General features: G+C 42.6%; 1 long non-coding RNA gene across 3 annotated transcripts; it reads left to right on the top strand.

Annotated features, from left to right (window-relative positions):
* The first annotated feature begins 20494 nt into the window (after nt 1-20494).
* LOC103676261 lies at nt 20495-46142 on the top strand. 3 transcript variants are annotated; one of them, XR_572053.2, is made up of 5 exons: nt 20495-20709; nt 26496-26642; nt 27552-27638; nt 40754-40837; nt 45811-46142. It is a non-coding gene; the product is annotated as an uncharacterized LOC103676261 (long non-coding RNA). The 3 variants fall into 3 exon arrangements; XR_572052.2 differs by lacking the exon at nt 45811-46142 and adding an exon at nt 41120-42028; XR_572051.2 differs by lacking the exon at nt 45811-46142 and having other exon boundaries at nt 20498-20709; nt 40754-42028.
* The last annotated feature ends 25947 nt before the right edge of the window (nt 46143-72089 follow it).

The raw sequence follows: 72089 nt of genomic DNA, 5'->3' as shown, positions 1-72089 counted from the left end.
ACGTGCCCTCCTTCATGCCCGTCACCCAGTTACCCCAACCCCCTACCCCCCTCCCCTCCAGCAACCCTCAGTTTGTTTCCTATGATTAAGAGTCTCTTATGGTTTGTCTCCATCTCTGATTTCATCTTGTTTGATTTTTCCCTCCCTTCCCCTATGATGCTCTGTTTTGTTTCCTAAATTTCGCATATGAGTGAAATCATATGATATCGTCTTTCTCTGATTGACTTATTTTGCTTAGCATAATACCCTCTTGTTCCATCCACATCTTTGCAAATGGTAAGATCTCATTTTTTTGATGGCTGAGTAATATTCCATTGTAGATATATACCACATCTTCTTTATCCATTCATCTGTCCATGGGCACCTGGGCTCTCTCCACAGTTTGGCTATTATGGACATTGATGCTATAAACATTGGGGTGCTTTGGATTGCTATGTTTGTATCCTTTGGGTGAATACCTAGTAGTGCAACTGCTGGGTCGTAGTGTAGTTTTATTTTCAACTTTGTAAGGAACCTCCATACTATTTTCCAGAATTTACTAAGAGTTTTAAACTACAAATGGATATTGGCTTTTATGAAACACTTTCTCCTTTTTTTTCTGTAAATGTGAAGAATTAACCGTGGTCGACTTTTTGAATGTTAAACCAATTTTCCATTCTTAAAATAACCCTACTTGGTTGTGATGTATTATTTTCTCAAAATAGCTCTAGATTTTCTTTGCTAATCTTCTGTTTGAGATTTTTACATCTTGGCCATGACTCGACTGGCTTTCAATTTTCCTTCTTGCAATGTCCTTGCTGTGCTTGGATATCAACATCATGTTATGGTCATGGGAAGAGTTTGGGGATGTTGCCTCTTCTACATTCATGGAGTGTTTAAGTAGATTGATATGATTTCTTCCTTTCAAGTGGCCTACCTGGGCCTGGGATTTCCTTAAACTGCGGATTCTTTTTCTGTAATGGAACCATTCACATTTTCTGTTTCTTTTTGGTCAGTTTTGGAAAGTTATATTTCTCTAGGAATTTATTTTACCTAGATTTTAAATTTTATTGGCATAAAGTTGTTCATAATGTCTTATTATCATTGCAATGTCTGCAGAATCTGTTATGGGCTCTCTTTAATATTTATGATATATTTTTATGACTTCTCTCTCTGATAACTTTTCCAGAATTTATTAGTCTTTTCAAAAGACTAAGTTTTGGCTTTGTTGATCCTTTCTATTATATGCTTGTTTCCATTTCATTATTCTCTTCTGTTCTTTTTATTGTTTTATTTTATGTTCTTTGAATTTTACTTGCTTTTCTTATTCTAAATTTTTTCTTTTTTTAAAAATTTAAATTCAATTAGCCAACATATAGGACATCATCAGTTGCAGATGTAGAGTTCAACAACTCATCAGTTGCATATAATACCTGGTGCTCATCACATCACGTGCCCTCTTTAATGCCCATCACCCAGTTACCCCATCTGCCAATCCTCTTACTCTAACTTTTTGATATAGGTGCTTAGTCATTGATTTTCAGCTTTTGAAAAAAATTATAAATTTATATTATATGATATTATATATAGTATTACCAATATAGTATTTTCTTATTTCAGTTGTAATTTCTTTTTAACTATGAGTTTTCTGGGAGTATATTTCTTAACTTCCAATTAATGTGCATTTTCAATTAACATTAGAAAAATCTGGGGGTGGGTAGTAATTTCTAGCCTACATACATTATAACCAGAAAATATACTCTATATAATTTCTATTTATTGAAATCCATTAAGACTTGTTTTATAGGTCAGCTATGGTCAGTTTTTGTAATAGTCCTATCTGTGCTTGAAAAGGAGGTCTATTTTGTGGCTATGGGGTACAATGTCCTCTAAAGTTCCTTTGGATCACATCTGTAAATTATATTGTTCAAACCTATATCCTTACTGATTTTTTTTGTCTGTTTTTTCTGTCAGCTCCTGAGAAAGATTTATAAAAATCTCTTAAAATGATTGGGAGTTGTCTATTTATCCTTGTGGTTCCATCAGTATGTTTTTTTGTTCTGAAATAATACTTGGAAATTCATCTTCTGAGTATAGTAACACCGTCACCACCACCTCTACCAATAACAATATAGCAGAAGCAATACCCCAAACTCGAATAGGCTGTGTGTACTTTGTCATCATAAGGGGTTTTTTTAATTAAATAAATAATAGGGACAAAAATAGGGTTGAGAAATATATATACATATATATATGTATATATGTATATACATATATATATGTGTATATATATATATATATATATATACTATCATATCATCAGTTTGACAAGTAAAAAATGTTCTTCACTGATACGGAAAGGATATTGAGGGTGGTAAACATATTCCTCAGGGTCTAATTGAGAGCCTACTTAAGTTCTATATATGAATTCCAGCTAACAACCAATTGACAAATACTTATTGATCATTTATTTACTATGTGCATAGCACTCATCTAATTCCTGAGAGTTATGAAGGGTAAGGACCCAGTTCTCAAACAGCTTTCAATGTCGCTGTGGAGCTAAGATGTGAAATCACACTTACATACGTAACACATGAACGACATGACCTGTGCTGTCTACATGAAAGCCGTCAGCCGTCTGTGGCTCTTGAGCACTTGAAACTGGTCAGTCCAAACTGAGATGTGCTGTAAATGTCAAATCACACCAGATTCTGAAGATCTGACACAAAAATAATGTAAAATCAATATTTTTTATATTGATTCCAGAACTTTGCTATGAACTCAGAGCCCGAGAAGCAGTGGCTTGAATGACTTGACCTTGTGGGGTTGAATTGGGGTTGCTTAGATAAGCTCAGCCATTTGAATGATGGTGTATTTCCCTCAAACACATCAACTCTCTCTCAACTCTTTCCTTGTACATGCTGTTTCCCTGTTCCTAGGCTGTCTTTCTCATATGTATTCCTGGTGAGCCCTTGTTTGTCCTTTAAAATCAATCGCTTGGGTCTCTTCTTCTAAATAGGCTTCTCTGACAGTTTTCCCCACTCGAAAGGAGTAAGCCTTCCACGGTATCCTGTGTCAGCGGTTTCTCACTCTGTATTCTAAGAATCTTTTTCTTTTTCTGTCTTCACCATTGGCCTGTAAGCACAATGACTGGTTTATATATCTTTATGTCTCTTGTATATGGCACATGTCTGGGGTATTAGAGGTGGTCAATAAATTGCTGAATGAGCCAAGTGATTAGAAGCTCTGCTTGGTCTCACCACTGTCTAGCTGTGTAACTCTAAACCTTGGTGTCACCCATCTCTGAAAGCGATTATTAATGGTACCCCCCTCCTAAGTTATCATAAGGATTAGGTAAAACAATTCAGATAAAGCAGTTAGCAGAGCGCCTAGCATATGGTAAGCACTCAAAAATACTAACCATTACTTGTGATGAAGAAAGAAGTCTGGCTTCCCATGAGGTTGTCTTAACATTTCTGGGTTTTGTTTTTTGTTTGTTTGTATAAATAGTTGTCTAGAATAGAGTGGGATTATAGGATTATAGTAGATGCCACAAACGTATTATTTTTTCTTTCTTCTCTTCAAATATACAAAAGCTGCTCATCATTGTTCATGGTCCACGTTAAACCCTCGACAAAGCTTTCTGATCACCATGACCCCTGGATGCTTCTTTCTTTCCTGAATTTCTATAAGCACTTCTGGCCAACATCGTCATTTGGTACTTAGCATACATTACCTTTGGCTCAAATAATTATCACTTCTTGGGCGGCTGTCTTACATTTTATATCAAAGGCTCCGTGTGGGCTGTAATTACATCTCACACATCATTGTATCCTCAATGACATAGCATTTTGCTTACAGTGAATTCAAGACATATTTGCTGATTGATTATTTGTGCAGGCTGGAGAATAAACTGTCGTCTTATGAAGATCAACCATTTAATTGATTCCTAATAAGTACGTGATAAGCATTAATGCTTTTATATTTTCACCTTAATGGGTTGATCAATTTGCATGAATTTAATTGATACGTATCATGAAAGCTGTTTATGTATAAATATTCAAATGAAAGTGCACAAGCAATATGCTCTTTAACACTCTCTTGTGTCTGTGTCTATACGCAATGACTGCACAAGGATCATTCTGGATTAAAATAGGACCTTTATTTTTCAATTAAAAATCATATAAAGTTAATTAAATTTGAATTTGGAATGCCCTATACACAGCATCCTTACCAAGCACAGTGCTCATGTGTGAAGATGCCCGTGGGTGTGAAGCATAAATATAGGGTGTGAAGCTTTCAAGCAGGTGGGAATGAAAAGCTCTGTGTAGTTCCCAGCTGCTGTTTTCACCCTATACCCATGCGAGGATTTTCCTTTGGTCTGTGGATATAACCAAAGAGCACGGAGACTGTGGTGTTTATCCTATGGACTGCATGACGCGTGAGCTCTAAATAGCCAGTCATCTTCAATCGCTGCTTCTTAACTCGGCCAACCAGCTGTTTCGACTCTTTCCTAGCATCCTGTGGCTTAGCCATATGCTTGTAGTTGTGAGGCAGTGTTCTTGGCCTTTTTCAAAAGATACTTGGTTTGTATAATATTATGTGAATGTCTATGGTGTGTCAGGTATTTTATAAAATATATTTCATTACTTCCCATTCTGCAGACAAGAACACTGAGGCTCAAAGAGCTTAAATGATCTACCCAAAGTAGCAAAGCTAGAAAATGGGAGAGCCGGGATTCACACTCAAGCTCTCTGACTTCTGTGTTCTTTATTTCTCTCATGGGGCAACACTGACTCTCGCTGTCAGTGGCATTTCTGCCTCAGTTTTAGAGAGAAAACAGTAAAAATAGCACATCATTTCTTTATATACACATTACTTTCATGTGGTGGCATCCAATCAGTGACCAAGTCCACAATGGTACTTCCTTCCTGCCTCTCCTCTCCTGTCCTTTCCAGCCCCACTGCCATAGCTGTATTTCAGAATCTTATCATGTGTTATCTGCACCGCAAGGGTCTCAGCCAGCGCCGTCCTCCACCCGGTGCCAGTGTGGGATCATTTACTAACAACTATCTGATCACTCTTGTTCCCCACTTAAAACGCTTTCACAACTGTGGAATACTGGAAAAAGTCTAGATTTCTTAGTGGAACATGCCAGGCAGATCCTTCACAGTTCCCTAGTCCTATCTGTGCCACGGGCTCTTTCCTACCCAAACAACCACCAGGACCCACCTTGCAACTTCATATCTCTGGGTCCTTCACCTCCTCTCCCACTCTGCTTGGTGAGCCCTACTCAACCCTCAAGATCCATGTCAACCATTTTGAAATAGTTTTCTAATACCTCTATGAAAATTACTTGCTTCACCTCTATGCCTCTACTCCATCCTGTTTAGAATACCACGAAAGTATCCATGACATTTGAGGATATTTTATTTATTTACCATAAGTATCTCCCTTTGTTTCTTGGACTTTAACCTCCTTGAGAACAAATGATGCCATAAATGTCTCTGTAGGGTTGGTGCCCAGCAGAATACCTGCACATTCCCTTTTACTAAACTTTTGCTGAAATATTTAATTAACTTTCTCAAAAGATTTTACAAAGGCAGGAAACAATTCTTCACGTCCCAGAGCACATGCTTTGGGTGAGATAAGACAAAGCAAAAGCAAATAGCATTATTATGTATTTGGTATTTTGAAATTTAGTACTTTCAGGTTGCTATGGGTTGGAAGAGGAGAAGGTGAAGAGAAGTGGGAGCTGGGTGAAGGCTGACCAGCAGGGCATGAAAAGTTCAAAAGGCTGAGTTCAAGGTTGGAGAAGAGAGAGTTAAGTTCTGATGGGGCAGTGGTGTTGAATCTAACACAAGGGTAGTGTAATAAAACAGTAGTTCCTTTATTTTAATTCTCGTCACTTCTACTATATAACAAGAGGATGCAGAGCTATTGGTGTTAGTCCTGGCGTGGAAAATTTCAGGGTGTGGAGCGGGAAGAGCAAGGGGATGCGTGTCCATGAAGGGAAGAGCAAGAGAAGGTGCTAAAGGGAAATCATCTTCCAATGAATGCTGGGAAGTTTTAGAGCATTAAGACTGTCTGAGGGATTTTCTTCTGTCCAGGTAGGTGTTTAAAAATTAAGAATGAGGGGTGCCTGGGTGGCTCAGTCAGTTGGGCATCTGCTTTCGGCTCAGGTCATGATCTCAGGGTCCTGGGATAGAGTCCCCCATCGGTCTCCCTGCTCAGCAGGGAGTCTGCTTTTCCCTCTCCTTCTGCCCCTCCCCCTGCTCATGCTCTCTTTCTCTCTCTCAAATAAATAAATAAAATCTTTAAAAAAAAACCCCACTAAGAATGAAAGTACATCTCACAACACTTTGCTTCCCCTCTTTTCTGAACTAATCAATGTTTTAGTTAATTTACTAATTATTTATTTCGTAGGAAATCCAGTAACATTTCCACTGCTTTCTAGACTTTCCTGTGCTGCGTTTGGCTTTCATGAAATATTCTACACATTCACCACAATTAACTTAATTAATTGTATTTTATGACTTTGGGTCAGAATGCCAGAATTTCTGTGCCAGGTTCATTGTACGCATTGAAACCTCAAGAGTATCTTTCAGATATTGGCTTTCAGACGTTCCTTTTTGAATACGTTGCTATTTACTTACTATGTGCCAAAGCCACCATGTCAATGTAATTGAAAACAAGCAAGAAAGAGACTGGATGGCTCAGATGAATGGAAATGTGATATAGACCCTTCCACCCACAACCCATTGGCTGGCATCCAGGCCAGGCTGATGGGGACTAAAAGTAATTACCATCTGATGGCTGGACAATGGTCTGTGTGAAATGAGCTGGTTATCTCAAGTCTGGTTCCTCATGGACAGGTGTTCATATTGCAGTCCCCTCCTTCAGTGACAGCAGCCCAGGGACTGAATGAGTCACAAAGACCTGACCTATCTTCACTCATTTAAGATTGGATGCCTATTTGTGACACAAGGTAACTTCTGGCTCCTGCTGCAAACTTTTCAATAGATAAGCAGAGACTGTGAATGTGAGTGTCTAATCAAGTTCTCCCCCCACCCCTGCAAGTGTAAAAGTTACACGCAAAACAAGGAGAAATGTTAGGCATTTTTCGTTTGTCTATTTCATGAACATTTATGCTGTATTACCAGGGAAAAAAGGCAATATTAACAAAATGAGAACAATATGACTGGTTTTTTTTTTAGCACTATAATAATGAGCCGTGAACCCTTAAAATTCCAACCTCGCCTTACAAACCACTGAAGAATAATAATAAGGAGAACTCACTCCCCACATCTGTTATGAAAGTCATAGGAAACAACCAAATTTAGTATCAATATTATTACCCATTCTGCCAAAGCCAAAGATCATTTCCCCCTTTAGTTTAAGCAAAAGATTTTCCAAACTTTATAAATATTGTTATGTCTCTCAAATGCATTACCTCACAGGTCTCTTCTGAAAGGTATCCAAATTCTACATTAAGGCACTTGTGGGAAAAGTAGAAAAAATAAATGGTTTACTTTAAATGGGATTTGGAAAGGGTATGATTACGGTCTGAAATGTATCGCACTGACATAGTAAAACTGAACTTCCTAATGGATTCTTAAATTTTGAGTAAGCATTAAATCCATTTATTGAACTCCTTTCTGTATGTCTAAAAGTTACAATAAATACATATATTTTCTCCCTGATGGACTTTCCGCGGTGAAGGATGCCCTACGTTAGTTGGCAGGCGGCGCTGGGAGAACGCTAAGGGCACAGAGCTGGGTACTCAACCTGAGTGTGAACAAAGAGCCAGAATCTTTCCTGAGCAAACAAGTAAGTATGTGAAGAGAGGGAGAGATTTGCTCCGCCATATAAGAAGACTCGAGAAAATACGCTAAGCGAAATGTCCTTCACTAGACTTACAAATGGACGCCGGCTCTGCCCCCCATGTTTTTATGCCATCAGGTAACCAGAGCTGAACCGTGTCCAGAAACACATTCGATCTCGCACTTCGGTGGTGCCAGGAAGACAAATACACAGAAGGACACACAATGGCAAAATTGAAACATGAATAGAGAGCTGGATTTTCATTGTTTGCTCACAATACCCCTTGGGTGGAAGGAAGGAAATAGGTTGTATTGCCTAATAACTTGAAATGCCCCAGAGAAAGAAAAACAGACAGATTCCCATTTTGGAGGAGCCCTCGCTCCCGTGGCCAGCAGTTCCCGGTGATAAGTTTGTTAGGGGCTATTTTGCAGATCCTGCTCAAGTTCTAAAGCCATAAACCATCTGTGTAGTCAATGAGTCTGTCCACCGCGAGGGATGCAAGGGTATGATTTACAACCCCTGCCAGGGAGCCATCTAGATGGGAAAGTCAGCTACAAAGCCGCATATGAAAGAGACCCAAGAATGGACGAAAGGTGACAAGCGATCACTTTCCTTCTTGATGAGTTTAATAGAAAAATTTTTTGAGCTTGGAAAAGTTATGTTTGTACTCTTGGCACAAACGCTAACAGGAATAAATTTACATCTTGGCATTTGGTCAATAAGTGCAATAAAACCAGAGCCTTAAGATAAAGGAGAGTAGAAGTCATGTAACCCAAAAGCACGCAGACATGCAGATAAAGGCAAACTGATACCAAGAGAGTAAAATACTGCCTTAGAAGGTATCCACTCCCTGGACTTGATGACAGACCCAAACAAGGCCCTGCCCGAAGATCTTTTAGGAGTCGTTGTATGTGATTTTCCAGGGTTCCACTGTAGCCAGTGATGGGGCCATCTAGATTGTAGAGTTCATTGCTGCTCAAACCATAGCCCCAATCCTGATTCTTAGTTTTTACTTTTGATTTTCCCACTCACTTCCCTGCACAATGATTTCGTGCTACAGACAGAGGGACGAATGTGGTTCCAGTATTTCTCCCTAAAGGTTTTATCGCTTTCTGGGGGCGAGCTAATGTGGGGAACAGGAACTGTGGCAGTGATGTTTCTTTGACCCAAAGTTAAATTAACCATCTGAAAATCAGCATTGTATGCTAAGGTGGCTTTTTTTGCTCATTTAAGCACATAGTTTTAATTTATTTTTTATTTAATTAATTAATTAATTAATTTATTTATTTTTTAAAAAAGATTTTATTTATTTATTTGACAGAGAGAGACAGCCAGCGAGAGAGGGAACACAAGCAGGGAGAGTGGGAGAGGAAGAAGCAGGCTCCTAGCGGAGGAGCCTGATGTGGGGCTCGATCCCATCCCTGAACCGAAGGCAGACGCTTAACCGCTGTGCCACCCAGGCGCCCCTTAAGCCCATAGTTTTTAAATGAATAGGGTCTGCTGAATACCGCGACGGGTGAGTCTATGCACATGAAGATGTGTGATGTATGTACGTCTATAAAACATGCCCAGAGCTTTTCTTGCACCCTCCTTCAGTTTTAAAATGCTAACCTCTCGAGAAGTAGGGAAAGTTCAGGAAATTATTCTTGGGTGTTACCTTGCAGTAGCTCTTCCTGGTAATGAGCTATGAATTCTTATCTTACGACCGATATAGATTTTATTTTGTTAACTGTATGGTATTTCATTCACCACAAAATCGCAAATAAGAATACTTCGCATACTATTTTGTGACGAGTTGTTTTTAAAGTCCTAATGTCATTTATAGATGTTGTATCCTAATTAAATCTTAAGCAACTGATTTAAAAAAATACATTCAAGCGCTCTGGGTTTATAACAGGGTTTTGAATTATGCATGTACATGAGGAGCTGATGTAAAGGAAATAGATGGCAGACAAGCAATCGAAATGTGTGTTTTGTGTATGCGTGTGTACACACATAGGATATTGGTTTATGGACACTAAAAGAAACACCAGGGACGCCTGGCTGGCTCAGTCCGTACAGCACGCCACTCCTGATCTCAGAGTCAAGGGTTCAAGCTCCACACTGGGTGTAAAGGTTACTTAAAAAAATAAAATAAAATACATTTTAAAAAAATAATTTTAAAAAAACCTAAAAAGCAAAACAAAAAGCAGAGACAGTTTTAAAAAAAATAAAAAGAAAACAAACACCGTTCGATTGTTGGTAGACCCCAGAAAAATCAGTTGGCCCTACCATTTCACCTCCTAAAAGAAATCTATTTGATTTGCTCATTTTCTTCCATCATTTCTGCCCTCATGAAAGAATCCTGCTTTTCTTCACTGCCTTGAGGGTGATACTTTGAACAGGAAAAATGAGTGAGTCATGGCCCCATCACTCTTAGGCAGAAGTCAAATCGAGCTCTTCTGAGGAAAGACATTATATTGTTTTCAAAATGAGTAAGTTTTGAATCCTTCATTTAAATTAGCCTCTTTTGTATATGCCTTCAAAAATACCTTACCTTCCACTCCTCCCCCCATACGCTTCCAGCTCGAATTTGATTTCTTCAATTTATGAACATTTAGGAAGATGGTAAGCTATCCTAGAATGGGAGAGACTGTAAGGTTCCCATCTCCCACCAGAGGGGTGTCCTATAACTTGAGCACCTCCTTGCAAACCTTGGGCATTCTACGCGCTGAATCAGCCCTCAAACGTTTGCATAGTTGAGGTGAATGTGCCTCTTTGACCATATTTTACTGCTTTGGGAGGAAGCATCAGCTTGATTCAAAATAAATAAAATGGGTCAAAGAAATTTGTAAACTATCTGAGAAAACCCCGAAAGTGTGCTTGGCGACATTTCACACACTTTCAAACTTAGATTGGAAAAAACCTCTACTTGTATACATCTTGCAAAAGTGGCATCCATGGCCATATAAATATTGTTAGATACAGCCCTTCCACGAAATCATAACACCTTTCGATGTAATCAGGAAAGGAAGCATTAGAAATGTCTACTAAAAACACTGACCTTTTCATAACCTCACCAAGATAGTAGGCTCTTTCTAGCTGGAAGCCAAAGTTAGAATGGCATTAGATAGAATGTTTCCATATGCTTTAAAAAATATTCCTCTAATTTTTCAGGTTTTACCGGTGAACTGGATTCTTTCTCCCTGACCCACTTCTTGACCTTCATTCACTTTCCACCTGAACTTCCACTGTTCCTACACTAGGAAAAGGAGGCTTAACCCACCCAAATCTGCTTTTTGGTGGCGAGGGATCTCAGGGGTTCTTGGTGGATGACAGGAAGGAGCAGAAAGCCATGTAAGTCCTAAAGCCCAGTCAAGGCAGGGATGGGGCACGGGTGCCACGGGTGCCTACAGGGCAAGTTTTCACAGTTATTTCAGGTACATAGAACAATGTAGGGCTGGAAATGGTCCTAACTGCTGCAAAGCAGGGAGTGTGGCTTCAAGGGGTGCCCAAATCGTCCCCATGTGTGGACAGTTATCAAAGGGACCACCACAGGGGAGCGCTGATGACAAAGGGCCTGTAGCCTACTTTCTTATAAGTCTGATCTAATGGCTGTTGTCTGGTTTTCAGTCTGCCTTAGGATTGAACAATGGCTCAGTGATTCGCCTGTGCATCCCTTCCCGAATCCTCCTGCCTCCTCTGTGGTTCACTGTATCCTCCCTCCTCCTCCCCCTTAGAGGAAACCCATGTCGGATAAAAATCTAGCCTAGTGTTCATAAGCTCTTTTTCTCTTGGTGCCAATCTTGAAAAACGAGAATCAGAAGCTGCTAGATGAGAACCCAATGCCTCAGCGAGAGAGATGAGGGAGAGGGGAGGGGCGAGAAGCCAGAAGAAACAGACACCGCTCAGGTGTCCCCCATTTTTCCATATTCAGGAGGGAGCCTGTGGTGTGGAGCTGAAAAGGGGTGGTATTGTGATTAGGGGAAGAAAACAACAGACAGTACCTTGTGTATGAAAGCAGCTTTGTGCTTAGGAGTAATTTAAAAAGCAATCAAACAAATGAATTTACAATGGAATTTTCCCACCTTTAAAGTCACTGGGATAGACCCAGGGAGTGTAAATTGGCTTGCAGGCTGAAGCCAGTGGCACCGAACTACAATTAGAGGTTGTAATAGTGTTAAATAAAAATATAATGGAGGCCAGAAAAAATAATAGGAAATGTAATCGCTCACTTCATCACAAGATTACATAATAAATAAACTAAACAGGAAATGATTAAGGACAATATCACCAAACGATGTCCCTTGGTTGCTGTGTCATATAAAAAACCACAGTCATTCTATAAAAGTTATAAAGTTTATGATTATGATTTATCATAAAGCAGTATATATAGCGTCACCTATATGATCTTCTGCGTATCCACCACAAACTTGTCTCCAGGCCATGAATCCCCAGTGCAGCCCCACTAACTTCCAGTCTTTCCAAGGGCGGTGTCTTATGCGCCCCTTCATCCTTACTGCTTCCATCCCAAATGACCGTGAAGGCAGTGAAGGCAGATGCTCGTGACCCGGAGAGACCCTGGGTTCTCAGATCCCAGTTCGGCCCCTTGTAGGGGCTGTTGGCTATTCTGGCCTCATTTTCTCATCATGAATCTGCATCATTCTCCAGGAGGGTCTCACATTGAGAAAAATAGAACCAAGAACACAAAACTTAGTGTATTTGATCTGAGACGTTACGACTGCCTTGATACCCTAACCAAGCCTTTCAGAAAGCTCAAAAGTTTAACAAAAATGGTAATTAAGAAAACAAAAAGTTAGCTTCAAATTTTGTTTTGGATGAGAACTTTTGCAGTAACTCCCTCTGACAGCAGTCAAGATTTTAATTTTTAGAATGCTTTTCTTTTACGTCGATTGAACTACACGTAGCAGGGTTAGATTTGTGGCTGGTGTTGGGAGTTGGACCGATTCTGCTTTTTCATGTGTAGGTTGATTCAAAGCCTTTTTCTCCTTATCTGTGCCTTGGGCTTCTCTGTTTTCTGCTGTTCCATCCTAGCAGTCCTTACATTAAAAAGAAAAAAAAATCATGCCTTATCTTCCAGCACCGAAGAGATGCCTATTGCAATGTGATTTTGCAGGTGCTACGTGACGTTAGAAAAAAATGAAGAACTCACCTACACATTTTTCAAGGCTACCAGAAGCACAGTTCCCAACCATGCGGGATAACGTGCTATCATCCCGGGGCAATTTCGCATTGTGTTTGTGTTGAGATGGCAGATGTGTTCTTACATTTGGCTCTCCATCTGGGAGGACATTTATTTGTCAGAAGATTGGTGTAACGTCTACGGGTGACATTGCCTTCTTGTGGCTAAGCATATTCACAGAGCATACATAATTGAACAACACAGTCTCTCACCGAACAGGTATCTTTCTAGATGGTATGAAGCAATAATCTGTCCCGTCCTTGTTTCCTCAGAGCAATTACTTCCTGTGGCGACTACATGGTTCTGAAGGCATTTTGATTGGTTCTGGGCCGTGGCTTTCATGGAAGGAGTGCACAAGTTGGCACAATTTGGGAGTTACGTGGAAAGAGACAGAGAATGGAATCCAAGCTACAAAAGGACAGGAAGCCATACATCATCCCACAGAGTCACACGGTGACTTGGTGGCCTGAGCGGGGCCTTCTACAATGCCGTGAGCTGTTGCCAAAAATACTGCAGGAGCTTGAACTTCGAAACTGACTGCAAACTTGTCTTGAACGGCCCCCAGACACCTTGGCCTTTGTTTATAGAAGTCTTTGTTTTCCTCTGACAGCAGTACCAGGAACCTCACATTTTCCTAGTCGAGTAGAGTTCTGCGTTCATTGTCCCCACAATGCCAGGTTAAGTTGACAGCCTGACAGCTTGGCTGCAAGAACGGAAGATTCTTTATTGACGATCTTCCTTCTCCTTATTCTCTGACTACTAAGTGGAATTGAATTCTATTTTTCCTGGCCAACCTGGTCCCAGTCTACTCCCTCTAGGAAGTAGCAGAGAACTGAACGTGGTCTAGGCAACCGTACTGAATTTTGTGGTGAGTCAGGAAGATTCCCTCAGGACGAGAATTACAGTGGTTTGGCTGGAGGAGAAATTCACTGGTACGAAAGCCCTTTCATGAGCTTGCTGTGTGACTTTTGGTAAGTCATAACCTTTCTGTTTTTAGTTTCCTGAAAAGTGGAGATAAAGCTACGGTGCTTTTCATCCATCTACCTTGCAGGAGTTTTGTGAAGGTTAGTTAATTAATTGTCAAGACGTCTGCGTATGGGATGTGTTAAGGGAATGTCAAATAATGGGTCACACCAGGCAGGAGGGAGGAAAAGAGAGCAATTGTGGAATAATTGTTAATTTTTCAGCATCTTCCAGTTTCTGGGGCAGTTGTCAGGCAAAGTTCCCAAATGTGATCCCTTTAAAAAACATTTAGACGTCAGGAGAGTTATTTCTAGCTTCATTTCCTTCTAGAGGATTCTATGTGGAGTCTGTTTGCTTAATAATTGTCTTTGAACCTAGGTAAAGTGGAACAAACTTTGGAGGGGCTTTTCCCTAGAAATGTGAGCTTCACTGGACCATATTTTTAAGGATATTTTCCATCAATAGCCCCTCAAAAGAAAAGATGCAATCGCTTTCTCTGGGAATCTGGCCGAGCTGGTGAAGGCTGGAGGAGTTGAAAGCGTTAGGACAATAAAAGCTACCACGTCCCAAGCACTTAATATACTCCAGGAACTTTCCATACATTATCTTATTTATCCAAAAAGCGACGTAGTGAGGGGGAATGATGGTGTCTGGCCCCTCATTCCTCTCTCCCTGCATTTCCATGGCCATCAACGCACACCTCTCCGAGACAGTAGCCATGGGGAGTGCCGTGTGCGGTCATGGACTTGAGAGACGTGCACTGGCTCTTAGCGCTCAGAACTGGGAACCGTTCTGACCACATTAGTGTCAGGCTCTGAGCAGCTGTACTAACTGATAATGGACTTGAAACATAAAATCTAGCATTAAGTTCAACGTAAATGGCCACCATATCAGCTGGCCAGGTGGTTCCAGAATCTCCGGATTAGAAGAGAGCCATGGGTTGGCCCATGTATTTCAGTTTTGAGCCTGTTCATCTTCGTCAGACTGGAGACATCCGGGCAGGGGGAGGTGAGAGGGGAAGATAAGATTATTGGACACCCAGAACAATCGGTATTTCATTTTTAGGCGAATTTGGTGGAGCCAGGAAAAAAGATAAGAAAAAAAAAGTGTGTGTGTGTTGGTGAGGACATGTCTTCTCTGTTTATTTTGCTCACATTTGGGCAAATTGGAGGATAGTATGGACCACAAATCTGTCTTCTTTCTAATGTGTAAAAAACCCCAAGGACCTCATGTGGTCCGCAGTGGGGCAAGTGCCTAATGCCCTGGGAACTAAATTGTATCCCATTTCAAGTGGACACCTGTACCCACACAGTGGGTTAACAGTGTGGCTAGAAAGGAAGACACCTTCTCTGACTCTTGATACCCACACTGCCATCCACTACCAGAAAATAATTTTCTCTCCCCAATGGGGTGAAGAAAGGCAGTGTGGAGAAAATGCAGTCTGGCAGGTAAACCTTCTTCAGCTTGAAGAAGACCAAATGGATCGTTGCGAAACATAAAAGTCGGTGTATTTTTGGACTCGGGGAGAACACACCAGACGGTGATGTTTTCTTCCTTCGACAAACATGATCTCTTCAAGGCACTGAGGAGGAGGCCTTGCTTCCAGAGTTGGCGGTGTGGGTGGAATACATCTAGAACTCAAAGCTCAAACAAAAATAACAACAACACACGCACTCGCCATTTCTTCGTGTCACACACATGTTGTGGAAAATGTCCGGGCGGGGGCTGTGAGTCGAGATACTCATGTGGGAGTCAGAGCTGCCTGGATTGTGAGGTAGGAGGCAAGTGTAGGTAACTTAGCCAGAAAGCCACATACACGCCCATCTATTTATAGCTCCCCGTGGTGAAAAAGTAAAACCAAACAGCAGCTCTCTACCTGCCGTTCCCAACTGAAGCTAACAAAAAACGGATAAGACCTCCTTTTGGTCGCCTTTGTAGTTTCAACTGCCACACACACAAAAGTGATGACTTAGGTTGTCCTCTTCCCAACCCCCTCGACCAGGTGAAGAAGTCAGGCGGCCCTCCAACGTCCCCTCTTCCCCTGCCTGGTCCAGACAGGCGGCCTCGGTGCGATCACCGGCCTTGAGAGCCGCACCGGATTTGTCTTTCAGAGCAAGTTTCTTGTACTCCCTCCTTCAGGGAACGACGCTTTCCACTGCAGAGCTTTCTCTCTCAAATGCGTCCCAATGAATGCCAAACACTACCTACAAATGGATCTTTCAGATCTCTTTTCCCCTCCAGCCTGTGTGTAAGGCTCACGCCGGACACAGGCACACACTCACACACCGAAAGGCAATTCTTCACCGAAGAACCACGAACAAATCTAGTGAGAGGGCAGAATCATGCCTTATACACAAGAGCTCACTGCTAGCCGAAGATGAAGCCGGCCCCTGTCTGAAGTTCACGTGCCCTTGGCCTTCCTGGCTCTGGGTAGCCCGACTTGAATGCCCTGATTATGGGTGGAAGTTCTAAAGCCCCGTTTTCTTGAGGAGGTCTGCACGACAAGCTTATGGTGCACTGTTAGAAACTGTTGACAAGGCCTTCTGACGATCACTTTAAAAAGGAAAACCTCTTGGGAGTCAGGCCACTCGGCGGTGGAGGTGGGGTGGGGTGGCATGGCCCCCTAACCGCGTGGTCCCCGCCGGGGGGGCTGGCAGCGCCCCAGGAGCGCAGGGTAAGCAGGAAGCTGCGGCGAGGCCGAGTCGCTGAAAAGCTACTGGAGCTAATAGATTGTGGTCATGAGGAGAGCGGCAGCATCTCGGTAGTGATGGGAACACTCAAAAGCATCGTCAAAACAGTTGCAGAAACATGCTGAGCTCTGCACTCTTGAGCCGCTGCCTGCTGCAGCCCCTTGGAGTGTGCTGGAAGCCGCAGCGCTGGGCGCCGCTGCAGCCCCGGCCCCGCGCTCCGAACCCGTGCTCCCCCAGGGGCCGGGACGAGCCGAGCGCAGGGCCTGCAGCGGGCCGCACCGAGCGCACCGCTCCCCCCGCAGCCCGCGCCCCCGACCCCGCTGTGGGCGGCGCCGACTCCTAGCGGCCGCCACCCCTGCGGTCACCGCCCAAAGATTCCGCCGCAGAAGTACCTGCTCGGCCGCTCTCAGCCCTGCGCGCGAGTCCGTAGGGGGAGGTCTCTTTCCACCTGCGCCCTGTGGGTGCAGGAACGGGCAAGGGCGCTTCAGGTCGGGAGGTGGTCCCCCGGGGAGGGGAAGAAGGCAGTCTGCCAAGTTCCAGAGCGTATGAATTTGAACTTTTGCATGGAGATTTCTAATTACAGGAAAATTGCTTGCATCTTAGCTGGAGAGGGCCTTAGAGACCCCCTAGTCTGAACTCCTTCAGTTTATAAAGAGGAGTCGCTGAGTCCCGGACAGGGGCACCGGCCAGGGGACGGAGCTGGGTTCCCCACTGCTGCAGGGAATCTTCATTCATTCTGTTCCTGTTTCTCGAGCACTTCCTGTGTCAGCCATGACTATGCCAGGGCCACCGAGCAGTGGGAAAGCAGGCAAGTGTGGCTGGCCTCAGCCGGCTTACCGGGGCCAGACTCTGCTCTCCGTCCGGGCTTTACATAGTCACACAGTTCCCCTCCCGAAAACCCTGTAAGGCCTGTGATAGCATTGTCCACACTTTGCAAGGAGGAGGTTGAGGCACAGGAAGGAAGTGACAAAGCCTGGATTCAAATTCTGACAGTCTGACTCAGGAGCTCACGCTCTTGGCCATGCAGCAACCTCACGTGTGTGTGTTCTTTCTTACAGCTCTATTCCAATACAGGCCTCTTAAAACTGGGTCCACACTCTCCACATTACGTGACACCACCTCATGTGCCTTGAAGAAGAAAATCAGTATGGAAAAGGGTCGCTTCTTACTAGAAATGTACCCTGCAGGCCCCATCTTCCACTGCACAGGTGTCTTCCAGCTCTCAGGCGGGTGTGGAGGCCATCCGCTTCCCTGTGCCTCAGCACAACCCTGGGAGGCCACTGGCACTGCCTTTTCTTATGGCACTCAAAGCTGGGAGCGCTGCCCACACCCTCTGCCCCCAAGGTTGGAACCTCCTCAAATTGGTCCTTCATGGATGAAGGCTGAGGGGGACTGACCAGGATGGAGGCTGTGGGATATTTAACTGGGTGAAGACGGCAGATTGCTATCCCACAGCAAAATTCCCAGCGCTTTTCTTTAGCTCCGTTAAAATAATTTTTAAAATGTACCCAACTGAAGATTTATGACGATTCCTTTTTGTGGGACATGAGCAAAAGGAAGGACTCTTGTCAGGCAATATCAGATGGATTACTTCTACCCCACACAGAACCGGAGAGCTTTGGAGAAAGGGATGAATGTGAGCCTGATTGTGCTTTCTCGCATTAAACAGATTTATAGGAAAAATTTGGTAGGAAAATGATGAGATTGGTTCCCTTGCTCAAAAAACACTAATGCCGAAGTGCCAGTAACCACCAACTTCCTGGAAATATATTTATTAGCTTCTGTACAGACTAATCGTGAACAGCCCTTCCCTCCTCTCGGCCTCCTTCCTCCTTCTCTTCCTTTCTGCCAATTACCCCTCCCTGCCAACCCGGGACCATTTCAGAAAAAAATTAAAATGTTCTATAGTGTTTCCTTTTTTCCCCCATCCAAAATAAAAAAGACTTTTATTAAGTCTCATGGGGGGGGGGAATGCATTCTTGTGACTATTTTATTGAATAAGGAAACATCAGTGAGAAATTTGAATGTCTTTTTAGCCCCTGGAAGTATTTATGTCTAGGCATGGGCTGGAGATGGCGAAGCCAAGTCACTAACCTCTTATCCTAAAAGGGAAGTGGGGAACACGCAGATTATTTATCCCTTGTGTAAATGGCATACAGGTGATGTGCAGCCTACAGCCCGGACTCGGGCCTGACTGTGTTCCAGCGATGGGGCGTCGGATCCATGGTGGGGAGAATTTGGCCTTGGTCTCTGGCTGACTGGGTCTGTACTCTCTGATTTCTGCTGCGTGTCCCCAGTGTTGACTCTTCGTTATAGCGCAAATGTAGAAATAGCTCCACCTGTGACCTCATATCAGAAAAGCATACCTCTTAGAGAACCATCTAGAACACTTCAGAGCAGCAAGAGCTATGGCCTTTGACATTAAATAAACAGACTAAACAAACCTTTCCTTGTGTGGCTATGACTTCAGATTTCTTTCTGAATCCTTCGAACTAACCTGAGCCAAGTTCTCAAAACACAAATGCCCCAAAAGTACCTTCAAATAGGTTTCATTGTTTTATTTACTGCAGTTATCACTGGTTCAAGTAATTTTGGATTTTTTGTGTGTGATAAAAAAACACATAACACGAGATCTACCTTCCTAACAAAGTTTTAAGCGTACAATACAGTATTATTCACCATAAGCACGATGGTGTACGCAGGTATCCGAAACTTTCTCATCTTGCAAAACTGAAACTTTATACCCACTGAACGGCCACCCCCCATTTCCTCTTGCCCCCCAGACCCTGGCAGCCACCATTTTACTCTGCCTTTGCGGATTTGATTACTTTAGATGCCTCACGGAAAGCAGTATGGCGTTTCCTCAAGAAATTAAAAATAGAACTACTGTATGGTCCAACAATCCCCACCTCTGGGCACCAGTGATTCAACAACTTTATCTTTAGCCCTCTGAAAAAAATGTGTTCACTGTCAGTGGCTTTGGAGTGACCTTTGGGCAAAGCCGATGGATCCATTTGCAGGGAGGTAAAGAGTTTCATGGCTTGGACTCTACGACGTAAAACTCCCTTTAAATCCTTTTATGAGACATTTCTCCTAAAAGGAAAGGAAAGTACTGTTTCATCACGAACACATTAAAATCCAAGAAACTAGAGCGTGGGAAATAATGAGGGAATGTCTGTGGTGTGGCTTCTCACTGAGGAAAAAAGGAACTAGAAATCAAACTTTAACACCTTACAATATTTTCATCGTCATTCAACAGTGATTTCAGTAGGCTCTCGATGGATTTGTAAGGGATATCGATGGAGATGCCATCCGTAAATGTTAAAAATACACACCACAGTTCTGTTTTTAGGAGGGAATGGTCTTCAGCTTCATTACCCCATAGGACGAGTAGTATATTCCTATTCTGGCTTTAAACATTTATTTAAAAAGAAAAACACTCCCTCCTCCTCTTCCTTTGAAGAGAAAAAAAAAAAAGTATGAGTCCCATTTGTGGGAGTAAAGAGAAAGGCATTTTATTTTCCCCTTTCAGACCATTTTCCACAGATAAAAATGGAATATGTACCTTAGCCTAAACGCCTGTGTTGCCACAATCATATTAACACTCATCACCTTTACATCTTAGCTTCTTACGCGTATCGTGCCAGGAAGAGAGACTTAACTTTTACTGGTGCTTTCCATTTGTAAGTTTTCTCTTTAATTTCCTTAGAGTCATTTTCAGAGTCACAAATTACTCTTCGACCCTTTCCTGCTCATCTGAACCCTCCGTTCAGAACATATGTCTTCTCCAATAGCACGTAACAGTTTCTGGCCTGGGTTCTTGTCCATTTCTGCTGCTAACTAGCTGTGTGGCTTTGGACGCGTCGTTGTCTCCTTCTGGGTCTCTGTTTTTTTTTCATTTCTGAACTATGGGTGTTAGGCTAGAAAGACGATGTCTAAGTTCCTTTGAAGTCTAAAGGTTGCTAGAAAGTTGGTGGGGACGGGCGTTCACTAGAGCTCCTTGGTGATTTGCACCATAGTACGGAGGATACAGCGTCACGGAATCTTTATTTCGACAACTGGAACTCACGGGTAAGTTTGCTAGAGAAAAACTGAGAGAGGGGCACGATTAATGGATTTCGGGAGAGAAGAATTCAACCTTAACTCTTCACGTTTTAGACAGTCTTTTCACGCCATCACTTAAAGCCAATAGTTTCCACCACAGGTTTTCTGTAAGTATATAAAAGTAGCGATCACGTCTCGCTCTAGATGTGTCTAAGTCAAAACATATTGAAAGGGCAATCCCTCAGACAGTGTTAGAGAGCATTTGAGATTCCTCTCCTTAATTAAAAAGGTGCTCACAAACATGGCATGTCACCATGATCCATCCAGAGACTCTTTGGTATCATTTCGGAGCCCCACAGATGTCATCGTCACCCTTGGATGGCGAGAATGGGGAGCACAAGTGAAAATGATTTTTGACCTATATCAATATCGTCTCAGCTGTTTGCCTTAAAACCCTACAGAAGGACTATAGTTCAGTGACCTTTCTTTGGGGAGGTGGATGGGGGGTAGAGATGGCAGTGGGAGGAGAGGGGCAATTCATTGTTTTTATTAAGCTTTAGCTTATTAAATTATCATAGCAATGAATTCTGTGGTACTCTGTGAAAGCAAATGGAAAGTTTTGCATCTTGGAGAGAGACAGGTTAGTATTTGGGAAATGACTGGACAGAATTCAGTTCACAGAATCTTCTGGGTAAAAGTAGATAGTGTCAGGGATACAATGAAGTTTGATTAATTCCTGAGTCTTAGGCAGAGCATGCGTGCTAGCTCGCCATTAAGGTGGAAACTTAGATAACTTCTGGATGCAACTGGTTTGACATTTCTTTGGGATTGGGGTGTGATTAAATCCATATACGCACTTTGTTTTGAAACAGCATGGCAGTGTGGAAAACATGTGGGCTTTGGCTCCGAATTTACGCAGTTCTTACCAAACCTCATCTTCTGTCTTCTTTTGTAAAATGGGTAAAGGATTTACTGCGCAAGGCGGTTGTGAGAATCAGGTTGTTAGTGGGTGTCACCGCTCAAAATATGTCGTTCTCCTCCACTCTGCCTTTAAGAGGGAAAGCAGCTTGGGCAAAATATCTAGGAACCGGAAATCTAGTGATTAGATATTCGAATTCTGTCTTAGCTAATCGCTTTGTTCGGGACCTTGTTCTCCAGTGTTGCGGTAGAAAGGCAAAGAATGGGTCAGACTGACGGCTCTGAGAGTGGGTGTCCCTGAGCTCAGATGGGCTGTCGTAGCTCTGCCACCCCGGTTATGTTTCCTAGGTCAGCTTGTTGTCGCACTTCTCATAATGATTATTTCAAGCTTTCTCCACTCTGAGATGTTCTGGTCATCCTTCCTCCCCCTGCCCAACCTCAAGCTGCTCCTTCTTCTCAACTAATAACCTTGATCCCTATGTCATAGATACAGTGGGAGCTATCAGATGGCAACTTCTCCATCGTCCTGGTATCCAAACATGAAAACTTCCTTCCCTTGCACTTACTTTTCTTCCTTCCCTCCCTTTCAACAGAAGAGCTAGCCCGTCTTCCAGCGAAAACAAACCCCAACTTTGCTTTGCATCCCATCCCCTTCCATCTTCTTGGGAAACTAACACTGTTGACGATCCCTTCTTTCTCCTATATATTCAACATCTCCCCCTCTAACAAGATCTTTCTGTTGGCGTTGAATTATACTCAGTTCTCCCAAAATTCACCATCACTTCTTTTTTAAAAATTTTATTTAAATTCAATTAATTAACATACAGTGTATCATTAGTTTCAGAGGTAGAGTTCAGTGAATTATCAGTTGCATACAACACCCAGTGCTCATTCTATCCCATGCCCTCCTTAATGTCCAACACCCAGTTACCCCATCCCCTGACTCCGTTCCCCTCCAGCAGCCCTCAGTTTGTTTTCTATGATTAAGAGTCTCTTATGGTTTGTCTCCATCTTTGATTTCATCTTGTTTGATCTTTCCCTCCCTTCCCCTATGATGCTCTGTTTTGTTTCTTAAATTCCACACATGAGTGAAATCATATGATATTGTCTTTCTCTGGTTGACTTATTTTGCTTAGCATAATACCCTCTTGATTCATCCACGTCACTGCAAATGGTAAGATTTCATGTTTTTGATGGCTGAGTAATATTCCATTGTGTGTGTGTGTGTGTGTGTGTGTGTGTGTGTGTGTATACCACATCTTCTCTATCCATTCATCTGTCAATGGACATCTTGGCTCTTTCCGTAGTTTGGCTCTTCTGGACATTGCTGCTATGAACACTGGGGTGTAGGTCCCCCCTCGGATCACTTTGTATCCTTTGGGTGAACACCTAGTAGTACAATTGCTGAGTCGTAGGGTAGCTCTATTTTTAACTATTTGAGGAACCTCCATACTGTTTTCCAGAGTGGCTATACCAGCTTGCATTCCCACCAACAGTGTGGGAGGGTTCCCCTTTCTGCTGACATTCTTGTCAACATTTATTTTTTCCTGACTTGTTAATTTTAGCCATTCTGACTGGTGTGAGGTGGTATCTCATTGTGGTTTTGATCTGTATTTCTCTGATGCCAAGTGATGTTGAGCATTTTTTCATGTGTCTGTTGGCCATTTGAATGTCTTCTTTGGAGAAATGTCTGTTCATGTCTTCTGCCCGTTTCTTGACTGGATTATTTGTTTTTTTGGGTGTTAAATTTGATAAGTTCTTTATAGATCTTTGATACTAGCCCTTTATCTGATAAGACATTTGCAAATATCTTCTCCCATTCTGTCAGTTGTCTTTTGGTTTTGTCAATTGTTTCCTTTCTGTGCAAAAGCTTTTTATCTTGATGAGGTCCCAAAAGTTAATTTTTTTTCCCTTTGTTTCCCTGGGCTTTGGAGACATGGCTAGCAAGAAGTTGCTGTGGCCGAGGTCGAAGACATTGCTACCTGTGTTCTCCTCTAGGATTTTGATGGATTCCTGTCTCACATTTAGGTCTTTCATCCATTTTGAGTTTATTTTTGTGAATAGTATAAGAAAGTGTTTCAATTTCATTCTTCTGCATGTTGCTGTCCAATTTTCCCAAAACCATTTGTTGAAGAGACTGTCTTTTTTCCATTGGATATTCTTCTCTGTTTTGTTGAAGATTAGTTGACCATAGAGTTGAGGGTCCATTTCTGGGCTCTCTATTCTGTTCCATTGATCTATGTGCCTGTTTTTGTGCCGGTACCATACTGTCTTGATGATTACAGATTTTTAATATAAAAATTCACCATCACTTCTATCTTTCTCTTTCACCTACTTCCTTTAAAGTGTTCCTTATACTCAATGTCCATGTATCCTGACCTCCTTCCCTACTCCTCAAATAAATCTCATCATTCCACTGAGTCAGCTTTCCCTAAAAAGCTTTGCCAGTGATATCTATACTGCTAAAGCCAACGGTCACTCTTCTGTCATCTTATCTGAATATCTCTAAGGTGCATCTAACTCCATATGTCCAAAACTTAACCTTGAGTCTTCTCCCCCAGACCTGCTTCTCTTCTGAACTTACTTGTTCTTAGTATATGGCACCCGTTTCCCTTAATTCTTCTCCTTTCCTCACTCTTGCGTATGGAATGCACCATCCCGTCCTTTTGGTCTTACCTTCCATATATCTTTTGGATCCATCCACTTCTTTCACCTCCACAGCACCTTACTATCTCATCACTTCTATCACAGACTTTTATAATGTCCCCCTAACTGGATTCTGTACAGTCTCCAAGCTATTCTCAACAGTGGAGTCAAAGTGGTCTTTCTGAAATATGCTTCATCTTGATACCCTCTTGCATAAAACACAAAACCAAAACTAAATTTGGTTACCAGGGCTCTTATCTCTGTGGTGGTTCACACACTGGCGTGATTATTGGATTTGTTTGGACAGCATTATTCCCTAAGAGCAGGGTGGGTTCATGTGTCTTGGGCTTATCACTGAGTCTCCGTGAAAGAATACATAAATGAATGAGTAATATATTTCACAAAAACTGTGCACATTCTTAGAACAAAGACAGAAGAGAGACTAGAATCATCCACTTATGCCCGTTTTTATTAAAATGGAGAAATTGCCCTCCTGTCATAAGACAACTAGCTCTCACCACAAATTCATGTTTCCCTCGGTAGTATGGAGTGATGGTTGAGGGGGGCTGTTGCTTTGCCAGAGGTTACATTTTCTAAACCTCCTGCATTAGCTGTGGCTTATGCAGTGAGTTCTTGCAAATGAGATACCAGTGGCAGTTCCGTGTTTAATTTCCAGGGCAAAGATTTTAGGAAGAAGCTGTCTCTTCTTCCCTTGCCAAGAGCTGGAAAGAGAGGACTTTAGACGCCAGGGAAAGGTGGAGCCATAGAACTGAAGCAACATGAACCTCCAAATTACTGGAAGGAGGAAAGATGCCCACTAACTGATGACACTGCATTGACAATGACATGACCAAGAATTGATCAACTCTTGCGAGGAGGTGGGAGAGAAATCTGGCCCCCTACCTATTTTTGTAAATAGGGTTTTATTGGAACACACAGCTACGCCCATTTGTTTCTTAATTATCTACGGCTGATTTTGTACTCTAATAGTAGCGTGGGTGCAATGGAGACTGTATCACCCTCAGTGATGACAATATTTACTCTCTGATCCTTTATCCAAAAAGTTGGCCAATACCTGGTCTGTTGTCTTAAGCAACTGCAATTTGGGGGTTAATTGTTATAGCAATAAGCCTTGCCCTAACTAGTATATTTCCCAAAGCATAAATATTATCCCCTCTCATTCATTGATATATTCTTTCAAAAGTATTTCTTGAGCATCTAAAATGCTCTTGATCTTGGGGATGCAAAGGTAAACGAGGTATGCTTCCTGCTTTCAAGAAGCTTATGGTTTTGATAAGGAGACGGAGGGATCAATTGGCAGTTGAAATATGAGCACAGTGACTGGTAAATGTGGGGAGCTAATGACATATGTAGGAGGGGTACTTATGCCAGACTTTGAGAAGGTCTGTGCAGTGATGTGAGGAATCAACTCTGAGATGGATATTAATGTGCTGGAAATTTCCTGTGGAGAGTTTTCAGGACCCATTTCCGTGAGGGAGGGAAGGACACAGGATTAGGCCGGGGGGGGGGGTGGGGAGGTGGTGCCTCAGTCACACCCACAGGGAGCTCTGAACCAGAGTTGGGACAAGGTCGTGACCTTGTGTGGGAGGTCCTCTTCAGCGGTGCTATTCCCAAAGAGAAGGTCTGCAACAGGGCTCTCAGCAGCTGGGGTACATTCTTCAGTCTTGAGGGAGTATCTGATGGTGCACACAGGATCATTCTGTGACAATCCCTGAAGGGGAGGGGGGCAGGGCATGTCTAAACCTAAATCTAATCTTTGAGCAGGGATTTTTACCTTGCAAAAGGAGGGGGCAGCAATGGGTTGTGGCAAGTACCTTAGGCAGAGGGAAAAAAACATTCAAAACTAAAAAATGAAAGAGAACATGAAAGGATAAGAAACATTCACTCCACACTGACCGGTCAGCAGGTTTCCCACATGGGCACTTCCTGCCTCTGTCTCATGGAGGGAGGCAGGGAAACTGTCGACGGCCATCACTCCAGTTGCTTTGCCATTGCAGAACACCTGTATTCCAAGAAGCCCTGGGCCCCCATTAGATTTATCTTAACGGGTTTTAGACGAAGAATCCTCCATATAGGTATGTTGTAAGCCTGCAATGTGGGAGCAGCTTTCCAAGATCTGTTTTAGGAATGTGATATCTTGATTCTCACATAGTTTGAGTTAATTATCTTGAGTCAGTGGTTTCTCATCCAAATCGTGATTTCTCTATCTCCTGAAATTCTTCGTTCAGCTCAGAAACCTATCTGCTACTTGCCAAAGCTGCCCTGATTGACTGGTGCGGATGTGAGTCGAATAGTGGAATCTTTCGCCCGAATGGAAAACAGTCCCTATATGTTTCATAAACACGAACATAGGGAGACTGTGAATGATCCTAAGGGTGAGTAGTAAAGTGATTGGACTTATAGTTCAAAACAACTAAATGTTGTTCACTAACTTAGAACAGAGGAGTGACTGGCCTCTACAGCCGAAATGCCTGACAACACGTGTTTGTTCTAAATGCTCAGGAAGGATCCTTCCATTTTTCACCCCACGTTGAGAATTGTGTATTCCTAAGCATATCGCTTATCAGACTCCTTGAGCTGAAAGATCGTGAATTTATTTTTAAACTTCTGGTCATTATTTTCTATCTTTTTATTGAGTTACTGTATTACGAGTTCATGATATTCAATTTAGATCAAAATTGCAATTTTGAAATCATGCATGTGTTAGTATGTTTTAAGAACAGATTATTTAACACCATGTGATAAACATGTAGGCATTTAAACAAGTGTTGATTATGTGTTACTTGCATGAATCGTAGCCTAATATAAGTATGAAGCACAAAAATTAAAAGAAATCTCCTTAGGAGCAGAGTATTAGAAATCTAAGCTTACCTATGCTCCTTTCTGACCCCATACAGGTCTGTCTCCCTTTCCCCAAAAGCATTTTGTCATTTCTTTAATAGTTAAAAAAAAAAAAAAAACTACACATATATTTAACCTAAATAATAATCTTGCGTTTTGCAGTGTATTATCCTATATATATGTGTAATTATACTAATAACTGTACTGTATTGTACCACATTTAGTCTTTTATGGAATTTTGTTTTTTTCAATCTGCTTCCTACATCTACGACTCATCACCGCTTTTGCACGTAGCTAATTTGCTCATTTTTGCCACTGCAAAGTATTCTATGGTATGAAAATATCACAATTTACTCACTTTTCTCATTAATTGACGTTTTTTCCAGTTTTATTTTTTTCTATAACAAACCATGGTGCTTTGAATGGCTTTTGTATGTCCCCAGAAACACGTGGGTGAAAGCTCCTTCTGGATAGCTACCTAGGAGCGGAGCTGCCGCGTTGTAAGGTGTGCAGATGTCCAACTTCACAAGGTAATAATGGGAATTGTTTTCCACAGAGGGGGCCGCAATGTAATTCCCCCCAGCAGGGGTGAAGACCTCCGATTGCTCCCAGACTTCCCAGCATCCCTGCTGTGGGCATGGTTGTGTGGACTCTGGAAACTGAGGTCCAAATAGCCCTTGTCATTTACCAACTGTTCATCGTGGATGAGGTTTTTAAAATTCTTTGTTTACCTCTCTTTTTTGTGTGAAATGCGGATGATGGCAGAATTCTCAGGGTTCTATGAAAATTAAATGAGAGTTCATGTATGTAAGTACTTGGAACAGTATCTGGGTTCATAGTAATGCTCTATATTTGCTATTATTTTCTTAATTTTTGCCAGTCTGTTAGATGTAAAATAACATCTCATTGTGGTCCAGTGTCGCATCGCCCTGCTTCTAACCAGGTTGTCTGTTGGTCTTTCTTCTCTCGTGCCTATTTCTTTTTTTTTTTTTAAAGATTTTATTTATTTATTCGACAGAGATAGAGACAGCCAGCGAGAGAGGGGACACAAGCAGGGGGAGTGGGAGAGGAAGAAGCAGGCTCCTAGTGGAGGAGCCTGATGTGGGGCTCAATCCCATAACGCCGGGATCACGCCCTGAGCCGAAGGCAGACGCTTAACCGCTGTGCCACCCAGGCGCCCCTCTCGTGCCTATTTCTATCTTTTGACCATTTCATTCACTGGGCTGTTCATCTTTTTCTCCTGTGTTTTGGAGTTCTCTATATATTCTGGATTTCAAAACACTTGTTGATTTTTTTATTTTTTTTTTGCAAAATATTCTTTTCTAAGTTCGTAGCTTCTCTTTTCACTTTTAAAATGGAGTATATATTTCTTTTTTTGTGGTTAGTGGGCTTTTTCTTTGCTTTTTTTTTGGTGGGGGGAATATGTTTAAGGAAACTTCCCAATTTTAAATCAGAAGAATATTTTTCCTAGATTTTCTTCTGATTAAAATTTTGCCTTTCTTAGTTAAGTTTATAATCTACCAGGAATTTATTTTCATGATCAATGAGAAGTATGTACTATGTTTCACATTTTATATACGCATAAGTACTTAGGTCAATATCATTTACTGAATTATCCTTTTATTTATAATCTTCTTTCCAATGAACTGCAATGCCACTTGACCCATAACAAGTTTTTATGTATCCATTTATCTGTTTCTGGGGTTTCTATTCTCTTTCATTGATCAATTTTTCATCTCCACACTGATAACATTCAGCCTTAACTGCTATTTTTTAATAATGGGTCTTGGTATCTGATGCCTTTCCTTTTTCTGTTGTTTTTTAAATAATATTTTGGATATTCTCAGTTCTCTTTTTCTTATACATTATACAAACAACTTGTCAAATTCCTTAAAAAATGATGTTTGAATTTTCTTGAAAATTACATTGAATCTAATGATCAATTCAGGACCAATTAATATCTTGATGATATTCCTCTCCATGGACGCCCCTCTTTTTTTTTTTTTTATGTCTTTTTAAATGCATTTCAGTCAAGTTTAATTTTTTTTTTTCTTCCATGAAAGTCTTGCAGTCGTTTTGTTGGATTTATTCTTAGGTGTCAGCTTTTGTATAAAATGTTCCCTTTGGGTAGAAATACAGTTGAATTTTACATATCGATCTTACTTGTAACCACTTTGTTAATTCTTTTATCAATTCTAATCTTTGTCTGTATTTTGGTTGGGTTCGGGTCTCCATATAGACGGTCACATCAGCTTTATGTTTTATAATTCTTTCCTGTACATTCTTTTTCTGGGCACGGTGCACCAGTATGACTTTTCAGTATTGATAATTCCACAACTGCCTTGTCACACTCTCTTTGTCTTGTTTTTATTTTTCAAATATATACTCTCTTGGTGGAATCGTGGGAGGAGGCTGCTTGCTTATTTCCTCTTCTCTGAAGAGTTTTGGTGCGTGTTCAACGTTCTCTTCCTTGAAAATTGGTTTGAACTCACCTATCGATCTGTCTGGGTTTTGTTGTGCTTTGTTTGGCTTTATGCGACTCTTTCAAATGACTGATTAGCTACGTTAACCGACAATTCTGGTTTCTTATTTCTTCTTGAATCACGTTTGGAAAATTATATTTCTGCCGTCTTACTTTACGCTTCCTATTTGTTCTTTCTTTCTTTTTCTCTATTTTTTTACCGTTTGTTTTCCTTATTCATTTTTTTTTAAAGTAGAGATAAAATAGACTTTAAGAAATCAGAATGCACCATAGTTGCCTAATAAGATGAGGTCTTGTTTTGTGAATTTTTGTTTCAGTTGGTGGCGCATGGGTACGTCATTTTTCAGTCTAGAATGTCTGGAAGGCACTGTTTTCGTGAAAGTCTTTGGTGGTAAACCATTTCAGTTTTTGTTTACTTAAAAATCCCTTTATTTTGCTTTTGTCCTTGAAAGACAGTTTTGCTGAATGCAAAACTCCAGGTGACTAGCTGGCCTCCCTTAGCGGTTTGAGGGGAGGGTTCCACTGCATTCTGGTCCTCTCTGCTGTCGTGAAGTCCGCCATCACTGTTTTAAAGGGCTGTTCTGTATCTGTGCTGTTGCGCAGTTTTGCCACGATTCAGCTCTTCCTTTGTATTTGTTTGGCTGTTTTACTTTGAGTTTTGGGATGCATGTCTTTCATCTGCTGAAATAGCCTCAACCATTATCTGTTGGGATATGGCCTGTCCTCCATTTTGCCTTTCCTTCTGGTGTTGAACTTAGATTTACAGGAGACTTTTTCATGGTATCCTCTACTTTTCTGAGCTTCTCTTGTAAGATTTCTGCATTTTGGCTGATGTCTTCAATATGTCACCCTGTTTACTAAATTCACTCTTCAGCGGTGTCTGATATGCTGGTTCACTCCACCAGCAATATTGTCATTTTAACCACGTCTTTCACTTCTAAAATTCTATTTGGCTCATCTGCACACCTGTCTGGTCATTTCATTTTGACAATCTCTCTCTCTCTCTCTCTCTCTCTCTTTTTTTCCACTTTTGCTAACTTAAAAAAAAATCTTCAAATTCTTTAAGCATTTCATACATAGTTACTTCATATTTTGTCTCTTTGTTCCAATATCTGCAAACCTAAACCTGATTCTATATCTAAACTTAAATCTAAGCCTAAATCTGCTTTTGTCATTTCTGCTATCATTTATGGTGGCTTGTTTTTATGTGTGTCTGGCAATTATCAATTGGGAGCTCATGTTTGCTGCCTCTTCATCAGTGGAAATCCCAATGGCCTCAACTCGGGACGCTTTCTCCTTCATGGAGAACTTAGGTTCAGTTTGGTCAGGAGCCAGGGAGAAATTGGACTACGTTAGCTGTATTTGCGTCCTCACAGAAACGTGGCATCTCGGCTCAAGCTCTCCCACCCCTAAAAGGGCCTCAGGCTTATTATCCAATTCCTAGAACTGGCATGAGAATTCGTTCCCAGGGCAATGTAGCTTTCTATTTCCACTTTGGGTTTCAGCTCATTATTACTATTTTATTTGTTTGGAGAGTTTTGTGACCTGCATTCAAGCCCCGCTGTCCATTACAAAGTGTGTTTCTTATCACCTATCCAGGACTTAGTTGCCATGTAGCAGGGGAAGCTTTCAGAATGCCTGGCCTCACATGCTATTAGGAACAGAAGTTAGACAGCTACGTTTTGATAATGTTCATCATCATTGTTCCACGAGCAATAGCAATAACAATCTTATACTCTTTGGATGGCACTGGGTTCTTTCACAGTGTCTCTGTCAAAGGCAGACACTTACAGATACAGATGTGACTGCAGAAGACGCTGAGTGTCCTCCTAAATCACAGAAATGCTTGCAGTCAGAACCCGGATAAAAGCCTAGATTTCTGATTCTTACTTCATTGATTTCCCCCCCCAATATTTTATGCTGACATTTCCTTCTTTTTCACATCAGTCTTCTTATTAACTAAAACATGGCTTTAGGGGCTGGAGAGCCGGAGTTTATCTGGTGTCTGAATGCTACCGAACTAGAAAATACTGTTTCGGAAGACTCCCAGGAAAGACTATTTCACGAGATTCTTCGGCAAACTATTTAGGACCTCATAACTCTCCCATGAATACTGCCTTTACTTCTATTGGTTTCTTCCTNNTGAAATCTATGCTCATTTCCTTTTATTTTCTTCTCTCCCAAAGGAGGAGTCTTGCTCATCAGACTCCAACGTCACCTTTCCTTTTTTCATGATAATCACCTCTGAACTCATTCGATCTTCTTCGTATACTATGAAGATATTATGAAGATATTATGGAGGTCCTAATACATGCCTTAATTCTCTCTTCTTTGGACTAAAGATATTCTCAGTTTACCTGCCATTAAAGATATTATGCTCTAACCTTATGAGGTTTTTTTTGTCATTCTTTTCCGGATATTCTCTAGTACTTCCACATTTCTCCTAAGGTAAGAGAAAGTCATTTTTTGTTGTTGCTGAGAGATCAAGTCTTCCTTGGCCCTAGCTTTTCTTATTCCAAGACTGGAAATGACTTGAAGATTACCCCGTTCCTGAGCAAGCCCTCCTTTTCTACACTGAGTGTGTGATTAACGAGACCAGGGGTGAATGGCATCCTTTTAGTTTTTCCCATTTGAGCAAATTCTCGAATGATTCTCTCTCCCTCTCCTTTTTAAAAAAATATGATAGATATTTTGATTTGGGCTGATCAGCCCAATCAAAAGAAAGTCAGTGATTTCAAGAGCTCTAAAAATGTATCATTTTAAAGAAACAGAATAAAGGTATCCTCCTAGCAAATTATGGCTTATGTGCTAATGTTTCCTTTGTAAATATGATCCTTGGATGGACTGGAATGCTATCATAGTAACAACAGAGGCAACAACAAAACCCTTTCAGACCAAACACGAGGACCAACTTGTCGAACAAATATGCTTAGAATTGAGAAGAAAAAAAATAGTCCAAAGCGATCTGCAATCTAACTTCTTACCATTTCTCCTCATAACAACATCTGTTTTTGATGCACTTGTTAAATTCAATTATTAAATCTTTTTTTTTTAATCCTAGCTGGGTACACAAGGTGATTTGCCTGAGTTGAATCATACCTTGCTTTCTGCTTTAAATGTCAGTTTTATGTAGTATTACTGGAATTAACCTGACCGTTCCTATTTTTTAAAAACAACACTGTTTGGAGTATTTCAAGCTTTGGTTACATCGCTTCCTGCATTTCTAGACGGATTTTCAAATTTCCTCCACCCCTTGCTGACTGGAATCACAATAGGTTTTATTGTCAAGTGTGTTGGGGTATCAGGCTACTAATGCCAGAAATGGAGACTCTGGGGATCTGGTTCTTAAGACATGGGTGTTCTCCTTGCATCTATCCCGCCTCCCTCACTGCCCGCCCTCAGACTTGTAGATATGGGCAAAGCAAGCACTGTGCAAGTCTAATCAACCAGATCATTTGTCAGACGTCACTCTCGGTGCAACTGAACTGAAGGTCATCGCATTCAGTAATATGGAGCACCTCCTCTTCTCCACTTAGGCACCCCCAAGTGAAAAAATAAAAAGGCACTGAAGTTTGGCCACTTGAAAGTGTGGTGGTAACCATTTAGTCGCAAACAACACACAGGCACAGGAAGCTGAAATAGACATCTCTACCTATAGAAAAGGTTTCCTTTATTGGAGGAGATTATCTGAGGAAACAAGGAAGATGACCCGGATTAATCTTATTTGAAGACCAGTGTTTTCCTCAATACAACATCGCAGTTGCAACTTCCTTCAGTATGCTGGGGCTCATTGGCAGACTGTGTTCTTAAAGCCTGTGGCATGTGGAATGGAAGGAGACACAGCATCTGACAGGTGTCCTCTGAGCAAGCCTTGGGGTGGAGGGGGGTGGTGGGAGGTGTGAAGGATAGGAACATGAAGGGAGGCCGCCAGGACATTCCAGGCACAGGGAACAGCGTGTGCAATGACATGGGACCCAGACGTCACCGAGCTCGGGCAGGTGAAGGCAGAGCATACGTTTGAGTTTAGCTAGAAAGCAGAATATGTGTCGGAGACAGGGACCAGGAAGGCAAGTTAGCTCACGGATGAGCAGGACTTGATTAGGTGGGCAGTAGGGAGATACTGCAGGGTCCTAAAGAGGGACTGATGGGACAAGAATCTGGCCCGAAGATGACCAAGGACCTTAGGGATTTGGGCACACAGACTTATTGACTCTTGCAAAGACAAACCCTAAACTTTCCAAGACCATTAGAGAGCTGGCATTCCTCCTTGAAGCCCTGGACCTCAGAGACAATGGCGGGGCAGAGCCGATGAGCCCCAGATGTCAGGGGTAGATGCCGGGCCAACAACTCGGGAGGAGTAATTCCCAGGTCCTTCCTTACACGATGACCTGCTCCTAACCCCCAAGAGCAGGTCTTCTTCTGAGGCGTCAAAGATCGGAGAACTTGACTCCCCTGTTACTCCTGAGTTCCATCCGACTTTCCTTAATGTGGTTCTTTAAAAAATTTTTTGACTTCTATTTTGATTCGGATCCTAGTTTGACTGGGTTTGTTATTTGTGATGTTTCTGTGTTGCTCGGCTGGCTGTGCCTCTGCTGTCTCAGATCCCGAAAGCCACCGCCCACTTTCGGATTATCCGAAAGTCTGGGGTCTTCATCCCAGGTTCCATTTCACACGTTTATTCTTTTTGGGGAGGAGCTCTGATCTCTGCCAAGGAAACGTCAACCATTTACAAACAGTCTCTATCCCTTTAAGAAAACATTGAACGTTTTCTCATGTGACTTTTTCACTGATACATTATTTATGTTAACTTCAGATTTATGCTACATCCATTAAAAATGCTTACTTTGACTTTTAGCCTACAGCTAATTACCATCATGTAATCCTGGGGGGAAATTATTATATACGTATAAGAAATGTAAAAAGACCTTGTGTATTAAATTGTGCTTATTACCAGAGTCTCCCAGGAAGTAGTTAAAGGTTTATATAGTCACTTGCTTCGTTTATGAGTGAGAAGACTGACAAGTTACTTTCTACCCCCATGTACGTGTTAGTCAAAATGAAAAGCACTTCGAAGAAAGGGTTCTAGATTCTAGGGATGAATCTTCCATCCTTCTGCTGCCTCCTTTGGAAACCCAAGAATCTGGCATTTACCTTAGAGATGGGTGATTAAAATCCTGACTGAGATGTAATCACTTTCTTCAAGATTTGTATGTTGACTCTTATTCTTTGGGGGTTTTCCTCAACATTTCCAGTTTAGTTACAGATCTGTCCCTCCTCCTCCGACCTCTATACGCTGGAAAGAAGTCAACTTCCTGCAGCAGCATAACTTCCAAACCTGACAGGTGGTATTTAGACATTGATTTATGGCCTCCAACCTCCATTAGTTTCCATCCCTGTCCACACATCATGGAGACCCCTGGGTGCTCCGTAGAAGCACAATGTTTTTAATGGATGTGAACTTAACCATTCCTGTAACATCTCTGGTTTAATGCAGATACTTTTGTTAAATGACAATATAATTACTACTCATCGGCAAACCTCAAAAAGGTTGGGAGGTTCGGTTCAGTTAAACACCCGAGAGCTCAGATGCTTATCTGGAGTTTACCCCTAGAGTTTGGCAAGTCCCGGCTGGAAAAGCCTCACGATCCCAATATCAGCCCCCTTGTGTGGCTGAAGTTTTTCCAGGACGATGAGAACAATTCGATACAAACCGTATTGTCCTGGAGGAGAACCGTCCTTCTTAACAGTGGTGGGAACCGTTCGCCTCTGTCCCCTTCCCTGATTCTCCTTTAGAATGTTTACCGCTGCAGAATTTTCTAGCAGGTTTCGCCTGACAACAGATTGGGGGAGGGGTGGAGGTGGCTGAAGATGACTCAGATCAATCCCATTTGAAAACCAGTCTTTTTTTTTCCTAGAAAAAAAGCATCAATGTTTACACTTCTTTCAGTGTGCTGGGATAAGGTCATTAACTTAAAAAAAAATTAAGATACTTTCAACGCCATGCGTTTTGTGTTTAACTCAGGAGGTGCATTGCATCAGTGGTGGTTTTTCCAGTTTTATGTTCCTCTAAATGACCTTTTTGTCCTTCTCTTGTCTTCGGTTTCATAAGGAGGTTTTGAAATGAGGAAGAACTGCAGTTTCGTAGGGGCTTCTAGCACCGTCTTAAGAGAAGCGCCTTTGTCAGCTGCTGTAGTGGGTGATTTTTCTACTTCCTGTGTGAAAGCAGGACTCTGGAGCCGAGATGGGGCGTAGCTGGAGTCACGGTGAGGAGCTAGGCATCCCCTGACCCTCGGTGTGCAGATCATGGCCTCCTCTCGCAGACGTGACACTTCGAAATGCTAGTCAGGTCCTTACAGTGGAAGTTAAAATATTTCTTTTCTTTCTTTCTTTCTTTCTTTCTTTCTTTCTTTCTTTCTTTCTTTCTTTCTTTCTTTCTTTCTTTCTTTCTTTCTTCTTTTTTAAATTAATTTAGGAGGGGCGCCTGGGTGGCACAGCGGTTAAGCGTCTGCCTTCAGCTCAGGGCGTGATCCTGGCGATCTGGGATCGAGCCCCACATCAGGCTCTTCTGCTGTGAGCCTGCTTCTTCCTCTCCCACTCCCCCTGCTTGTGTTCCCTCTCTCGCTGGCTGTCTCTATCTCTGTCGAATAAATAAATAAAATCTTTAAAAAAAAAAAAAAGACTCTCTTTAAAAAAAAAAATTAATTTAGGAAAACTGCCACCATCTCAAGACAGTTTGAGCTTATGCTGAATTCCAGGGTCGGTGAGTCTCAGAAGTCTGTCTTGGTATGAATTCTTGTGAGGTAAGGTTTTGAGCTTCCGAGTGAATTCATTTCTCTTCTGTGTAAACAGAGGAAGATGGATGAGTTTAATCCCATTCCACAGGTATACTTTTGAATAGCCACCGTGCAATTAGAGTGTGCAAAGAATAAAGGGGAAATAGGAGAGGTACGCAAGGCTATTCCCGTGATTGACCCACTGATGAGATAAATGAAATAACTCCAAATTTTCTTGACTGACTTTCTTTAATCAGAAGAGCCAGTCACATAAGCCAGGCTATCATACCCCCTACCGCATTTTAGCTCCAAGAAAATTCACACTACTTTTACTTTTTTTTTTTTTAAAGATTTTATTTATTTATTGGACATCAGAGAGAGACAGCCAGCGAGAGAGGGAACACAAGCAGGGGGAGTAGGAGAGGAAGAAGCAGGCTCCCAGTGTAGAAGCCTGATGCGGGGCTCGATCCCAGGACCCCGGGATCACGCCCTGAGCTGAAGGCAGACGCTTAATGACTGAGCCACCCAGGCGCCCCTGCTTTTACTTTGAGCAAGGTTTTTGAAGGGTTTTTTTGAGAGGTGTGTAAATAAAATATTTTTTAAAAATATTTTTAAAAATACCTTCGAAACCAACATGTTGGAATGAACATAGAGCCCACGTATAATTTTGATCTCAGTAGAAAAGTTTAGAAGCAAATCTAAGATAAGCACAGGTATTAACCCCTAACATAGCGTCTAGTTCATAAAATTACTATTGTTAGAGCTTTATGTCCTCTTCCACCATCCGTTACTTGATTTCCAGCAGCGTGAATTGCATTTTATTTCAACAGCTTTTCCTGGGCTACGATACGCCGGCCTCTCTCTATCCTCACGGGTGGCTGATTCCCTCCTTGCGTGCCATTATGGCCACACTGACTAGGGAGTTTGCCCTTTGCCTCTTTGCACTCCAAGTTCATAAGGTCATTGGAGATCTCTTAATTGGTTATGCATTTCAACAAGAGCCACACACAGTCTTTCCAGAGAGTTGGTTTGCATAATCCACTGGGTACATAAAATCTTTATTAACCAGAAGATAAACACCAAAATCCCTCAGACCTTTAACACTCACTCCCAGATTAGCTAATGGGGATTCATTCCACCAAAGACAGGACCGACCAGAGACCATCGGCCATGAGGGGCTCACTGGCCCAGGTACGACACCTGGGCATCATTTTCTTGGGTTGGGCAGTCAATTAGGGGAAGGTGAGCCTGGTTTCTTTTCTGGTAGAACATCTTTGTTTTCTGTGGCAGGCTTTAAAAGGGTATTCAGTAACTCAACCGAGGAGGGTTTTTCCATCATTTAAAAAGGGCTCATTAGACTCTGCAAATTGATGCAGTGCAAACAACACCGAAGGGTCTGGGTTCCCACATAAATTAGCTCGGTTTGTGCAAGATGAAAAATGCTTTGGCCCCAACAGCCAACACTACAAACACAGCCGAGCTTGGAAAAAACAAGGTGTGCCCACTGCACCTCTTACATCACCAGCAGTCATAAAAGTGCAGTAATTAAACCTTAGCTGACAATTTGCTTAATGATGTGCGAGGCCGAGAATCCGAGGAGCCCCCACATGGGATTGGCTGCAGTTTCTGCCATTCCAGGGGGAGCGGTGGCAGTGGTGGCAGCCGCAGGACGCTCCTTCACTTGAGAAAATGGTGACTAAGCCAGGAGACGGTGGGGAGGGCGGCGAAGCCGGGCCAGCTGTTGCAAATCGTCAAGGTCATTTTCCCTGTAATGAGTCGGTGTGAGTGAGAAGGTACTTAAGGTGTTTTGGAGCCATCCATTTATAATTAGCCAGGCTGAATTTAAGAAAATTACACTATTCCCCCACAATATAACTTAGACCAATTAACAGCTTAATTAGTTCACTATCATAATATGAGGGAAGATTTCTCATTCAGTCTTCTGCCTTCAGAATTACTATTATTATATAAGAAAAGAATCTTTTTAAAGTTCGTGAGACATGAAGCCTCAATTAGAACTGACCCAGTGCTGTGAGTCCAGATCTCTGGATAATCTCTTTCATCCACATTCTGCCACAGATTCATTTGACCCATGACCAGATGCTTGACCCCATCCTTTTGCCATCCATAACATTAGGAACCCACTGTCCATGGAGGGGATTTCAATTTGATTCCTGGTAAGCACGACCTGCTTGAGAAATCTGAAAACCTTCCAGATAGACGCAGCCTATAGCTAGATGCTTAACTGTAGGAATAAAGAGTGGTACACAACATTTCTTGAGTTCTTCTTTAATAATTTAAAAGGACATCTCCTTAAGTACTCCTATGCTTAAAAAAAAATCATTAAGCAGTGAATATCAGGAGAGTTTTCCTAGCATAAGATGTTAAACATTTCAGCTAAAAAGTTTAGTCTCATGCCATCTCCAAAGACCAGCCTACCACTAATTCATAGAAGAACACTTTATGTTTGCAAACTTTCAAGTCCTAGAACTATTTCTAACTCAACTCTTTGGCTAAATTGTCCCAAAAGCAAGGGAGAAGGGGTCTTTAAAGCAATGAAGAACTCTTCTACCTGACAAAGGAAGGTTTAAAAAATGATATTGAATAATAAATAAATACATAAATTACTGACCACAGGAAGCAAGTTATTAGAAACTGGCATTTGCCATCTCCCTGTTCCCTCTAGAAACTTCTAAATTTTGTGGTATCCATTTATCAAAGTAAACCTCTTCTTGAGCCAGAAGGACAGGAGTGCTTTTTTCATTTCATCTCGTGGATTCTTAGTAACATTCATTGGACATCAAAAGCTCATGAACACGGAAAGCTGCTTGGTTTACGTGGCTCTTGAAACCATGCCCAGTGCTGGGCTTCCACTGTCAAACCATGGTTGACCATGAAGCCAAGGCCATTAACCTGGTTCCCTCCCAGAAAACCAGGTCTGTAGTAAATGGGGAGATAAAATGGAGTTTTGTTCAACCAAAGTACTGGGATCCTATCTGCTAAGATTCAAAATAGCTTATGTGCAAGGATCAAACAGTTCCAAAATTGTGTTACGCAACCATTGTTGGGACATTCTTACACATCCTGAAAATAGTGATATAGGGAAAACCTAGACTCACTCTAAGAAGACTAGAAATGATGCATATGGTTGTAGTCCCTGTATGCAATACATTGTTTAAAAGTTCTTTTTCAATTTCTTAACCTGCTTAATGTTTGTCTTGAATTTTTGCAAATAACTTATTAGAACAAAGAACTGATTAGAACAAATATGGTTCCAGATGATGCCACCCCGTTAAGATTATAGCAAAGTAAACAGAAGGATACATTTTGGAGTATAAACCTTGAGTTTAAACTTAGCTCTGCTATGTATTAGCTGGATGACTTAGGTAAGTTATTCAACCTCTCTGAGCTTTAATTTTCTCTTCTATAAAGTAGAAATAATAAAATACCTACTTCTTGAGGTTGTGAGAATTAAATGATATATGATGAAGGTAACAAGCCTAATAAACAATCTGGCTCTATCTGATACGTACTAGGTACTCACCATATTGTGACATGTTATATTGTAAGCAACTTGTTGGCATTTCTTATTCGACTTCGTATATCCCGTGGCAAGCTTCTTGCCTAGTGCATAGTAGGCATTTAAAAAATGTTTAGTGAGGGGCGCCTGGGACGCTCAGTCAGTCAAGCGTCTGCCTTTGGCTCAGGTCATGATTCCAGGGTCCCATATCCGGCTCCCTGTTCAGCAGGGTGTCTGCTTCTCCCTCTCCCTCTGCCTCTCCCCTCCACTTGCGAGCTCATTGTCTCTCTCTCAAATAAATAAATAAATAAAATCTTTAAAAAAAGTTTAATGAATGATTAAATGAATAATACTTTATTTTTAAATAGGTCTTAACTCTTCAGAGAGTGCTATTATATGCATAGTCCTATGTAATGAAAAGATATTAAAAGTATAAGGGAAAGACCACTACTCGATTCCAAATAAATACATAAGATTGAAGGAGATTCGCGGGTTTGATAGAAGAAGAGTCTTGACGGTAATCCTGAAAGTTAACAGCCCACTTTCTTATTCACAGAGATTCTTCAAATTTAATACATTTCTTTAGATAGCTTCACTTAAATAATAAAATACTACTCGAAACTGGGTACACATAGAAATTTCTAAGACATATCACCGGACTGATGAATGGGGACTTTTTGGGTTAAGTATGTCAACTAAAGACCTCCTGTTTATACAAATGTAGCCTAATTTCTCCGTATTGCCTCTAAGGATATTTTCTGGAAAGTCTGAAATCCTAGTCCGTGTTTTGTGCTAACGAAAGAGGAAACCAAGTTTGCTCTTGGTGAGCGTATGTTGGTTCCTAATGATCATCCTTTTTTTTTCTTCCAGACAGACATCAACCATTTTCTGGGTTACGCATCAGTGCATCTAATAGGACATGTGGAGATGAGAAGCAGAGCTGTGCTTGAAAAGGTTTTCTTACCCAGTGCTTTTCTGGGATTGCTATTATCTGTAAAACACCCTGAAACCATACTCAAATAATTTTGATGAATTTGGTGGAAACTACTAGTTTATCACTTTTACCACCAGTCAGGAGGCGAGGGGGAGAGAAACAGAGATGAGGGAGAGGGGAGGCAAGAGAGAAACAAGGTTAAGGCTGGAAGGCACATCTGTAAGCTTTCCAGAGCCAGAAAACTTACTGACCCACTTCCTCTGTCACCTCCCTTCCCTCCCTTCCCCCCCACAAAACTGCAGTCTGGAACACATGCAACTTCTTCAGCATTTATATGTCTTGAATTTTATTTGGATTTTAAGAACTACTTCACAGGAGTGAAGAAGGGATGGGCTCCCACCTCTCTTTTTTTGTCAGCGAGAACTTAGACGCAGAACACGCACGTTCCCTGCCTGGTCTACACAGCATGTCGGTGGGGGCATGCGTAGAGATACGCTCCTTGGCTCCGTGTGACCGGCGAGCCATCATCAGGACACCAGACACATTTCTGCTGGATGTTCATTCTTGAACCGTGGGATCTTAATAAAATAGGCACACAAGTGTTTTTATTGATTTATTTTTCCCGCCTTACAGTCCAATAGCCTACGTAGTCAGTCATGTGATTTCCCAGGTGCACTACTAAAAATAAATGGATGAAAAAGAAAACTTTTCTTGGCAAGGTATTCGATGTGATGTCTTCTTGAAGGCCCTCCCTGATGTAGTTACTGAGAAATGACATCAGCAGACCAGCCCCAGGATGAGACTCTCTTCTTAGGAGCAGTCCACCCCTGAGGTCCCTAATATTTAATTTAAGTAGATGGCCATAAGACAAGCACAGCCCATTGGCCTGGGGGAAGGCGGGGGGAAACCACATTTATTTTTGTTGTGATTATTGGAAGGAGAGTATTTTGAGAGTATATTGATTTTCTTTACTTTTTTTTTTTATTATATAGCTTATACATGTGAAGCTATATATTGGGTCTGGATTTTGACATTTGTGGGGGATTTGTCGATGAAATAAAGAACCCCAGAGATAACACATGTGGGGTTTCTATCTTCTTATTTCTTTAAGGGAGGAAAATCAGATTTATAAATCTAGGGTTTATTTTTACTCAACTAGAAACAAATCCCATGCAGAATATTCTCTCTCCATCCCTCTCTTCCCTTCACCCCTTCCTTGTTTTCCTTCCTTCCTTCCTTCTTGCCTCTCTCCCTCCCTTCCTTCCTCTCTCCCTTCCTCTCTGCTTTCCTTCCTCAATTTCTCTCCCCTGTTCTTTCCCACCTAACTCCTGCCCCTTCCCGTTCAACACTCTTTGATTTCAACTTCAAGTATTTATTGTGTACCCACCACAGTAAATCCCAAATATTGTGTATTTGCCCCTTTCTCCTAGCAAAATAACCAATTCTAGTTTCGGATGAAATGATGATGGAAGTGTCTGTGTTTGCCTTGGCACAAAGCACAAAACGCCTCTCCCGTTTGGAAGATCAGTAAGAAATTTGTATTGGACAGTTAGGGAAACCTCCTTATGAAATCCTATTCATGTGTTGTTTTGTATAGAATTTCTCAAAGGGAAAAAAAACCCAAAACCCTTCCTTTGTGAGTCTCATGTCGTTTTCTACGTTCTTTGCTTTTCTGGGAGGATGTCCAGTGAAGTTCCAATGGGACTTCGGTCTGCATTTCTTTGGGGTGTCTGGCGAGGTCCCAGACCAGGAAGGAATTGTTTCTGGAGACATGCGTTGAGGCATCCTTCGTGTGGTTCCTTAGAAACATTAACCACCTCATCAAGTCAGAAACATCAGACATTGGACGCTGGGAATGAGTCAGAGTGAAAAATGACTTTGAAGGCCAAATAAGAGGTGGGGCTGAAACCCTTGGATTCTCTCAGGGTAAAAGGGTTATAGGTAAAAGGCCACCCAAGCAGTTCCTGAGTCAGTGTGTAGAGCAGGAAGGGTGTTGGGGGTCCCTCTACAGCAGAAACCCCTATTTGAAAATTCTAGGTCAGAGGATCAATTTCTTGAGGTTTGTTTATATTTGAGCACCCCCCCCCCCACATTTAAATATAGAACGCTGTTTGGGAAGATCCTTCTGTATCAGAGAGAACGTATTTCCCAAAGTAATAAGAAAATCTCCAGAGGGGGTGGAAAAGGAGAGTTGCCTAACCCAGAGATGTGACCCAGATCATCAGTTCCACTGGTCTTTTCTTGATGAGCTTTTTAAATGAGAATATGTGTGTTTGTGGCTGAGAAGTTTGTTTTTGTTTTTGTTTTTTGTAATTGGTGTATGATTGACATAAAATTATATTAGTTTTAGGCACTATCTGAGAAGTTTTTACTCATTAAAGATAAATGATAAATAAAAGTGTCTTGCTGTGTTTCACTTAGACATTTGAAGGGCACAGGTTGTCTTAGACCTCGTGATAGAGCTAGGCTTTATCTCAGGAACTCTCCGGGAGCTCTCTGTCAAGACTCCCAAGAAGAAAAGGTACGTGACTAATTATGGAATTTCTAAATGGAGGAGAATGTTCCATAGTTAAAAGTCGCTGGAAAATGTGCTATAGAAAAGACCGATTTGATGACATAGCATTGAAATAAATAAGATTCTAATGATCACAATCTCCCTAGAGAAACAAAATTATAGGATAAACAATGAGTTGTAAAGCTTTTTACAGCCCATACCATAGTCAAATGTAATGAATCCCAATATGTAATATTCCATACACAAGTTGATCTGGAGAACAGTGAGATCTCTAGATAAATAGGTAAGTGATATAAATTTAAAAATTATGAAAATAGTTAAGAAGCATGAAGGTCTTACTAAGAAATGCAAATTAAAATTAGACTTAAATGCTTTTACTCCCCTATCCCCTTTTCTCCTTCTTCCTCTCCTTCTTCCCCTTCTCCTCTTCTTCCTTCTTCTCCCTCCCATGTTCCCCTGCCTTCTCCCCCTCCTCCTTTTTCCTACATAGCTGTCAGTAATTAAGCAAATATGCCCAGTTGTAGTGACCGGTAGAATTTTTGTAGATGAAATCTTGTGTTGGAAAGTCAACTCAAATTATTTATCCTATTGATGTTGAATCTGCAGGTGATCCAGATAAGAAGGAAACACATTTTTGTGATAAGGGATATTGTTGAGCCAGAGATATCTGGGCCTAGAGATACCCCCAGAGGAAAATAGCCTGTTTCTCTTTAGTTGTTAGAATAAGTTTCTTTCGGATGCAGGGGTCTAATTTTTTCCCCCTTCATATGTATGTGTTTTAAAATCATCAGTTATCTTTTTTTCAACAAGCAGCCAAATCACAAGACTTTTTTTTTTTTTAGACTATTATTGGCTTCTTTCCAGTATCAGTCTCAAGTAGATGTTTTTTGGGTGGGTCACATTTGTAGTTTTGGATTTCATCAAATGTTAAACATTAGCTTCTCTTACCTTTCTATTGACTATAAGCTGTTTGATTTCATTTGCGAACCTGTCACTGAATATTTCTTCTTGAATTCCACATGAACACTCATCAGCCTCCCCCAGTGGCCATAGTGTCTATGGGAGGCTCCAGGCAGAGCTGAGAACTAGAACCAACTAGTCATTAACCCTTTTGTGACCCAGGTCCCCTCCCTCACCTTTTATGTCTCAGGGTTCTTATCTAAAAAAATAAGAATAACAGTATCCACTAGAAAAGGACATTATTTAAAAATAATCCAACGAATTGACTGCATGGAGCTCAGGAAAAAAAAAACACTCAAAGTGTTCTAAAAGTCCTTTAATAACAAAGGACTAAAGGAATAAAGAATCTCTCTCTAGGGCTAACCCAGCACCTTTCGAACACTAAATTTATTTAAGCTAAATAAAAATAGCACATGACACATTGTATTTGTGTGGGAAATCACAACGAAAACAGCAAAGACATTGGGAAATTGAATTTTTTTCCCAGGTAATTAGAGGTCATACTATTTAAGCCAAACCATAATCCATCACAACTAGCAAAGCATTGATTACTTCTTTGGCCCACATTCATTTTTAATTCCATTAGTGAAGTAAACGACAGCCTTTGAATTCCCTACTTTCTTGATACACAGCAATAAGAATAGCAAATTACTCTAGAATCCAGAATAGCTGAATAGATAAGCTTCTTTCTTCCTCTTTGGCTTCCCAAACTACAAAGTTGTAAGTAGCGGTAAACATAATAGCAATCTTCTGCATTGTGTCGTCAGAGCCGCTCTTCGGTGATCTGAGAAAGTTCAAAGCCAAGCGGGTCCCATGATTTACCCACGGGAGGAGCGGCCCGCGCGCCGGGCCCCGCGCCCCCCCCCCCCCCCCCTCGGGGGCGCACACACGTTAGTTTCCCGCAGGGCCCTGAAGCTAACGGTTCAAATCAGACCACAATACCAATGTCCCGAAAACAGACGGCATGATGTTTCCAGGTACACGTGCTGTAATGGCTGTCAGAGAGAAACACTGAAGCCGGTTATCTGGCTTCCCCATCTTCTTCAGCTGTAATGCAGTCATTCAGTTTGCTAACCCTCCCTTTGTATTGAAACGCGGAGGAGACCACAAACTGAAAAACACACGAGGCTATTTTTGCTTTCTGTTTGTCTGTTTGTGGGAGTAATTGTTTCACACTCCGTGAACCACAAATGAGCTTGTGTTTGTGTAAGAACTTTTCAGAGGACACAGGGGCGTTATTCCTACTTCATGTGTCAGGGGACGAGGGTTCCTGCGCGCGGGGAGCTGCGTACACGTACGTGTGCCCGTGCGCCCGGGGCTGCGCGCGCACGTCGGCGCCCATGCTCGCGGGGTCCTGCACGCAGCGCTGCTCTCCCGCTGCTGGTAACCGCCTCTGTGGGGCAAAACCAGCCTCGCGGAACGACGTCAGCGGATCACCTGTGCCCCTTCCCTACTCGGGTGTTCTCTACATGGACCCGCTTTTAACACGGACCCCGTCACTACCCTCTGCCATTTCAGATGGGCCAGATCTGGCCACGTTCTCATACTACCTTTGATCACGGTACCCAACGTCAGATGGTGACCGTCGCCAAGCAACGGGAGGAAAGCCGCGCCTGGAATCCTCGACGGCGTCTGGGAGACTGCAGAAACCACGACAGAACACTCCGAATGAAGACACCTCAGTTCTTACTCCACACCCACTCGTGCGAAGTGTAAAAAGCGTGGATCTTTGTTTCCACGTGAACACGAGGGGGGCAAAGCACTCTGAGAGTCACTCACGGCGAAAAGGAACAACTACAAGAGAGGTCTGCGAACTTGTTCTGTAAAAGGTCAGATAATAAAGATTTTCAGCCTTGGGGTCTGTAGGATGATCTCTTGCCACAACTCATCTCCGCAGCTGTAGCCGAAAGCACCCATAAACAATAGTTCCCAGAATGAGTGGGTGTGGCCTGTGTTCTAATAAAACTTTATTTATAAAGTCAGGCAGCAGGCGACTGGGCCCCGAGGGCCGCAGTTTGCCAACTTCCAACCTAAAGTGAGGTTCTTTAGAATTTTTCGTGTGGGTAGCAGATAGGACAGATAGGAAAGCCACTTCACAGAATAATATGTTTTCTAGCAAAGTTTTCTAGTAATCTGGAGTGCACTGTTTAAGAGGCATGTGGAAGGGTTTCTCTCCTAAACTACTTTAAAATAATTTTCCTATGTTATTTTAAATTATCCAGACAAACCCCCATTCTGGACGACCTCATCCCCCTGAGAACTGGGGAAGGAGATTCACATTCTATGTATTTATGGGCACGAGGTCTTTCTAGGCCTTCGTGAAAGACCCGAAGTAGTACTGAAAAAAGTTGTGTTTGTTTATTTTAATTTAGGTCATTAAGAGGTTATGAGGTTAACCTAGACCTCTTTTTCAGATGTTGACAAACACTGATTTGCATAATTAATTCCCTCTTTCTCACCTCCCCATCTCAGCACGGGAGACACACACACACACACACACACACACACACACACGCTTCAGTACCCAATGCATTGGTGTGTAAATAGATGTTCAGAAACAGGCCAGCTTCCCACTTTAGCATGGCTGGAATCTTTTTCTTTGAGAAGCCATTTGCAAAGCTCATTTGTGTCTTTAATTATTGATATATTTTTCTCGACCATTCTTTTATGGCTGGCAAAAGAGATTTCTCATGAGACAATGAGATTGCCTTGCCACAGAGTACCTTACTGTAAACATGGTCTTAAGGAAAACGTTCTGTACCTAAATGAAACCAAAATTATTGGCATGAGGCTTTGACTTCATGGTTATGGCCAGTGCATGGACGTAATATTTTGAGAGGATGAAAAAAATTGCTCGTTAGTCGCTGATACCAAGTGTGGCTTGTAAACAAAGATAATGATTGAGGGGTAATCACATTTCAGGCCTCAGGGCACAAGTTGATCACTTGCAGGAGTCGGAGAGGAATTTCTCCCTCCCAGCAGAACAGTATTATGCAAGGAGCTGAGTCCTTGGAGGAGTCTGGAAGTACTCAGTACTCTCAAGTCTTGCCTGAAGCAAGAAGTCTTGCATGGAAAAGTCTAGTTCCACCCGAGGATCCTCTGTCCCTTTGCATTTTCTGAGCCTGTAAGCAGATCTGTATCTTGTTCTTCGTGCTGGGGAGGCTGGGTCATTTTTTCTTTGGCTTGGCTGCTTGTTGGCCTTACCCGAAGTTGCTGGGAGTGGTGATGAAATGTCCCGCTTCACACATATTCTTTCGCTTTCAAGCCTGGTATTGAGTTATATGAAATCCTCTTCCCGGAACTATATAGCAGTTTCCCAGTTACCCTCAGACAGAAAAAGAGAATAGACATTGCAGTTAACACACCAGCTTACCGGTTGGCATCCTGTGCCTTTTTGAAAAACATTTATATTCAACATATGTGTATTCACTTTCTCCCGTAAAATGAGTGCTAAATCGGTCTGTAGACTTTAGCCTTATCTTTAGTTCCTTCCACCCTACCCCATGCGTAAACTCTGGATGCTGATGAGATAGTCAAAAAAGAGTAAAGAGAGGGGCGCCTGGGTGGCTCAGTCGGTGAAGTGTCTGCCTTCGGCTCAGGTCATGATCCCGGGGTCCTAGGATCGAGTCCCCCATCGGGCTCCCTGCTCGGCGGGGAGTCTGCATCTCCTTCTGCCTGCCCCTCCCCCTGCTTGTGCGCGCTCTCTCTCTCTCTCTCTCTCAAATAAATAAATAAAATCTTTAAGGAAAACCAAAGAGTGAAGAGAGAAGGCCAGAGAAGCGAAGGCGATCCTGAGGCAGACATGCAGGGCTGTGGAGCAGAAGGATACAGACTTTGGAGTCAGAATATCCAGTGTTGTGTTTCGTGAGGTATCCATAAATAATGGTCACCAATTCTGCAGTTCCCTTTCGCGTGGAGGGTATGTCTTCTTGGTCTTTGACTCCCAAATTCTAGCACTGTTTCCTGTACCTAGTCGATGCCCAGCAGTGCGCTTGCCGAATGAGTGAGGGGGGCCACGGCCGGAACGGTGGCCAGAGGGAGAAGCCAAAAGGAGGAACAGAGTTTCAAGGAGGAGGATGTGGTCACATGCCACCAAAATGTTATATAAGATAAGGGCTGAAAAGTGTCCATTAGCTCTGGCGATTAGTAGGTCATTTGTGACCGTAGGGAGCAAAAGGGGGTAGCCCGTCTGGGAACACCCTCTCCAGTGTCCCCACACCTGAGCAGAGGCTGGTTACGCCCCACCTCTCAGCCACCGGCTTGTACAAAGTCCTTCATGGAAAACCCAGATTTGTTTGCATCCATTGTTTCTACTTCTGAAGCTTCCAGTAACATGGATGGTAACTGTTCAGTTTTAATAAACCATGTGAAAAAAAAAAAAAAAGGTTGCTTTTGGAGACCTATGATTCCCAGGATACTTTTATCCTATTTTCTCTGCCTCTCTTCTTGAAATTGTGTAAACCGCCTCGATAACACACTGTCAACCAAAAATCCTCTCTCATAATTTCCAGCAAGTTGGTGATAAACTTGTAAGGTGGGCATGCTTGGAGGGAATATAAAATCAAATCCCCAAACATATTTCCTCTGGGGACCATAAGGAGTGCAGAAGAAAAATCACCATAAAATTGTGCTTATTGGAACTCATTTATTTAAATAAACTATTTATGAGGACCAAAGCAAAATTAACTTCATAAGCAAAACTAAACAGTATTTCTTTCCCTCTTCCCTTTACCTTTTTTTTTTTTTTTGAAAGAAAAAATACACAAGTTTAGGCCCAGGAGAACTTTCGATTTCAGTACTTAAATTTTTAAAAGTGTAATGGAACCATAAACATTTACGTAATTGACTATTAAAATTTTTAAAACATTGGTTTATTTGATTTAATACTATACATCCTTTACCACTATAATTTTATTAGTAGGTAATTTATGACATCTATCTAAATCGAAGCTTGAGGAATTATTTTAAGCTTAGCTTTCAATATTTATTCACCGCCCAGGCTCATCTAATTGAAGACCCTTTGGTACGGACCACCTTATAAGCAGAAATTACAACAAGCCCATCCATTTCGATCTGGACATAGACAGGTTTTTCATGTGAAAATGAAATATCAACTAGAATGAACATAAGAGCTAAGTTTTTGAAAAGTTAGTCTGGTTGCCAACATGACTTACAATGCCGTTATCTAGAGTTTTACGAGATCCAGTCTACATTGCCCTAGAAACAGGTAGATTAGCATGTGGTTAAGTTCTAGCCACAGCTCTTACAAGGCCCAATTTCCCAGCTCTGTTCCATTTTTCTTTTCTTTTTTTTTCCTTGCAGTTTTTTGTTTGTGGCCACAAAACGGCACTAGCATTAATGTGCTTGTTCAGAGACGTGAGTTTCATGAGAACTCTTTTAAAAGACTCCGCGAGAGGCCCCTTCCAGCTGGAGGAAGGCATGATTCACGCCCGGATCGGGTACTTTCCGCAGCCTGAGCGCTGGGGCTGTCCGTGCACGCTCCGGTCCCGCGCAGGGCTCTGGGAACCCAACGCTGCCTGGCCCACCCATTTAGCCATGGGGTTCAGAAACGGGTTCTCCTGTGGTTTGGAAACAGCAGAGGGTGACGTTGCTCCTGGACAGCTCACCGCTTTCCTACGTGACCCCTGAACGCTTTTCTCCCTGGTTTACACGGATCAAACCTTCTTTTAATGGCCCTTGAAGAGAAAACCAAGCCACATCTCTACTCAGTTACATAAAATAACTTTCATTCCATCTGGTCACATCCACTGAGAAGTCTGTTCTGCGGAGCTAAGGGCGAGGAATGAGCCTGGACTGGGTTTATTCATTCACTTGACAAATACTGAGTCTCTGTTGTGTGTCGGGATGTGGTTCGTGCTGCAGATAGCAAGGTGAGAAAACTGTGTGCAAATGCTTCACAGCTCGGAAAACAAAACTGTTCATAACCCTAAATAAGAGACCGATAATTATATGTTGAAAAAGTGATCTAAGCAAGGTGCTAGGAGAAAGAAGGAGATGTGCTTGGTTAGTGGGGAATGAGAGTGGGAAATGAGAGAAGGCTTCATGGAGGAGGTGACATCTGAGATGGTCCTTGAAGGATACATGGAGCTCTCCTACCAGAGAATCAGAGGCCTGGCTTTCCAGGTTTTCTGAGAAAACAGAAAGTGTGGCTAAGGCATAGGACGTGAGGAGAGGTGGCAGCCGGATGAATTTAATAGAGTCAGTATCTTTTTTTTTTTTTTTTTAAGATTTTATTTATTTGAGACAGCGACAGTACAAGCAGGGACAGCAGCAGGAAGAGGGAGAAGCAGGCTCCCGCTAATCAGACAGCCCGACGTGGGACTCAATCCCAGGCCCCTGGGATCATGACCTGAGCTGAAGACAGACTGAAGACAGCTTAATCAACTGAGCCACCCAGGCACCCCTAGAGTCAGTATCTTAAGGATTTTGATTAGCGATGGATGTTTGGAATGAGATGCTCAAATGCCATTCTTGTGTGTTAACCGATCTCACTGGAGAAAATTCTTTATGTTTGAAACCTAATTTTCCATCTCTTCTCGTTGAATTTGCAACAGGGATACAAAATAGCCAACCATCTCCGATCACATGATAAACCTTTTGCTATTTGGAAACTGCTAACTACAATTATCTACTTAAAAAAGGAAGTGATAGGATATAGAAATCGCTACTTAACATGTGTTTATTTATTCTATTTTATTTTTCAATAGAATTGTATGTATTTAAGGTGGAAACATGAGGATGCGATAGTCATACACTCGGTGAAATTATTGCTACCTTCAACTAGTGAACAAGGCATGTCCTCAAGAGTTACCATTTTTGTGTGTGTGTTGAGAGCACCTGAAATTGACGCTTAGCTGAGTTCTAGTATTGAGCACCGTACCAACAACTGGAGTCACCATGCCGTACATTGGATCTCTAGATGCATTGCCCGCCATAACTGCAACTTAGTACCATCGAGGAATGTCTCCCCCTTTCTTGTGTATTGCAATGATAGAATTTCCGATTTTGAGGATCCCAGAATACCTTCCACATTGCCCTTTGTAATTGGTCGTCTAATCTTACCAGAGGCAGCAAACTGCATGCTAATTATTCCAGGCATTTTAAGAAGTTCCTCATGGCGGGTGCCATGTGGCACTGGGTTTGGCTTCCGAAGCAGACTTTGGGATCTTATGCTTGGAAATCTTTAAGATGGGATCAGTAGTTACCTGGGTAAGTGTGGTCCACCCGGGTAGGCATTCAGTGAGTGACCCCTGAAACTTCTCACCACTCTAGCACCCCCAGGAGCCTTCCAGAGTGGCAGAAACTTCTGCTTGATTCCTAAATCAAGTCCATGCTCCAGAGAACACTTTTCAACAATAGTTCAGAGACAAACTTTCGCCACAAGCCACCAATCACATTAGTAGTGACCTCACCTCCCTAGCAGTGATCAACTTGCGTCCTATAAAGGGAGTGAGGGAAGGGGCGGAGGGCAACCTTCATTCTGCTTCTCTCCTCGAATGATCGGGAATCACCAAGGAAAGCAGCAAGTCGTGACAGTGCTCGGTTTAGAGCCGGTCAGAGGCTCTATCCCCTGTCTCCACCCCCGACAAGAACCAGTGATGAGCTGCTCCAAAGCCAGTGTTTGCTCAGCTGTAAAACACGGATAAAAATAATGGACCCACGTTCCAAGAAGTTTGCGAAGATTTACTGAGATACTGCGTTGAATATGCATGCCTAGTACATAGTAAGTGATCAATGAATGGGTACTAAGAGGGAAAGCAGAACCAACTGCCACTACTTCCAAATCTCGACTCCCTGCACCCTCTGTTCCCTTTGTTCATGAAATGTCTAAACGTCACCATGGAAGGTGCTAAAGGAAGTGTGGGTCGGTCCATATGGCCTTTAAGGAGGCTGGAGTCCTTGGGAGGTGAGCAGAGAGAAGCCGGAGCTCCGTGGAAGTAGAGTCACTGGCTTCATGGAAAGAGACTGGACATCCATTGGGTACATTCTGTAAACACTGAACACAGGAATGAGTGCATTTTGGAGGCAGGATTTGAACTGGGTCTTGACTGATCAAACCAAATACGTGTAAAAATGCAAGAGCACATGAAGGTTGGCATACGTGTAAGTTTTTGACATTTTTATGGGACTGAGTAAAGACAGGGAATTGTGAGAAGTAAAGTTTGGATAAATCAACCTTTTCTGTTTTCTTTCTTTTTTCTTTATCTTTCTCACCCACCCTTTCTTAATTTTCTTTCCTTCTCCCTTCCCTTCCCTTCCCTTCCCTTCCCTTCCTTCCCTTCCCTCCTTCCTTCCTTCCTTCCTTCCTTCCTTCCTTCCTTCCTTCCTTCCTTCCTTCCTTCCTTCTTTCTCACTTTGATTTCCAGAACAAAAGTGGGTTAGTTTGCTAGGACTGCCATCACCAATGACCACAAAATGGGTAACTTCAAACAACAGAAACGTGTTGTCTCACAGTTGTGGATCCTAAAAGTCTGAAATCAAGGTGTTGGCAGGGTTGGTTCCTTGTGAAGCCTGTAGGGGAGGATCCTTCCTTTCCTCTCCCAGCTCCTGGTGGTCCCAGTGCTCCTCGGCCGGTGGCAGCATCAGCCCAGTCTCTGCCTCCCTCTTCACACTCTGTCTTCCCTCAGCACTCCCGCTGTGGGTCTGTGCCCCCCATCTCCCCTTCTTTCAAGGACACCTGTTGTGCTGCATGAAGACCCGCCCTCGTGACTTCATCTTGACTTGATTATATCTACAAAGACCTTCTTTCCCCAAAAGGTCATATTCATAGATACCAGGGGTTAAGACTTCAGTATAAGACTTCAGTTCCTTTTGGGGGAACACAGTTCAACCCGTAAGAGAACAGAAGGTCCTGTAAGCAATGGGAGAGGCTTATATTTAACAGAAGATGAATGTTAGTCAAACATACCGATAACTGGACATGTGAACATCAAGAGACAGCTCTAGGATGGAGATCAGCATCTGAGAAGAAATGAAAAGGCAGAGAGGGAACATGATTGTCTATAGAGTTCTATAGAGTGGGAGAGAGGGGGCCATGGACAGAATCTGGAGGGTTCCACTGGGGAACTAGCAACTAATTATTGAGTGCTTATTAAAGCATGCCAGGATCTGCTATGTTGCTGGTTAACCACAGGTGATCGAGATAGGAAACATTTCCAATCTCAAGGAGCTCAGATGCCAGGGCCGGGGACAGAGGAAACTGGGAAAGCGTGGCCAGCGAGGAAGAAGGAAAATCAGGGACGAGTGAAACCACAGAAGAGAAAGGAGGAAGGGTGAGAAGGAGGAGTGGCCACAGTGTTAAGAGCTGAGCAGAGAGAGGAAGCAAGATAAAAACCCGGAGTGGCCATTAGCTTTAGCAGCAAAAGAATCATGGCTGACCCCAGTGAATCTGATTTAGGTGGAAAGTTGGGGGTGGGAACGAGAGTCCCATTGGTTAAGAAGTGTGTTCTAAGGGACTACTCTTAGAAGATGGGGGGAGGCTTAAGATCGAGGAGGTGCGTTTTAAGATGGGAGATCCTTGAATATTTTTATTCGTGGAGCTGAAACATTCCAAAGGAGGAAGTTGTGGAAAGTGGAGGAGAGAGAGGGAGGGAGAGCGAGAGAGGGAGAAGGAGCTGATCCCTGATGGAGAGAGGTTCCCGAACAGGGGTTCAGTGAGTAGAGGGTGGAGGAAGGAGGAGGGAGCTTTGAAGTGGAGGATAGGTGATGAGGATGATTGCAGATGGCGAGGGATCTGAAGGGGGAGTAGAGATGACCTGCAGGAAGCCCTTCCTGTCATCAAGTCACAAAGCGGATGCAGTTTCCTCATGACACCTTGTCTGAGAGGTGTCATCAGCCCCAGTCCTTCCGTGGTACTTGGCCTTTGCTCCGCTCCTGCAGCCCTCATCCGCGCCCACTACCCACAGGGCCCTTCCCCTCCCCGCTGACTGGAGGTGGCCTCGCGCTGTCTGGACCGTGGCTGTGGGAGCTTCTGGGTGGCTGGCAAGGGTGTCCTGCTGGCTTCTACTCACCCCACTGGGAGGGCTTGGGCATGTGATCTTACTTCTTCTGACTTCAGTGTTCTCCTCTATAAGACGAAGCATCTAGACTAAACATGCTACACCAGGGGTCAGCAAACTAGGGCCTGGGGCCCAAATCTAGGCCACTGCCTGTGTTTTTTTGTTTTTTGTTTTTTGTCTTTCGTAAATGAAGCTTTAGTGGATGTTATAGGTTACATTGTACCTCTCCCCCAATCCGTATGTTGAAGTCCTAATCCCCCAGTGCCTTAGATGGTGCCGGGCTTAGGAGACATGGCCTTGAAAGAGGTGACTGAGTTAGTTAGACCTTGAGGGTGGGCCCTAAGCCAATCTGACTGGTGTCCTTATAAACAGAGGGAACTGAATCCAGAGAGACACCAGGGCACCCATGCATGGAAGAAAGCCCAGGGGAGGGCACAGCATGCAGACGGCCGCCCAGAGCCAAGGAGAGGAGCCTCAGAGGAAACCAGCCCTGCCGACACCTTGATCTTGGAATCGCAGGCTCCGGAACTGTGAGAGAGGGTATTTCTGTTGTTCCGGTCCCCCCAGTCTGTGGTATTTTGCTGTGTGAGCCCTAGCAAACTCCCACATTGGAGCCCAGCCCCATCTGTTCACACACTCCAGCTGCTTTTGCAGTCTAATGGCCAGAATGCGCCTGGCCACCGAAGCCTACCGCTGCGTTTATTTATTTATTTATTTATTTATTTATTTATTTATTTATTTTTAGTAACTGGCCCTGTACAGAAAAGGTTTGCTGACCACTGCTCTAAAGCACCCCAAACTTATTCTCAATAGAAATTTTAGGAAAGTAACAAAAGCTTAGTTCATTTTTATGTTTCTGTGTCCCAAGTCAGATGCTGACGTGTTGGAGGCCAGGGATCACAAATCCTGTAGGAAGGGGAAAAATAGTGTTCACTGGACATGGAAACCAGCCACGTCCACCGACGGAAACAAGCCACGTCCACCGACGGATGAATGGATAAAGAAAATGTGGTATATATACATACAAAGGGATATGATTCAGCCTTGAAAAAAAGGAAATCCTGTCATTTGTGAGAGCATGGATGAAACTCGAGGGCATTATACCAAGTGATATAAACGAGACAGAGAAAGCCAGACACTGCATGGCCTCAGTTACATGTGTAGCTAAAAAAAAAAACCAAACAAACAAAAAAAACACTAACCAAAATGAAAGTCACAGAAACAGTAGAATGGCGGCTGTCGGGGGTGGGGAAATGGGTGAAGTGGTCAAAGGTGCACAATTCTAGTTATAAGATGAATAAGTTCTGGGTATGTAGTAGACGGCATGATGACTGTGGTTGATGATATTGTGTTGTATATTTGAAAGTTGCTAAGAGAGTAGATTTTAAAACTTCTCACCACCAAAAAAAGGAAGTAGGTGACATGAGAAATGTGTTGACTAACCTTATTGTAGTAATCATTTGCAATGTGTACATATATCAAAATCATCACAGTGCACCTTAAATGGATACAATGTCCTATCTCAATTGTATCTCAATAAAGCTGGGAAAAATATGTAGAAAGTCACCAGTGCAGTTGCCCATTTGTCTCTATGTTTATGCTATTGCTTTTTTTTTTACTAAACAAAAATTTTTCATCCCCCTCCCCCACCATTACTGTTCACTGAATACCTGCTATATGCCAAGAATTGTGTTATGCACTTAGCTTTCAATTAGTCCCCACGATAACTCTGGAAAGTGAGTATACTTTTTTTTTTTTTTTAAGATTTCATTTATTTATTTGAGAGAGAGTGAGAGCATGAATGGTGGGGAGGGGTGAAGGAGAAGCAGACTCCCTGCCTAACGGGGAGCCCGACACAGGGCTCGATCTCAGAACCCTGGGATCCTGACCTGAGCAGAAGGCAGACACTTCACTGACTGAGCCACCCAGGCGTCCCTGGTGGGTACATTTCTTATTCACATTTTACAGATTAAATAAATGAGGTGGATGAGATAAAGTGACTTCCCCAGTCACGGAGCCCTGTACAGATCCCCCTGGGAAGGTGACCCTGTCTGTCTTCAAAGCCATAGTCTTGTCGTCATGTCATGCCATGCCACTTGCAAGTCAGATTTTTTTCTTTAAATATTTATGTCTCTTGCGATTTTTAGTACATTGCTACTAATAGATATGAAGAGAATGTTTCTGGAATTGATTCTTGGCTTCATGCTTCTCCCAAATATGGCACCCCTTCTGTCATTAAGTATATAGTAAACATTAACTAGAGGTCAGGCCCTGTCCTAGGTTCTGGGGACACGGGAATGGCGAGACACAGCATTCCTGGCTCTTCTGGAGTTTGCCAGTGGAGAATTGGTTATTACCTTTTTTCAGTGGCTCTACATCAGCTGCCCACAGCTTGCTGTGGCCCAACCCTACACTCCCGAGGTGACAAAGGTGCAGCTGGATGGCAGTCAGCTCTGGGACTCAGGAGCTGGACCTTCAGTGCCAGAAGCCCTTTGTTGTCAACTGAAAAGTGCCTCCAAATCCACTTACGTCTGTCATTGTCTCTCTCTCTTTACTGTAAGCCGGAAAGTTATGCTCCTTTGCGTTTCTCTCTCTTGCACACACACCTGCATTATACATGCATTATACGTATGTGTACATACATATAATATACTACATTATAAATAAGCCACGAAATCCACAAGCTCTAAAGCTCAGGCTGGGGCGGAAAATGTGATCTCCAGTGGCCCTTGGGGGGGAGAAACCCACAAACCAAATGGACTCTGGCTCTCCAAAACAATGATTTCCTTGTTCGCAAGCAAAAAAAAAAGAAAAAAGAGAGAGGAGAGAAAATAAGTTTGGGGCTTTCTAAAACTTCCCGGGATTTTCTCTGAAATCAAATGAGATGTTGTGGCCCTGGTCGAACACTTAAGCATCGTTGGGGACAGAGTGGCCCAATCGCAACATCTTGGGGCTTGTGGCCCTTGGACCCGGAGTGTTACATGTGACTGTGAAACTTGTCACTGGAACTTCTCTGACCTGCATCCATTAAGCTGGAAGTGCTTACCGGCTTGCTTCCCCTGGACTAATAGCGCATTTCAGGGCAGCTTAGATGGTCACCTGGCATCCCCGCGATCTATTTCTAAGGTAAAATAGAAGTCTAATTGGGGGAAAAAATTTTTTAATGAAACAAAGTCCCCCCGAAACCAGATGTCAGATGTAACTGTGCCCTCCCCATTCACCTGTTGACTCTGGGGCTAAGCCACCCCATTGAAGTAAAATATGTGTATGGCTTCTTTATAATTTCTGGGCTCTCTGAACATAATCATGTAAGGAATTGTGGAGGAAGCACCAAAATGTGTCTGCCATATACTGGCCATTTCTTCTGTTTCTCTCTCTCTCTCTCTCTTTTTTTAACCTGTAAAATTAAGGCATTAAACTAAATAATGTTTAAATTCTCTTAACACGCACCAACGTCTGTGATAATCAAAAGGTAAAGGAAGGCCTTATAAGTTTATAAGTACAAGTACTTCAATGTAGATAATTTATGTGCTATGGGAAATTGGATTCTGTCCCACGCTAAATATATTTTCAAAAAATGAAGGCTCCCTGATGTCTGTCATAGCACCAGTGAATCCTGTGAAGCTGTCTTTGGCCTGTGAAAGCTGGACCATTAGCAGAGGACTAAGGACAAGGCCTCTGGTGGGGTGATTGCAAGACCCAGATTCTGGCTAAGACTATAGTTTTAGGGGGCAGTTGGACTCTGGGCCAGTCAAATCCTTCTTTTATCTTTTTCAAAACCTAGGAGACTAAGCTCACTATAATCCTTCTAGTAATCTATGGCTCTGAGTGTTCCTAGAATTAGTTGATTCCCTAGAAAGGCATCTAGAGGCCAGCTTGGTTCTCGGCTTGGCATTGGTAATGGTGGCAAGGCTGAGGAATAGATTTTGCTGGACAATGGTTTAAAAGAACAAACAAAGGGGGAAAAAAAGAACAAACAAGAAAGTACATTCAACAACTTCCAGACAAAAGCCATATCAGGTGGCTCCAAAGTTCTGGCCCTGTAACGAAACTTAAAATGATTTATGCCTTTTCTTTCTTGAAGAACATTCTAGAAACCAAAGGGGCCAAGCCAAGCTCTTCTGCAAGAGCCACTGATGGTCACAGCATCCATCAGCAGACGGTCTGAAAACATTCGAATTTTCTCCTTGAGATTAGTGTAGTATTTACCTGGAAGATGGCAAAGCTAAGAAGAAGTTGTGTTTCTGAGATATGAGCCGTACCATAGTTCAAAATCGCCTCACAAGATTTCAAAGATGAAATGAGGTTTTATTATGTAAATCTCCAGTTAGGCTCTGGCTCCTCTTAAAAACAAAACAAAGGAACAACAACTGGGAGTTTTGGAAAAGGTCCATAAAAACAATTTAAGTTTACTGAGTAAATAAATAGTAGACAGTTTAAAATTCTCTTTGGGGATAATTGAGAAAGTGACTCAAAGAAATTAGAGATGGAAGAAGCTTGTTTTATACGCCCTCCAGGGGATGCTTTCCTTGCGTTCTTTCCTTTTGGATTAAAAGGTCAAAATGACACTAACACTAATAATAAATTAGATACTCCCAATGCCTTCTTTTAAGCCCTTTAATAGCCTTGTGAAGAGTGGAGACATGTAGCGTTCATGTTTAATGTGGCTCTTGTTGGAATTATGACTTCCTGTAAGCCAGGACATCTGATGCCGAGACCCAAGAGTATGGATTATGACACTTGACCAAGGGGAGGGAGTCTAGTCCCATCATTTGTTCTGAAGGCAACTTCTCTTACTCTGATCCAAGTGCAGTCCTAACAGAAAAATCGAAAAAAAAAAAAAAATTGGTGGAATAGGAAGGTCATTTTGTGTTTTAGAAATTACATAGATGAGTGCAATAAAGTATATGATAATTATATACAATATTATATTTTTTACAGAATTGTTTTGCCTCTTTCATTTTAACCTCTTACCTGATAGAGGCTCTTTGCCATCCTTCCTGTGAGTGGTTTCCTTGGAGAGCAGGGAAGGATAAAGGATGGAATGATGTTAATGAACATGGCTACCCACCTCCAAACCTTTGGACCACGGCTATCAGTCATCACTTCTTCTATGAACTGAGTTGCTTTTAGGATTTCGACAGAATATTTCCCACATAGTTCCCCATCTGTGACGTGTCACTAGTGCTTTCAAGGGAACTCAGTACATAGACGCGTTTTCAATGGCCAATGAGGGAAATGAAGGATTTTGATGGCAAAACATGTATAGAGAGAGGTTAGAGAAAACTTGGCTATTAACAAGTGCCTCTAAAATGAAAATCTGTAAGGCAAGTTATTTAAATGAGTGAATGTAAACAAACAAAGCAAAAATAAGAGCCTTTGGATCCTTCACTTTCCTCATCGTATAATAAATAAATTATCCTAAACCATGTAGATAGCTATGGAACTTTGTTTTTATTTATTTTATAGCCTTTTTTTTTTTTTTAATCCCCTGAATAGCACCAGGAGGAAAGAGAAACAACTTTTTCTTTTCTTTTTTCCCCCCACTCTCCTAGTATGTCGGCTTTCTTGCGCTGGTGTGCTTGGACTTCCGTATATTCTCAAGGCTTATTTTTCAACAAAGCAGTCAGGGTTTACAAAGTAGAAGGATTTCCATTTCCATCCCGTTCTGTTGCTGCCGACGTGGCCGGACCGTTTGTCGTCAAATGGGGGAAAACACGCCGTTCCTGTGCGAGTGGCTGTTCCATACATTAAAACAAAAAGGATCGCAGCCTCTGGCCTTGACTGGGTGCAGAGGACGCGGGACATGTCAGTGTCCTTTAATTATCTCAAGGCCCAAGTCACTCATCCTGCTACTTTCTGTGTGTCCCCACAGGGAGACTTCCTCTCAATCTTGGCTAACGCACAGGAATCCGATGTTTAGAAAGTCACTTTCCTGTCCTTATAAACAATTCTACCATAATAACCTGGCTGCTGGCACCAGAGCTTCATTTAAATTTTGCTCAGCTTGGTTTACAATTAAGATTTAATTAGTAAACTCATTACAAAGACAGGAAATCTCTGACTTTCCCCTAATTCTCTCGCAGGCCTTAGCGAGGACCCAGCCAGTCCCTTTGGCTTTAGACGTTTGCACAGTTTTCTCTAAACACTGTTATTTATGTCAACTTTAATTTTAAGATAAAATATTGTCTTTTGCTTTTGAAAATAGAGGGAAGTAGCCCAGTCACTTAGAATTTAGGGTTTCAAGTTCTCTATTTAGAAAACAGGCCCTGTGCGTATTTTTAAACCTTCTAGACTCCGAGAGTCGCTTTAGATCCTCCCAGCTTTTCTCAAATGGTAGAAAGAGCTGCTGAGGTTGGGGAATGGGGTAAGGAATGCAAATAGGGGTGAGGACAGTAAGGCCGGAGTAGAACTACCCCATCGTGACACCCTCAGAATCATCCAGAACACTGGGATATTTTGCTGTCACTCTCAGAACACAGCAGAAGGATAGCAGAACTCTATAAAACAGGGCGAAGCTTTCATATTTGCCGCAAAAGAACAGTGGGAAAGTATTTGTCAAGGAGCTACGAAGAATGAGGGGTATAATTGAATTTTCAGCCAAGACAGAGGCTCTGCAATGTTAGAAGCTTAGGACTAAAACATTTTAGCTGGTAATATTTTTATTGGACAAAAGCTAGATAAATTCATCTTGTTCTCAAGGTCCAGAAGGGAAAATGATGGAGAACTTTTGGATCAGAGCTTAAGTGTTATCGATATGCTTGATGCAATAAAACTTACATTAAAACATTTGCTTTGACCACACAGTGATGATTCCAGGGCATTTAAAAGAGAAATTTCTTTCCCTTTCAAATTCTTCCTATTTTACCTCAGCTTGCTTCCTGTTAAAAAAAAAAAAAAAAAAAAGTGATCTTTGATCCTTAAGGAAAGTTTTATATGGTTAGATAAGTGACTTTGTTTCGGAAATTCACTGTTTGAAAACTTACTCATTAGAAGGGACTGTAAGTGGTCCCCAATTTTAAATAAATATTTGAAGTCACAAGTTAAATTTTTTTAGATCAGTTCAACTGTTGTCATAGAGCCTTATTCTCTAGTGTTTTCTCTGACCATACTATTTTTTTTTGTCCTAACAAAAAAGAAGCTATCGATCAGAAAGGTTAAGTGGCTTCCCTGAGATCACACAGCAAACCTGTAGACAAGACAGAAATAAGGTTTGTTGGTTTGTTTGTTTGAACTATGTGCAGAGCTCTGAGCCAACTCAAAGGGAAAAGTTATTAGTAGCTGTAAAAATCAAGAACCATGATACTTAATGGGTGTTTCTCTTGGGTAGTCTCTGACAGCTTTTATGAGGCTTTGGAATGTGTCAGTAGATAGCACTGTGACCCTCTGGGAAGGAGCAAACCAAACGCTCTTTCCTCTGGGAAGTCTCAATCCAGTTTGCTCCTGAACATTCTCAGTAGGAAGAGGAAATGCGAACTTTAAGTTCAAAGTGGCTCAGAAGAGTTCGGAGAACCCAGGACTTACACAGGTACTAGTCCAATTAAAGAGAAGTCAATAAAGCTGTCAGATATTTGTACAGTTTTGAATGATCTGGAAGTAAAAATAAAGCTTTCTCTCCCTGTCTCGGTGGCCAGTGGTTTGGAAGAGTCAACCCCCAGTGTGGGAACACGAGACAGACCAACGTACCAGATTTCGGTTCTCATCTTGGAGATGTGAGGTGCCAGGCTGATGGAAGGGAGTACGGTGCAAAGGAAGAGGGAACCAGGATCCCCAAAATAACAGTTGAAAAAAAGAAAACAGAAATAATGAAGGCACAAGGGACTATAAAGCTCCCAGGAAACATTAGCTCTGAGACGGGTGGGGACTGGTCTCCTGAGGTTCCTGTTTTCAATTGAGGTTTCATTTAATGGAAATACACCCATTAGAAACCACAACAGATGTCCCTCTGAGCTGTGTAAAGAGCAGCAGAAGTAAACAGAGAGAGAGAGAGATCTGAGCCGGGGTCCCCTAATTTCTCCGCATCAGGAATTCGACTTGGGAAGGTATATTTAAAAATTTTACTTTGGAGGAACAGTTCGCAGTTATCAGAGACGTTAAGTCCCAAATGCAATGCATGAATCTTGACTGAGTCCTGTTTGGAAAAGAAGGGCTATTAAAAAAACCTCTTGGTACAATTAGGGACACTGAAATATGAATATGTGTGATATAAATTATTATAGATATGTTTTTATATATTATGTAATTATATGTATTATATTAGCTTTGGATATAACTTATTATTATTGATAAAATGTGGATACAGATATTTAGATATTCTGATAGATTCTATTATGGAATTATTACACATTTTCCTGGATATGATTATATTATTGTGGCTAAGTAGTTAATCTTATTTTTAGGCACTGGATCCTAAAGTTGGGCTGACGTACGATTATGTCTGAAGCTCAGAAAACTGTGTGTGTGTGTATGCGTATGTGTATATGTATACATATGTATATTTGTAAGCACACACATACTTAAGCAGAGGCTGGATCGGGAAACTTCTACACAGAGTTGGTTAGTTCTCTGTCCATGTGACATTACTACTAGATTCAACAAGAATAGCAAACAGTTATGCAGCGCTTGCTGGATGCCAGGCTCTTTTCCAAATGCTTTATAACATATATCCTCCCAACACCCTCTCTCGAAGCCATAGAGAGGGTTAGCTTTCCACAGTTTAGCTGAGGTAGTGAAGCGAGCCGCCCAAAGTCACACCAAAGTTACACTTCAATCCCAAGTCCACGCTATTGGATTTGGGATTGAAATCGCAACAGTTGATGTCAGAGTTTGTTTTAAACTTGTAGACCATATGTTTTGTATATCTTGACACGTACAGCTCACTAAAGAGTAAATGATGTTATGTTTATTGGATCAAAGCCTAGAATTTACCTTAATCAGAAGTCTCAATTCAGAACAGGCTGAAACCCATAGACAGAAATGATTGAGGAAAGGTGATGAGATAAACCCAGAGCAGAGTATGGCTCCTTTAGGTGTAAGTCTCAGCGGCTTCTAGCTGGAGCTGGGAGGAGTCAGGCTATGACCACCCTCGGGTGCAGAACCGTGAAATAGATCCCCAGGGTGACAGACTGGCATCCCAAGCATTCTGCCAAATCATATCCCCACCTAAGTCAGGGGGCATTGCTTTCTCAATATCCTTCGTGTGTGTATTTCGAAAACACAGAGGGAGAGAGAGAGAGAGACAGACGGGGTGGCCAAACCGGGCAAATGTACAGAAGTTCAGAAGAATAATGTATTTGTGTTAAATGCCTAAAAAAATCTCTGGAAGCCCCTGAAGGCAATCCTTCCCCTTTCCCGTAGAGCATGCCTGGCCCACGGTCTGTGTGAACCCCATGAACTTTGTCTCTAAGTTCTGTCCAGATTCTCACATCATTGTACTGACCTCTTTTGTCTTCTTGGATGTCCAAACATACAAATCGCTCAACTCTTGACCTTTTTCTGTCTTTTTCTCCTCTCATTACTGGGTTTGGAGTGGTGCGGGTGTGCAGGAAGCTTCGTCTTTCTCCCGGCTTTTTTGGAGCCCCAGCGTTAGAAGCCCCTGAAACTTTGAGACCTATGGTCAGACTTAAAATTCCAGATTCCAAGCAAAATGTCCCACAGGTCCTTCTTCCACCTGTCTAGACACCATCTCGTTAAGCAACGTGGCAGTGTGCCGCGTTTCCAGGGGTAGCTTCGACCCGTAAACCCCTCAGCATTTGGGATGAGGCCATGGCCACCGTGGATCTTCTCATATCTGTTCTATCCGCGCTGTGGTTTTCAAATGGTGTTTTCAAGTAAAGAGGGCTCTGGACGCATATTACACTTAACACCGAAAAGAACAGGGACACTCTTCCAGAACTTTGCAGTTGTGCACCTGATTTGATGCTCACGACAATTCAGTGAGGTTGGGAGAGGTACCGTGACTTCTTGCAGTTTTGATGTTGCTCTATGGCTTTAGTTTTGGGGGACATAGGACACTGTACAGCAGGTAAGCTCTCCCAAAGTTTCTGTCTCTCTTATCTAACTAGAATATTATCAGTGGGTTTTTTTAATTCAGTTAACTAATAAATATGCATTTAATGTTCCTTATGAGTGTTATATAAAGTAGTATAGAGGACAAAAAAAGTAATAAATGAAATCGTTCTCCTCTGCAAGGAGCTATGGTATAATCGGAAAGACAGCACACACAGTCTTTAAAAGACGATAACATAAGGTGTGTCAGGCAAGTGATAGGTATTTAAGAAAGCCTTTTTTTTTAAAGATTTTATTCCTTTGAGAGAGAGAGACAGAGAGCCCAAGTGGGGCAGGGAGGGGCAGAGGTAGAGGGAGAAGCAGACTCCCCACTGAGCAGGGAGCCTGACGCAGGACTCGATCCCAGGACCCTGAGATCATGACCTGAGTCAAAGGCAGACGCTTAACCGACTGAGCCACCCAGGCTCCCTAAGAAATTTTTTTGAGTAGCTACTACGTTCCAGGCATTATTCCAAGTGAACCGCCCCTCTTAGAACTAACATTCTCGATGGGAAGAAAGACAAGATAAATAAATGAGATACGTTAGTAAAACATATCTTCTGTTAGTGAAAAACAAAACAGGATGGGGTGGCACTGTCGAGGCTGGCAGTGGTTAAAATTTTAAGTAGGATTTCATGGAAAAGTCTCATTAAAAATAGAGTCACGTGAGCAAAAACCCGAAGGAAATGAGGACCTAGTTATACAGCAAGCGAAGGGAAGGGCATTTCAGGCAGAGGGAACAGCCAGTGCAAAGGCCCCAAAGGAGCTTTTCAGCTGTGTTTAGGAAGAAGAAGGAGGCCGATGGGGCTGGAGCAGGTGGCTACGTGAGAGAGTAGGGAGAGAATGGATCAGAAAATCAACCAGGGAACAGATCTTGCAGGGATTGTTCTTGGCGAGGACTTTGGATTTTACTCAGAGTGAGATGGGGAGCCACTTGATCATTCTGAGCAGTGCAGCAACATATGTGACTTGACACGTGACAGGAGGTGAAGCAGGGGTGTGTCCTTGGGAGGACCAATGCAATAATCAAGGCGAGAAATGATGACAGCTAAAGCAGGTGGGAGCGTGGAGATGGTGAGAGCCGGTCAGCTGGGACTTGGTGGACTTGAGGCAGGTGTAGGAGGAGTCGATGGTTATGCCAAGCTTCTGGGTCTGAATCATTGTTAGAATGGTATTGCCATCAGCTAAGAGCTCAGTTCTGGATGTGCTGAGTTTGGAAGGAGTATTAGGACTCTGAGTAGACATACCGACAAGGAAGCTGAATTTATGAGTCTGTATTCAAAGAAGAGGTCCCAACTGGACTTACCAAGTTGGAAATCACTAATATGTAGATGGTATTTGAAGCCATGAAACTAGATGAGTTCACCCAGGGAATGTATATAAATAGACAAAATCCAAGGACTGAGCCATGGGATACTCTGCCATTTAAAGGTTAGAAAAATGAGGAAAAACCAACAAAAAACACACAAACCAGCAAAGGAGATTAAGAAGAAAGGGGAAACATGAATCTGTAGCTGCGAAAAAATGTTTCAAGGGGAGAGCGATCAATTGTACCAAATGCTAAGTCAGAAAGGATGACTCAAGTTCTGTGGTTAGATTCAGCAAGGCGGGAGCCACAGCTGAGCTTGATAAAGTTGTTTCGGTGGAAAAAGTTGGGAGCGAAGACATGCATGAAGGAGTCCAAGAGAAAAGGGATGGAGGGAAATTGTAGATAGCAAGCTGTTTTGCTGTAGAGGAACAGGTAGAAACAGGGGGTAGCCAGAGGTACAAGTGACATCAAAAGAAGTTTTACGTTGTTGTTTTGTTAAGGTCTGAGAATAGCATGTTTGTATGCTGGTTTAATAATGCAAAGAATTCTAACTATGTAAAGAAGAGAAGGAAAGATTTAACACAGCATTGTGCTCGAGTAGATGGGAGACCGAAATCCAGGGCCCAGGGAGAAGGCTTTACCTTGGCGAGGAGTGTGAAGAGTTCAAAGCTAGCTACAGCAGAGAAGGTGGGATCTAGGGGAACAGGTGCTGCCTTGTGGGAGCACGTGGTGGGAGTCTGTGCAAGTGAGAATGTGAAGGTCCTGCTCAGTATTAGTGATCATTGATTTTAAATTGAGAGAGCAGTTAGCGTAGCTGTGTGCTTTATTCACTCCAGGTGTGCCCAGGTGCATGATGCCATGGTGGGAAGGTTGGGTTCACTGGGCTCGTGATTTTGCCAAGGATGAGGATATGAGAGAGGCAAGGGAATGGAGATGAATGGAAAGGAGTGGTTTTAATGAGTGACCGTGGAATCAGAGTGGGTTAAGGAGAGAAGTGAGAGTGTGAAGGGAATGAGGAAAATAAACAGGCGGTAGAATGAATAGCAGGAAGTTCGGGGAGGGGGGCGTTCCCCACTGTCAAGCACAGTAGTACAAATAAGCAGTCTTAGCTTCAGCAGAGCTTGGAAGGAGAGCCGGTTTTCTGTTAGAGCAAGAGGCCAAGGAAGGTTTTGGAGAAGAGCTTGGGGATACAGAGGTTTGCGGATGGTTGAACGGAAGCACCAGAAGGCACAGTGAAAGGGTTTCACAAGATGGTGGTGGGGGTGCGTGGGGATCAGAGGAGGCTATGTGTAAGCTCAATGGGAATTAGCCTCTGGGAATCGGGACAGCGTGGGATTTCTGAGTTTCCGACATGCCCTGGAGTCAGTGTTAAAATTACTCCTGAGGATCCCAATTCAGACAGTGGGGGAGAAGCTGTGGGAGCATGGAGGGTTCTGAGGTTTCCAGGGGATTCCGTTTGGCTCTTGTAGGTGCAGACGTGGAGTCCTGAAGAGAGCTGGTCTTTCTCCCTCTGCAGAGCACTCCTTGACTCCTGCCAACAGTGGCCTGTGTGGGATTCTCCTCCTCTAGTTTTGGGCAAATGCTGAGAATTCATCCCACATGCGTCATGGGCTCTCCATAGACCAATCATTCCTTCAATGGCTTTAAGCCTTTTTGAGTTTCCGAAGTTCAGCTGGGTGCTGGGTGCTGGGTGCGCTAAGATGAGAAGAGTGAGTCCCTGTCCGCTTCCCACCATTAGCGTCTCCAATGGTCCAGAGCAGGTATTCCCACCTTTTCACTATAAGCACTCCTTAGATGACATCTAACCAGCTCCAATTTTTGGAAGTATTTTATCCATCTGATTAAATAAGCTGCATCTTTTGTCCCGTTGAACTCCGGAACTGAGTCATCTGACCTGACAGCCTGGGTCAGGGACAGGGCAAGGAGGATCACCGTTGCGTTTTACCCCTTCAGTGGTGTTAACCTCTTCAGTGTAATGCTTGGTCATAGAAAACCAAATTCCAAGAGACAAGAGGGCCATTCTTTGTTCAAGGACCTCTAAGCGACTGAACCTTCGTAGAAGCTTTTAAAATTTACTTGCAGGAAGTAATAATTCATTTCCTCATTTTTATTATTCAAAGCAAATAAAATTGAATGTGCAATGAGCGCCAACAGTGTATGGCACACAGCAAATGGCAAGAAGAAATAGTACACTGCCTTGTTTAATACTATGGTAAATGGTTTGAGTTACATTATTATGTGTCTTCTTCAAAGGCAACACAACTATTTCTAAGAGGGTCTTTGAACTATTGGAAAGAGTCATCAAATTCTCATGAATATGTTTGGGATTCAAGGACCCCAGTTAGGGAATCTCCATAGTATAATTAAAATACATAAATAAAATGCCCCCAACAGAAAACAAAAACAAAACAAAACAAAACAAAAAACCACAGTTGTGCTGTTCAAGCTCTGTCAGATCAATACCAAAATCAATCATTTGTAATTCCTTGCCACCGTCCATGAGCGTGAATATTTATGAAGTATGGTTAGAGCCCTAAAGATTATCCTTATCAAGTGTGAGTGCCTTTGGAAAAGCAGCAACCTAGGGAAGATTTCTCAAATTGGAGTGGGTAGTACCATGGGGAATAATGGCATATCAGAATATTCCATTGGAAGATGGTTTGGAAAAGCATTTACTCTTAATGCACAATCTCTTATTTGAAAAGAGCAGAAAAAAGTACTGTTGTCATAGCACAAAGAACACAAAAAAAACCTGTACAGAATTGTCTTGGCTGGGAGAGTGTGAAGAAGTGATTCTTCACCTTTGGGACATAATCCCAACAGAGTGGAATATGGGAATCTCAGCAGAGGAAAGTTAGGAGATTTTTATCTTTATAGAAAGAGGGCAGACGTAAAAAAAAAAAAAAAGCTGAACAAAATGGATCTAATGCACGACAAAGTTTCCCCCACAGAATATTCAAGAATCTGCTTTAAGAAAAAGCAGCAGCCTGTCCTGCTTACTGGTAAAACGAAGCCAGAGAAGGTCCATTTGTGGTCTCCGGAAAACGGCAATATCAAAGTCTGAACATTTCCCGAGAGTAGAATAAGTCATTACAACTATCATAGTTTCTCAGTTTGTCAGCAACTTTGAAGCCACTGAAGTCTTTCGAGAGCATAGGACTTCATGGACTAGATGAAAAAAATGTTTTTCAAGTAAAGGACATTTCCAGCCTCATCCTTGAGTTCTGCTTTTTTTTTTTTTTTTTTTTTTTTTTTGTAGCAGTGTTTGCCAGTGACTCAAATGTGTTTAGCCTTAAATGAAACTCTTCATTTTTCAAATTGCATATGCTTGTGTCATAGAAATCTCTGGAAAGAACTTTACCCGATCTCGAGTCCATACACGTTTAGACTTGGCCCAGGAGAGCTCTTTTTGTTTTATCCCTTGACCTATATGCTTAACTTTACATTGGCTTTCAGGGACAGAAAGGGTATGCTGTTAAAAACTGCTTCCCATGCCCGTTGTTATCAACATTTAAAACATTTTCAGCAGGAATTCCTTGATGAAGTGGAACTCTCCCACACTGATTATTAATCACTACACGATCACGAATTTTGGTGTTACTCTCCGTTTAGAATGGAATAGGGTTTGTGGCAAGAAGGAAGTAATCACCATCTACAATATTGGAGTTGGGGGGGGATCTACATTTCTTAAAAGCGGTGAATTATAGAATTAATATTTTCGGGGCCTTTGCTCCCCTTCCCACCCACATGCCCAGGATGTGGGGCTAACTCACAAGAAAAACAACGCCATGCCTGCAGTTCCACGGCAAACAATGGCCGCCCGGCAGCTCCTGATTACTCTCGTCTTCCTAAGTCTAATCCCACGATAAACCTTGTTTCCTACACTTGATGTGCCCCTCTTTCACTCACCCCAAATCCATCAGACACATTGTGGTTGGCTCATTGTGCACAAACAGAACTGACAGTTTCCTTCCTCAGAGTAAACAGTGCTGGTACTTAGCCACAGTTCAAAGGGTCTATCACCCCACCGGGGCTGTTCTTTTAGGTGGACAAGTAGGGTCAGCTCTAACTTCTAATTAAACTGCTTCATTCCCTGCCAACATTCCCCATTTTTACTAGGAGACAAATACTGTATGATTTCTTAACCAGTGGCCTCTTGTCCCAGCCTCCTCTTCTATTTTTTTCCTGTTCACTCGAATAACCATTAATGGGGCGTCTGGGGGGCTCAGTTGGTGAAGCATCTGCCTTCAGCTCAGGTCTTGATCCCGGGGTCCTGGGATCGAGTCCCACGTCAGGTGCCTTGCTCAGCGGGGAGCCTGTTTCTCCCTCTGCCTCTGTTGTTCCCGCTGTTGTGTTCTCTCTCTCTCTGTGTCAAATAAATAAATAAAATCTTAAAAAAATAAAATACCCATTAGCCTTCATCCCTGTTTAATTTTGTTGCCATTTTTGAACATAGCCTTGCATAGCTAAAGAAATATGTGGCCCCTTCCTGCCAGTTTGGCTTTAGGTTTCTCTCTGCTTAAACCTGAGATCAATTGCTAGGAATCCCGTCCACACGGTATTTCCTTTGGCCTCCCCCCGCTTCTCCCTCTCATGGTTGGTCCGCTGGAGGAAAGATCAAGAAGGGCAGGGGGGCTCCCCTGGCAGAATGGAGCCCTGCAGGTGTGTGAGGTCATGCCAAGCGCTCGGGAGAACACGCTCTGGGAAAACAACGTCGTACCGTCAGGCAGGATTCCCCGACTGCCAAAGAGGACCAGTTCTCATGCTTTCCAGAAGACAAACCATTCATATTTCCTATTGTTTCTTCAGGCGCTTGCTTCCTTCTGTTTATTCCAGTTTTTGTAAACCAATGAGTCATGTCATTCGCTTCTGAATCCAAGTTACTTCCCTCCTGAGGGTCATTCCAGAACGAGCCCCATCAGAGATGTGAGCGGTAGGCGGGGCAGGAGTTTTGTTTTGGGTTTTCTTGTATTGGTTGGGCTTTGTTTTATAATTTCTTGAGGGCAGGTGTCTGAAGGAAAGGCCTTCAAGGGCCCTTTTTGCTCCTGTGACAGCAAACGACTCAGAGCTACTGAACCAGATCCCCTTGGTGCTCTAGGACTCCAAGGAACATGTCTGGGGCCCCATTAACTGACCATTAGTTTACGCTGCTGGGGGATTTTCCTAACACAACATCCGTTATGAAAAATGGCCCTTAAGCATTCTTTAGGTAAGTGCTGTAAATAGGGAGGAGGGTGGAGGGTGTTCTTCAGGAAGCTTCCGCGGGGAGTGTGTCTCCCGGAGGCTCTGAGCATCCCGGATCCCTGCACGCCCCCATTCCTAAGAGGCAGCCCGTTTGAGCAAAGGACTCTGCTGACAGAGCGGCTAGGGAATTGCAAGAGACAGTGTTGCTGGTGTCGCACAGAGCTGAGCCGGTGGCCCGCACCAGCGGGCTTAAAGAGGACCTCCCGTTGTCCTCAAGCCTGTCTGCTGCACTGCTTTGTGAGGGGAATGCTTCTGCAGGTGGGAGGGAAGGAGAACACGGGCACTTTATAGGCACTGTAATGTGTATAAATAGGAGACATATGTCACTTTTGGAAAGAAAGAATTTTTGTTTGCTCATTTTTAAAGGCACAAAGGATTCATCCAGATTGACATTTAACCCACCAAGGGCAATGCAAAATTGTTAATGACCTTGTCTCCTGAGGGGGGTGAGCTTTGAGATGGAGTTCAGAAGAGCCAGCAGCAGCCAGCTTCTCGGTGCTTCTGCACCCTTGCATTTCAATCCCTCACCTGCTTCCTTTTCTCTACCTTACATCCTACCCCCCCCCCACCAATTTTAAAATCTTACTTGGGCATAGAGATTCCGGGAAGCCCTCTCTATTCTAACATCAGGAAATCTGGGTTTTAGACCTATCGCTGACACTAACTTTGGGAAAAACCACATGACTTCTCTCTGTAGGCTCTAGTATCTCCCCTCTGTGAAGTAGGGAAAAGATCTTATTGGGGGTGGGGGTGCGTGTAGAGAGTGGCAAGGAGAGGGTATTCCAGGCAGAGGGCACAGGAGTGAAGGCTCTGAACTGAGAGGTGGTCTGAGTGTTCAGGGAAACCAAGGAGGGCTTCCATGCCTGGAGCCTGGGTGGGATGGGGAGGGGGACTAGGCAAGATTGAATCCAATAAGGGAGGCAGAAACCAGATCAGAAGCTGCTTATACGAGTATTTTAAGGATTTTGATATTAACCCAATAAACACGAGGAGCCAGTGAATCGTCTTAATTGAGGAACTGGCGAAACAACCGCGTAGCACTGGCCTATTCGCAACTCATTGGTGCCAGAGGAGCTGGACTCCGGCACAAAACTGTGGACTTCACGGACCTAATGTGAGTTTTTTAGGTTGTGGGGATAAATAGAATATCACCATTTAAAAAAATTTTGCCAATAAAG

This window comes from Ursus maritimus, unplaced genomic scaffold (genome assembly GCF_017311325.1).
Source record: "Ursus maritimus isolate PB19 unplaced genomic scaffold, ASM1731132v1 scaffold_31, whole genome shotgun sequence".
Classification (NCBI taxonomy): domain Eukaryota; kingdom Metazoa; phylum Chordata; class Mammalia; order Carnivora; family Ursidae; genus Ursus; species Ursus maritimus.
Note: the sequence above shows the minus strand (reverse complement) of the source record. Positions and strands in the feature narration are given on the sequence as shown.